Genomic DNA, 66,947 nt, shown 5'->3' on the forward strand with positions numbered 1-66,947 from the left:
TAACAGTTGAGGAAAAGGATTGTACATCAGTCCCATCGTGGTTGTTGAGAGGAATATTCCTCCTGCACTTTGTTAAATATTCGAATGAAAGATTCCCATGCTAGGTCGATATCCATAGTCGTTTTAATTTATATTTCGTTTAGATAGTTAGATGCACATTTAAATATATCAAACATTCAAACTATATTAATATCTCCTCCTTTCCCCCAAGCATGCACACGCATTTCTCCACAAAAAATTAATGTTTGTTAATGAATAGACACTTAATTTTAATTTTTAAAGCAATATATTTAGCAATATAATTGCTTTTTAAGCATTTTTTTTTATTATAAAAAATACTAATATTTTTATGTAATATTTTTTATTTTAATGTATTAAATAATCTACTTGAAAATTTTATTAACATATTCCTAATCAAATAGCAACTTTTATATTAATTAATTAATAAAATAAAAGAAGAAGACGACCTTTATCCATACATAAATATCCTGACATGTTGATCCACATATATGACGAATTTTTCACTTCTTGAATATATAAGACTCCGGAAGAAATTGATAAGGTGAGTTCTGAGTAATGGGCCCACTGGCCCAGGAGCCAGGAGACACTACCCGTGACCCAATTCCTTGCTGCAAAATTACATGTCTTAATAAAAAAGGGTCCATGATATTCATACATTCTCCCTCCAACTTTTTTTTAATTTCTTTTTTTATTTCAAAAATATCATTAATGGTAGGGTAATTCATATTTGTTGTGTATCTTGACATAATAGAAACTAGTTTTCATCATATCGGCTGACACACGAACAAAACAACAAGGAAGTTGTCAAAGCAAAAGCAATGTGAGTACAATAACTCAGAAAAGATAATGAAAGACAAGGAAGAGTAATAGTACTTGTAAAAGAGAAAGTGAGAAAGTGTTTTGAAGAAGATGAGGAGGTGGGGTCGAGCGGGTGTTTTGAGAGAGAAGAGAGGGGTGTGATTAGAGGGGCAGAATAGGAATTTTTGAAAACAACAAAAAAGTGGTGTGGGAAGATTAAAAAAGGTGGTGTGAACATCATATACATAATAAAAGTGGTTGCTATTGAACCCAAAAGAAGAAGAAACGTGGCAGCTAAACTAGGCTGGAAAGACATCGATGGCCCATAAAATCTTTGGACAAATATAATAAACTTCAATTCTAAAATATTCCTTGGACCAACAAAAAAAGAAAGAAATGCTCAAATATACCCTACCAGAACAATTGAATATTGATCAACTTCACCAAACACAAATTACACAATTAATTCCTTGACACGAAAATTGGACACAGATTGTTAATAAGAGGGGCTAGCAAAAATCAGCATATTTTCACTCAAATGACAAACGAGACATTGCATAATGGAAATTCAGTTTTTGAATGGTATTTGGTGAACCAATGAACCTTTAATGAAGTACTCTGACTTTGACAGTACAAACTACAAAGAGAGATTGGTACTTTCTAAAGTTTCTAGCCTCACAAAAGTCCAAGATATCATTCAATAAAAGAATGGAAACTTCCTTTGTTAATAAACTCCCTTTTTTACATTTTCTTGTCCATCAAGTTAAGGTTGTTTTTGTTATAAAACAAACTTGTAAAGAAGGCCAATATATTTGCCAAGAATCGCAGCGATAAACCATTATTTTTTTAAGTATTGCTTAAGTTGCCATTCCTAGGAATCACACAAGTGTATTTTATGGCCAGAAATATGCACTGCATAGGGTATACTAGCATCGACTGCAAAAGATATTTCTGAACTATATACCCCACTAGTACTTTTTTTTCTAGTTTGTGCATTTTAATTAATCAATTTATTATTAAGTAAGGATTATTTTAATTCAAATTATTCTATTAATTGCTGACATAATAAAAATCATTGTTAGATAAGAAAGAAAAAGACTTCCAAAGGAATACAAATGGTCACATGGCCAAATGGGCCCTTGAAAGTTGGGGAGTTCTCCACTGACACTAGGCACACTTCACCCTAGTATCTCCCATTCTCTGAATTAAATGAAAAATACTGTCTATGCTAGTCATACCTACCCTATTGATGCTGCAAAGCAATGAGCTTTTGGCGAAAATACAAAATTTGAGGTGTAAAATATGTGATATACTCTCTTTTTATCTGAAAAGGAAAAAGAGCTGAAAGCCGTATACGCATATAAATATCAAATTGGCTTACATTTAGCTGAAGGACAATTTTGATATTCTCTGAGAGAAGGATATTTACATTTAATTTTTAATTATATCTTGAACAAAACTAATTTTAAAAGAAGATATACATGGAAAATAAAAATAAATATATACCATAATGTAAAACTATGGTTCCTTAAGAAGGGTGAGTCACTTTCCATTGGCTCATACCATTTCTATTTTCTTCCCTTCCCTTTTGGGGAATCCCTACAGTGACGTCAATAGCTAGCTGGCAAGTGGCACCTGTCGGTGATTCTCTTTCATTTATCCCACTTCATCCACACACACTCACCCATTTGCTCTTACTTACTCCTATGTTTTTCAGTGAGTGAGACCACTTGCATAAGCTTCTCTCACTTATACATAGATTTGATTTTGTAGCTGTAGCTTTCATTTTTTTTTTACCATCATTCTGTTAAAACCAGTTTTTCCTTCTTTGTTTTTAAATTATTAATTATTAATTAATGTGTGTTTGATTCAACAGTGATGTTTCTATTATGAGGGATGTACTGCAGGTTCCACAAAGAGCTAATAATGTTTCAGACATGCTTATTCTATTGGTGTTTTTTTTTTCAAGTGCTTTTTTTTAAACTTTCTTTGCAATTCTTGTTTCGTGGTTCTAACTTCCAAGTCAGATAGGTTCCTCACTGTGGCATGAGTGAGTGAACTTTGGATAAGTAAGTGTTGTGTGAAGATTTTGTATGAGTACTTGAGCTTCTTTGCCTTGTCAGCTTTTGATTTTTGATGTTGTGGTGTGGCAGTGGAAGTCATACTAAAAAAGGTGATTCTTTTGCAGTGGCAAGCATGGCAAGAGGAAGAGCAGATGTGAACTCCAGAAAAAAATTGGTCACAGCTGTGTTGGTTTTGGTGATTGTTGGTGGTTTTTTCTATTTCTATTCTCAGAATAGTGATTCATCTTCTGTTGTGTATGGTGATAAATCTTTGAGCCACTTTGGTTTGGGAGGGGACAAAGATGATGGTGAATCTTCCTCCACAGTTGTTGGAGGAGAGGGCAGTGTTGTACCAAAGAGCATTCCAGTGAGTTAAATTAAGATTTTGAAATGAAAAAGTTTTTTGTTTTCCCTTCATGTTAGTTTCTAGTTTTTACTACTTTTGACACCCTTCAACTTGTTTATACTCTTCTTTTAACTTTTTTAAGGTCTGTGATGATCGATTATCCGAGCTGATTCCTTGTCTGGACAGAAATCTCATATACCAAACAAGATTGAAGCTTGATTTATCTTTGATGGAGCACTATGAGAGACACTGCCCAACACCTGATAGGAGATACAATTGTTTAATTCCTCCTCCTCCAGGGTACAAGGTGACATTTCATTCTCCAGAGATTGCTTGATATTATTAGATGGAACTAAGACAATTCATAGTGTATTGAAATTTTCTTTTGCTTAAGCATTTAATTTGTTGTGTTGTTCTTGATAACATAGGTTCCTATCAAGTGGCCCAAAAGCAGAGACCAGGTGTGGAAGGCAAATATACCTCATACCCATCTAGCAACTGAAAAATCTGACCAGAACTGGATGGTTGTGAAAGGTGAAACAATAGTGTTTCCTGGTGGAGGAACCCACTTCCATTATGGTGCTGGTAAATACATTGCTTCAATTGCTAATGTAAGCCTCAGTAGCCAATGTAATGCTTCAATTGTTCTAGATCTCTTAAATTTCGGTCAAAATTGGTCTTAGTCCCTATATTTTAAAAATAATGATTTTGGTCTTCATAGGTGAATTTCATCTTTCGTTATGAAACTTGGATATTTGAGTGAGGGACGAAATTCACCAATTATAAAAAAAAAAAATAGTGATCAAAATCATCGTTTTTCAAAATAGGAACTAAAACCAATTTATACCGAAAATTGAGGAACCTAAAAGGCTAAAACACATTTTACCCATAAAATCATCACCCAAACATAGAAGTTTCTCACCTAATTGAGAGTATTTTAACACTATATTCCTCCACAATTGCTCTTTCAGATGCTTAATTTTCCAAACAATGATATAAACAATGGGGGAAGAGTCAGGTCTGTTCTTGATGTTGGCTGTGGGGTTGCTAGCTTTGGAGGATATCTTATTTCCTCTAATGTGATAGCAATGTCATTGGCACCAAATGATGTTCATCAAAATCAAATCCAGTTTGCCTTAGAGAGGGGAATTCCAGCATATCTTGGTGTCTTGGGGACCCAAAGACTCCCTTATCCAAGTAGATCATTCGAACTTGCTCATTGCTCTCGCTGTAGAATCGATTGGCTTCAGAGAGATGGTATACTTCTGCTTGAGCTGGATAGGTTACTGAGGCCAGGAGGTTATTTCGCGTACTCATCTCCTGAAGCCTATGCACAGGATGAAGAGGATAGGAGGATATGGCGAGAAATGAGCACTCTTGTGGAGAGGATGTGCTGGAAAATAGCTTCTAAGAAGGATCAGACTGTTATTTGGGTCAAGCCTCTCACTAATAGCTGCTACTTAAAGAGATTGCCTGGTACTAAGCCTCCACTCTGCAGGTCTGATGATGATCCTGATGCTGTTTGGGGAGTTAAAATGAAAGTTTGCATCTCACGTTATTCAGATCGTGAGTGATATTTCCTCCACTTCATGTTTTTTATTTGCTAAATCATAAGATGTACTTCTGGAGAAAATGTTCTCAGATCATTAAGAGTAATGATATTCATCCTGCTGGGAATTGTCCACCCAGCGCCCACCAGGACACATGATTAAATACGTGTATAAATATGCTAAACTTTGTGTCACAAGTGGTGGTTAAGAGTAAATGAGCATAAATATACAATGGCCGATGTAGTTAACGGTGTAAATAGTTGTTAACTTTGTTAGTGTATTGAAATATCTAATAGTAATTAACTTGTCTTAAAAGTGGTTAGTATTAACCACATATCAGTAATTGTATATAATTACATTCATTTACTTTTAACCATTTGTGAAGCAAATTACACATCTAGTCAACCACATGCTCGGGTGGACGGTTAGTGGACAATTCCCCACAGGGCATTCATCATTTTCCAATCATTTGTAGTTCTAAAATATGATTTTGAATAATAAATGATAAAAAATTAACTGCAGCAAAAGAACTGCCTTATGGTCATCAAGTTGTTTACACTTTATGAAATTGCTTTACTATTGCCATTATAGATAGATCCATGTTCTTTCTTGGTATGATATATATGACAATACTACAGCATTTTCACATGTTGCACTATCAATTGCTGTATTAGTTAATTAATCTTGTAAGCAATAACTGTATATTCTGCTGTTCTATGCAGAAATGCACAAAGCAAAAGGAAGTGATTTGGCTCCTTGGCCTGCTCGATTGACTACTCCACCTCCTCGTCTGGCAGAAATTCACTATTCTACTGAAATGTTTGAGAAGGACATGGTAATTTAAAATCTTGTTCACCATTTCTAATATCTTCAATAGAATCCTTTCATTCATCAGAAGGAAGTAGCAACATAAGACTGCTACTACTAACTGTAACAAAAGAAGAAGAATATGAAAGAAAATACAAGAACAAGAGCAATGGTGGTTGAAACCCTGCATTAGTCAACTGATAAACATAAACAAAGATGACCGAGATCACATGTATCACTAGACTATATTTGAGTATGCACCAGTTTAAACATCCCATCTGTGGTGTAGCTGTCATTTCCCCCCTTCACTTTCTTTCTGCAATGAGTGTCTAATTAATTTCCTATTAAAAGACAATTTAAATTTGACAGCATATGAACAATTCTTTATATCCATTGAATTTGTGGAAAATTTTATGGTTTTATTTTCCAGTTCTAAGATGATCTTGGAATCAAAATGAATGAGCTTTAAAGGAACCAAATATTTTAGAACTAATCTAAGGCAGTGTACCTTAATAGACCTGGCTGAACAAACATATGAATTTTTGCTAGTTTTTGGTGTATGAGAGATCTAACTTTGTCCAGGAAGTTTGGAAACAACGAGTTCGTAATTACTGGAGCAAGCTAGCCAGTAAGATTAAGCCAGACACAATTCGGAACGTGATGGATATGAAGGCAAACTTGGGTTCATTTGCAGCAGCTTTGAAGGACAAAGATGTTTGGGTTATGAATGTAGTGCCAGAAAATGAACAAAAAACTCTCAAGATTATATACGACAGAGGACTTATAGGAACAGTTCACAACTGGTATGGCTTGTCTCTTCATTGAAACAATTATCTCCCCAAGGTTATATTATGGCAAATCCTGTTAAATTTTTTGTTTCATTTTTCTAATTCTAAGTTCTCTCTCCTTTGGATAAATGAACATAAAATGCAACATACCAAATCAAAGCATTACTTTGTTACTGCTACACTCATGGAGGTCTAAACACCAGGAAGTATTTAGATATGCGTATAACTTTTTCTGTCTTTTAAAAAGGCCCGTTATCTAGTTATGATCTTCTCAGAGCGTTTTCATTGGAGGAGTAACCTGGTCATAGTTCTCTAGGAATCATATAACAGAATTGGTTCAGAAGTGTTTCTAACTAGAGAGTTTAATAGGCATGTATTTTCTGGCTAAAAGCTTACACTGCAGAAATTATCATTGGTGTGATTTTTAAGATAATTGTTATAAAATTCAACAAACATACCATGCATCATGATGTAACCTTTATACTATAAATGTATATTATTTATTCTTAATTAAAACAAATTTCATAAATTTGTTCAAGTTTGAACTAGTTTTGAATTATAATCAATTTGTCTAAGTGGTGGCTTTAAATGAGTTTAATATTAAATATCATGTCTGTGCTGGATCATTTTTTAAGGGAAAAAAGGGGGAAATTCTGGTTTCAAGAAAAACTGATGGGGTGAAAAGCAAAAAGTATTTCAGTGATTCGAATTTTGACTCAATATGATCTGATGAAAATTAATTTGTGTGTAAATATGAATGATTAGTAAGCTGGTACCGAGGTACACTAGTTTTTTTAATGAATGATTAGTAAACACGTGAAATCTTCAACGTTGAATTACCTTTTTATGACCTTATATCAATGATGTTATGCATATAAATGCTGACAGGTGTGAAGCTTTTTCAACCTACCCTCGAACGTATGATCTACTCCATGCATGGACTGTGTTTTCTGATATTATTAAGAAAGAATGCAGTCCAGAGGATTTATTAATTGAGATGGATAGAATCCTAAGGCCAAAGGGTTTCATCATTGTCCATGATAAGCGTTCAGTGGTGGAGTATATAAAGAAATACTTGCCAGCATTACACTGGGAGGCTGTGACCATATATGATGTAGATGATGATGATACAGTGATTATAATTCAAAAGAAAATGTGGCTCACAAGTCAAAGCATCAAGGTCTCTGAATAGTGTCATAATATTCACTTGTATAAGTTACCAGTGCTACTAGGTGTATAAGTGTATTATGTAGCTCTATTCCTAAGGCCTAAGCTTTCAGTGTAGCTCTCTTCACTATAGACGCAAGTCACAGTGAAAGCTCACCCAAATCGTCTTTATCTTTTTTTGCATTTATTGAATTTTGTACGCTTCAACATTTATATCCACTCTGAAGAAATATTCTAATTTAAAAATTAACTTCTACCTATTACCGAATATTTTTAGTTTTTATTTTTACATTTTTCTTGTTTTTTGGAATCCTGTTTCTCATTGGCGAGTTGACCTGGATGAAAAAGGGGTACTATTTTGGCAATGGCCGGACTCTGAAAAGCATGCATTGTGTGGAATTATGGCCTGCCATACCTTAGGGCATAGGTTGTTATTTAAAGTAGAATAAAGGAGCATCAGTAATTTGCCTGAAAATAATGCTTTGCTCAAACAAGAGAGCACAACCCTCAAGATGACTGACAAAGTACTCAAATTGGAAACTATTGTGGTCAGTGAGGATAGGGTTTGTGAGACTCTCTGTTCCTTAAATGTTGCAACATGCGTAGTTTATAAATCATGTAGTACCATTCATTAGTCTTAGCAAAACGAATGACTGGAAAAACACATATGGCCAAGAATGACCTATTATTAACATTACTAGAACAGCCGTAGGGCCCTAGTTGCCACGAAAAGTCCCCTTCAACGTGAGAAAAAGCATAAATAAACTTATCAAAATTTGCATTCAACTTGGTAACAGTTTAGTTACAAGATTTAATTATCTAATCTAATTTGATGAAGTATTTTCATGATGTGCAGACCGCCTTGAACAGCTTAACTCCAGCTATGGTTTGGAATTTCGGCAGGAAATTTCTCGGTGCATGTTTTGATTGAGTTTATTTTGAAAAAAATAGTTTACATTTGTGAACTTAAAAGCTTTTTTTTAAAAAAAATAATCCCAATCAAGCATTCAGTCAATATTATTACATTTAAAACTGCACGTTTTTTCAAATAAAAATAAAATAGAAAATGAAAACGATGACTAGATGATTGAATCCTTACCCTTGTCTAATAGCACTATTGTTTGGCCAACATCCAAGTATATAAACTAATTAAAATCGCATAATTTAGTCTACCAAAAATATTTGTTCCAATCATGATCCTTTTCAACTAGTTATGTAGCATTTAATTCTTAAAATAAACATTCTTATCATAGCCAACATTTTTTTGGATCTAAGGGGTGAGGGGAGGGGATTTAGGATGGCAGGATTCAAAACATCAGAAGAACCGGAAAGACATCTTAAAACAAATCACTTCATCGCATTTGCACGATCCATCCATGTGTTCCTAAAGCCTAAGCCAAATCTATATCCACTGGCACAACACTTTACACAAAGTCACAGACATTTATCTATAAAAAGCAATACGTTAGTTGAAGCTGAAGTAGATAGGGAGAGACTACATGATATGGACCGTGATAGCATATGGTGTTCGGGGGCCAACAAAAAATGTCAACCATAATGTCTCGGGAGTCACGGAGAAGTATACGCTAGAACATAGTGGTATGTCAATGACTTTCATTAAGATAAGGCAAGATCAAGATAAAACTTTTCTCTTGATATAATTGAGCTCTAAATTCGCACGAACTAGTACAACAAAGTCCTACAAAATTGGATTGGTACCATTTTTTCAAGGAAAAACACATTATCATGTCATGTCTTTATAAATAGACAATCTTCCTTTTACTTATGCAGACTTCAACTTGGATGATGTTGACGCGAGATGGGAAAGAATTCTGTGTCCCACAAACAACAGAAAAGCTCCCAAAAATCCTACAGTTTTGAGTGTAGTGAACAAGTCCAGCTGCATATGAACAAAAAAAAAAATCAGCATTTTATTTAATCATTACCAAATTTACAGGAGACAGCGATTGTCATTGATAATGAATCACCTTTACTTTATATTGAAAAATAAATATCACTACAGAAGAAATTGATGGAAACATGTTCAATAGAATCAATAAGCAGGCATACCTTCAACCAGAAAAGTACATAAAGCAATAGAACAGTGGCAATGCCAAGCTGGAATAAGATGGCATATGCAGCAGGTACTGCTGAAGAAGGAAAATTCTTCAAGTTCACTCCCAGGCGTAACAGCTGTAAATGATATCAAAGAGAATGACAAATATTAACTGACAAAGGAAGATAGACCAAATCATAAGAAAAGCACAGAAGGTAAACCAGTACAAGTAACTTCATAGTGCCAAGACAATCATCTACCCTGTGTCTCCCTACCTACCTATGCGTAAGAAGTGAAGAAAACATATATGTTTACACATAAAATTCCAAGCCTGTTTAGACTGGAACATTTAGCAATAGCAACCAAAAGCCATCAGACTAGACTCATATAGAGGCCCAATTTCATGCAAGATGGTCATAGAAATCTTGCAAGTTTAAAGCAGTCTTTCAAACATCAAATGTTGAATCTTTGCAAATGCTATCTTTCATAAGACAATATTCTGATAGAACTGGACCAGAAACAGAGAATGTGTATTATTATTGTGGTGCCTCCAACACCCAAGACAGAATATAGATGAGTTTCAAGGTCTCACCACCCTCCACTTCCTAATCCCCCATTCCCTCTAATTGACTATTTATAGTTTCTTAACTAACTAAAAGTTATAACTAGCTGTTAGTTAGTTATCCTAGCTGCTTTAACTAACTGATAGTTACTAAGGCTCTTAGCTCTTCCAAGGATATTTCCTAACATACCCCTTTCCTCATCTATCAATACCCCCCCCCCCCCCTCAAGATGGACCTTGTCCTCAAGGTCAAGTTGAGGAAAAACAGCCTGCCTTTCATCAGCAAGGGTCTCCTTCCTCCTCTTCTTCCATAATCATCAATCTGAACTGTTTATTCTTACACACATGAGCAGGATTATACTTCTCTTCACAAGTGAAACATTCTCCTTTCCTCATCTTCCCATTTACTTCCGCGGGTGGCAAATTATGGAAGGTTCTTCTACTTTGCCATCCACTAGATCTTGTTTTAGCGGCATTAGTAGGATCAGCTACCTTACTATTTGCTGGTTGTCAATAGGGTCTCCTTCCTCCTCTTCTTCCATAATCATCAATCTGAACTGTTTATTCTAACACACATGAGCAGGATTATACTTCTCTTCACAAGTGAAACATTCTCCTTTCCTCATCTTCTCATTTACTTCCGCGGGTGGCGAATTATGGAAGGTTCTTCTACTTTGCCATCCACTGGATCTTGTTTTAGCGGCATTAGTAGGATCAGCTACCTTACTATTTGCTGGTTGTCAATCCCTTACAAATCTCTGACCCGAATAACCGGGTTTCTGAAATTTATACCCCTTGCTATTACTCACGGGTAACTTCCCTAAGACTCGATTCTTATCTTCCACTCACGAGCTTTGACCATAGATTCCATCAAGTTTTTTGGATCATGGAGCCTTACCTGAGTGTTGATCTCTTCTTTCAGCCCCCCTTGAGAAACACCTCCACCAGAAACAGTTCCTCCAACCCCTTCGCCATTCCGACGTGCTTCTCGAATTGGCCTATGAATTCTTGCATTGTTTCTTCCTGTTCTAGTGCCAGCAATGCCTGAAAAGGATTCCCTAGGTTAGACGCTTGAAACCTTTGGGAGATCGCGATCTTGAACCCTTCCCAAGAATGGTTTAGGTTCCAAGATTCCCACCATTGCAACCACCCTAGAGCTTCTCCGTCCATGGCAACCATCACTACTTCAAGCTTATCCTCTTCTCTTACAGCTTGCAACCGAAAATACCTTTCTATCTTCGTTAACCAGCCCATCGGATCTTCTCCCTCGAATATTGGCATTTCAAGAGTTCTCCACCGATTGCTGCCCTGCGCAGCGTTCCCCTTATTCCCTCCTATTGAATCATCCGCATGAATGTTCGATTCGGGAGGTGTTTTTCTCCCATGCCGCCGCTAATCGCTATATCATCCCTTCTATCAAACTCAAGTCACGCCTCCACCACTTCGCAATTCTCCTCTATCGCCTTCTCCATGGCTTCCATGGGTGTCTCCATTATCGCGTTCGCCTTCGTCACCATTAACTGTTCCCAAGCTCCCAGATCAGAGCTCTGATACCAATTGATGGACCAGAAACAGAGAATGTGTGTATTATTATTGTGGTGCCTCCAACACCCAAGACAGAATACAAATGAGTTTCGAGGTCTCGCCACCCTCCACTTCCTAATCCCCCATTCCCTCTAATTCCCCTAATTGACTACTTATAGTTTCTTAACTAACTAACAGTTAGTTATCCTAGCTGTTCTAACTAACTAACAGTTACTAAGGCTCTTAGCTCTTCCAAGGATATTTCCTAGCATACCCCTTTCCTCACCTATCAATTACCTATCATATTCCAATCAATACTGCTCCACATTTAAAATATTTTTTTGGTGTCCTAAGCAAATAAGACCCCTTGCTCTCATTTTAAACCATATCCACTTCCAAATATATGTTAACATGGGAGCAAGGGACTTAATTTGAAAGGTGATGAGAGAAACAGAAAGTTTAATTTGGGACTATGTTATCAAATTCAGATTCACCAATGAGTTTTTCTTTCCCAAATTATAAGGAGAAAAATAGGCATATCCCTGCTATAAATAAAGAAAACAGTGTGGTTTCAGTTTTTATCCCAAAAGTTCCCAAAAAATCATCACTGTTGTTAGAAATATAATATAACAACCATTCATGTCTAACAGCTTAAATTTTAGGGATCATTGGTTTATGATGTGCTATCAAAGCCAAGTGGGTCTGAGTTTGATCCTTGTCACCCCCATTCTTCTAATTAAAAGACAAGTTTGATTTCAGCACAACCTTGGCAGGCCGGTGCATTGTCCACACTTCAAGCACAACGGGTTGTTGCATGAGGGGTCATGTAAGAAATATAATATAAAAATCATTTATGTATATTTTGCTAACAGCTTATAATTTTGGGTGGTTTGTTTACAAGATCATATAATTCAATATTTCTTTGATAAAACTCATTCAAATGTTAGCTAACTAATAAAAATCAGTCATAAAAGTAAATTTAAAGTAAAAATAAATTATCATTTCTAGATAACTTCACTGCAGTTTCTCTTTCCACTTATCTTATTTTTCCCATTATCTACACTGCCTTTTTTCTTAAAGGCATCAGCAATCGTGTGCTACTTTCAGGGGAGGATTATTCACAAGACTTACCCCAACCAAAAAGCCAATAAATGGCAGAAGGGTCAAACCCAAGAAAGTAAGAGAGAGTTCCTGGGGTGGTCGCTTTTCTGGAGCCCTGAATAAGTGGGCTATCTCGGCTTTGGGCCCATATCTTGAGTAAGGATCAACAGGGAGTGGAGGAAGACGGGCTGCCTTCTCAGGTGCTTCAGGAAGATCTAAATCAACTTGACCAAGCAGCCATAAGAAAGAGTTCTCCTGAAACCATAAATAAATTTTGCTTAGATTGCCTATTGTATTATGGGGTAAAGGGAAAATTGGCTAAATAAAATAGTGCAAGATACCATGACAGCATCCCCGACAGTCAGCTCAATGTCATATCTCCCTGAGAGGTAATAAAATTTCTCCACCAAACCAAGAAAATCCTAAGACCCAAAATCACAAAATATGAGCAAAGCAAGAACAGCACTAAGACAAATTAATGGACACTTGGCAAATTATAATAAACTTAAATGAGTACTCAAGAAGAGCATCTGAACCTAGACAAAGAACTATGAAATAAAAGATACTTAACAAGAATAATCTCAAACTTCTTGCCAGTATTTCCAACCACAAAGATGTGTTCATGCTTTGTCTCATGCTTCAACTTGAAAAATGCCTGCAGAAGAATAATTCCTCAATAAAAAGAGCATTGAAATGGCATTCATTTAGAAGGTCCAAGGCAACTAGTACAGACCTGAAGAGGCTTAAAAGCATGATCATGAGGTGTTGTCAATTGGAAAGAAAAGCGCAACTTTTGCAAGTGGTTAGCTGAGAGTGAAACAACATCATTTCCAGCCAAATCTAGCCTGGATAGCAATATGACAATTGAAAATGAAGAAATAAAACATATGCAAAAGAGTTACTAACAGTTAAATACATTACTCAAAGTTTAAATTTTATACATTAACCACAATAAACCAAAATCACAGTAATTAAGCAGACTGATTCTGAACATAACATCAGAAAACTTTTTAAACCAAAAATAAAAACATACGTTTTTTGGGTTTCAACACTTCCAAGATCACTGTCAAGAACAGCAATTTCCGCATTGCTGACTTTGATAATGCCAGTGACATATATTGGTACATGAATTTGGCCTCCAGTAGCATAAACTTTTTCACCAGCAGAATCATGAAGTGCAATCTACAAAACGGGCTTAAAATAGTTGACAGGCTGATACAAATACACCTTGATGCAACTTAATGGAAAAATATTCACTAAACTTAACAAGCAGGTACCTCAAAAACAAACGCATAAGTTCCCACATCCACATTGTTTGGGAAAGCTTCCAAGACATGAATTCCATTATTTTGATCATATTGGAGCTCCTGTATCATGAAACATGAGCAGTGTTTCAAACAACAGAAAGTAGAACACACCAGAGATGAGAAAGAATTCCTCAAACCAAATGATAGCACAATACGGAGGGGGAGATTATTAAGCCCCATTCCTCAAATTAAATTGTTGAGAATCATCACTCACCTTGCTCTCAATAATAGCTGAATCTTTAGCATCAGAGCGGAAAGCTCGCACAAGCTTAACTGTTAAAGGTGGTGCAGCTGAACCAAGTACAGTGTTCACCCTAACCTGATTCATTTTGAAATAGAAATTTGTCATGTTTTCCCAAGTGTAAGTGAGAACCAGAAAAACTGCATAATTATAAATAAATAAAAAAAGGTTGATGAATGATTAACACAACCAACCGATGCATGAGATGTTAATATAGTACTTCATGTAATTGAATCAACAAGTAATAAGTGGGGAAAAAGTGCAAATGGGGGGGTTGTTAAGCTCCATAACAGAATAAAAGGCAACGGAACAAAGGAGAGCATAACATGGAAGAATTCAAAAGAAATTATTGGAAATGAAAGAACTAATAATAACACATAGTATCCTATGGCAACAAAGGAAGCCTAATCAAAACTAAGAGCTGTATCAGTAATCATTTTAGAGAATACTAGATTTTGACTCACCAACTCTGGATTTTGACAGGAGATGCTGAAAATGTATACTTAAAGGATGGTTCAGGCCAAAATTGAATGAAAGCCAAAGGGCTATAGAATTTTCTCTACTCTTCTTTGTTAAAAAAGAATGTACAAATTTTGAAAGGCATTCAGAAAGCCAGTGTACACCATCAATCAATCTTTAATTCCTAATTTCTAAGATCTATTAGTTACAATACCCTCAAAATAAAGGCTTTAACTTCATTGAATACCTTGAGCTGATCTTTTTTGGATAATGAATAAACCGTTGCAGGAAGTGACAGTACCAATGGGATGGAAACCCTACACCACAAGAAGAAATCCAAGGTACATATTTTTACTGAATATCATGAAGAGATCAATGTATCGGTAAAGAATGAAAGAGACATCAATATAGAGCTGTATTTTTCAATAATGGATTGTTCTTAGAAATGCACTTGCCTGTTGTTCTCTAGAAGAGCTAATGATTCAACTTGATTGAAGAAGTCCTTGGCATCTCCTGGGATTCCAATTCCCAGGAAAAAATTTGCCAAACCCAATATTTTATCCCCTGGAAGCTGGAAATGCAAAGGCAAAACATTAACAGAAAATTCTAACAGAATAAAAAAAAATATAATGTAGCCCTTACACTCCACATACATTTATTTTTCCAGAAGTTACAGCAGCAAATGCTGTAACCCCTTGAACAACAGAAGAAGTTGTGGAAAGAGAACCCTGATGCTCACTTCCACCAACAAATTTCTCATCAAAATAGAAGGTTCCATCATCTGAAAAAGAGATAATATGTTCATCTTAGGATGGCAGGATGAGGAATGTGGTATAAGGAACAACAGAACCATTTAATGTAGTAACAAACAATTAAGGTCCATTTGGATAAATTAAAATTATTATTCGGAATTTTAATTTTAACGAGGTTAAAAGCAAAGGTACACATACCATATTTCTCAATGCTGTCAAAAAGCTTCAATATATCATTTTTCACTGTATTCACCTGACATAAAGGAGCTGATATAAGATATCGATAGAAGTGCCAGGATGCCCAGGATAAAGTATGATCACAAGATGCATCATAAACAACAAAAGCAAATAAAGCAAAATCGAAAAAGGTCTCTAAAAAATGCAACACTAACAAGTTTAACCTTAGATTCACTATACATCTAAAAAAAAAGACTAAATTTATAGTCTTGAAATGTTTTTAATCACTTTGACTAACCATTTAAACTCATTTTCATTTAACAGTTCCCAGCTGGTGTTTAACTTTTAGTAATTTAGTTTACAATGTTCTAATGAAACTTTCTTGACAAAAATCTTATTTGGCATACTATTATAATGCAAATACTTTCATTTGCATTAATTTCAGAATTTAGACACAATTTGAAACTTTTCAGCTAAGCAAGATTTAAAAGTTTAAAATACTGAAGCAAGTCAAGCAACCAATCTAAGACTCAGACTTTACCCTAGACTGATCAATTTCAGAAGATGCTAATGAGATCACTCCAGCCAGTGCTTCAAGTGCTAATCCTGTGAAATACATGAATAGCTTAAGTTATAATTATAGATAAACAACAATATTTCCAAGAATTTCATAATGCTAGTTTCAGTGCAGAACAAAAAACCTCGACACATTTCCATATATATCATTACCAGCAGCATAGGTACTAGATTCTGGATTATCAGAACTATAACGCCATCTTCCATCACTTTGACTCAGAGCCTGCCAATAATGCAGGACATGAAATCACATTGCACATGGCAGTTTAAAATGCAATTGCAGCAACAAAAACTTATGCAAGTTGTGAAGCAAAATGAATAAAACAGGGGGAATCTCCTGTCACCATGTTAGACAAGACCAGAATGGTAGTTATCAAGAAACAAAGCAAGTTCCCACCTTACTCAATACAAAAGACAATAAAACAGACCTTGATTGAATGGAAAGTCCCATCAGCATCAGTAAGAAGCACATCAACATCAGAAGCCTGGTCCTGTTTACATAGAAGGAAGTGATCAAATGCAGGAACAAACCATAATGAAACATAACATGAAATGGCTGTATGCAAGTAAAAAAAAAATAGTCCCCAAAAGACAAGCATTTCCACTATTTAAAATAACATAACATGAGAAATTTTGGCAAATTAGATTAATATTAGGACCAAAAGAATTTTTACAATATCAATTAGATTAGCAGAATGACTAGGAAAACCCAGTTTACTATGAGTATAAAGGACAGGAAAGTAATCTTCGACAATGCACCACAGAATCCGCAGATGATTCTAATGAAAACTCAAGTAACAACCCACTGGGTTTACCAACTACCAAGTAGTGTAGAGTCTAGAGAATTACCTTTATAAGAACCAGACTTCCTATTGAATAGTACATGTCCACCAAAGTACTTGCATCATTGACAGTGGCTTTAAGTCTCAAAGCAATATCCTTTACAAGATAAACAAACTAGAGCATCAGTTTCCAGGCTCGCAATTTAAAGACCCAATATAAATTTCATAAGCTATGATATTCAAGCTGCAACCAAATCATAAAGGTAATACCCATAGCACAAAATTACCTTGAAAACATCCCCATCAACCTTGCATTTTAATATGCCATTAACCTTTAACGAATAGAACAAATCCTTCACAGGCGATGACAACTCAAGGTTTTCTGCTACTTTCTTGCAAGTGGTTGTGCTCACATCAGGCTTATTCCCAATCCCAAGAATCTCAAAAACTCTTAGGGCCTCATAGGCCTCTTCTAAACTGATAACAAATAAGATGATCAAAATGAGTTATCTTATATAGAGTCGTCTGAAATTTCAACAGAGTGATACAAACCTAAAATATTAATTCATGACGTACAACAGGAGATTTACACAGAGCTATAACAATCTTTTGACATCTTAGGCTGCGCTTAGATCTCAATGTTGCATTTGAAAAAAAAATATATAAGAGACAACAAAAATGCATTAAAATAGCTTGTGCACAGTTTTCGAAACAAAACGATAATTAAATAGCGACAAAGTCAGGGTGCAATATTCATCATAGTTTGTATCAAGGTTTTAAATAGCGGTTGTGGCCACAGATTGTGATCCTTGATATTGCAGGAGATTGTAGACAAAGTGATCTCAAAAACCTTGAAATTGCGGCCAAAATAGCTTTGGGAACAGTTTCTTAAAACCTTGGTTTGTATTTAAGAAACTCTACTTAGACAAGCTCTTCACTATTTACACTGATTTACGAAATTAAATCTCGACGAAACTACAGCTAGTTACACTTACAAGGCTTATAACATAAGGATCCGTGCATGTGCATATCAGAACTAAGCTAAACATGCATCAAATTAAACTATACTATACACCAAAAAACATAGCTAGAGAGGGTTCAATTGACCTTGAAAAGGATCCATCGAAGAGCTCTAGCGCGGCGGAACGGTGAGCATCGGAGACGGGACCAGGAATCGTGACGGCTCCGCAGATCGAAACAGCGAGAAGCAGCGCCAGTAATCCTGCTATGTTTCTGGCCATTCCTGCACCGATCAATCGAAGAATTTCAACAACAAAGCGAATCGCATTTACAGTTTGGATGCGGATCGGCGTAGATTAGGGTTTTCAGATCGAGAATATGAAAATTAAAACATACGCGGAAGCAGCAAGAAATGAGAAGAAATGCACTTGGCAAGCGACGACTTCGACTTCGACTTCCTGTGAGGAGTATCTTGAGTGCAACTGAACTAGAAGAAGTAGTCGTCTTGGTCGAGGATTAAATTTAATTTCCGATAATGTCCCTGAAACCACGTTTTAACTATGCCTATCTTCCCAGAAAAATCAGAAAATAAATTTTTTACTGCGAAAAAAATCAGAAAATATTAAAATGTGCATTTTTAAAATTAAAAAAAATAAAATTTTACTAAATAGATCCATTGCATATACATAATTTTTAGTACATGGTAAATACAGAAATTAATGTCTCACATGGGTTTTATAATTATTTTAATTAGTATTTTAGTTTAATGTGTAATGAATAAAAATAAATATTTTTAGTAAAAAAATTATTATTTTCATTAATATTTCAATATATTTTAACAAAAGAATAAATAATAACCATTCGTCATCAAATAGATTTTTTTTCTAATTGCATTTGACAAGTAATGTTTCGGCAATTGTGATAACATGAAAAAAAAAAAAGAAGTTGAAAAATCATATGAATGAAATTCTACAAATAAAATAATGATTAATTAATAAAGTTTATTTTAGCTAGTAAAAAAATTCATATCTTAAAAATATTTCTAAATAAGCTTGCTCAAACAGACCATGTCCCATAAACCTTGAACCCCTCCTATTTACATAACAATTGGCACATATCCTATTAATCCCAACTTCCGTGATCCCTTCCCTATCAATTTATTCCAGAGCTAAATTCATTGCTTTAAATATGTTTATTTTTTACATTGCTTATCTTGACTCACTTTTCTATTGTCTTTCTTAGTTGGGGCAAAAAACCTTCAACACGAGTTTTCTCACAGGTAAAATTCTTGATCTTGTTTCGATTCATGTCTGGTTTTATCTACCCGCATTTTTATCACGTTTTGAAGGCTGGCAAGAACCCCATGCATTGTGAGAACAAATAAAATTTTGAGAATATTAAATTGACTGCAAACACAACTCAAAATCCTATAGTGCAAACTAACATTCGTCACTTCAGTCTAACGTGAGCGTGAGCCAGATTTTGATGTAATTGGTTCAAAAACACAAAGCATAAATGGCTCAATCACTTTACACCAGGCACCAGCACTTGTTCACAAAATACTGTCTAAACATAGAACAAAAGACACTTAAAAAGTAGAGCTTCTATATCACTCAATACTTTGGAGGTGGCTGCTGGGTCGGTAACAATCCAAAACGCTTCTTCAGAAGAACTCTCTGCCTTGAATATTTATCATCAGGTGAAAACCGGGCTGCAGTTCAGGAAAACCAGGTAAGTGTTTCAATAAGCAGTGACAACTCGCTGCCAATGACAAAATGCAAAGAGTGCAAAAAGCACATCTTCAAAAAATTATATAGGGAGCAGTGAAAATAATAAGTTGTGTTTAATGATTGAACATAGAAAACAAAGTAGAAAGTCACATTTGTATAATTAAATGTAAAAACAAGAAATCAAAAATACAAAACATTTTCTTATAGTAAACAAGTCCTAAGCTACCAAGTTCCCCATCATAGAATTTTAACAATCAGCCACAATGATGATGTTTCTCAGTCAATAGTTTTCATCCAACATGAATGCCAAGCTGAAATTGACTAGGCACATGAGGCAAAACAATGAGTTGTACTGGGTCTAAAAGTCTAATGGTGTTATCTTTGTTCCGCCTTTCACTTTTTTCCCTTATAAACAATGAAATTTTCGCAAAAGTAGAGGATAAGAAATCCTAAGGGAAGAAACACAAGATAAAAACTAAATCATGAAAAGGGGCCAAAAAAAGACAAAGATCACAAGCATACAACAAAGCATGTCAATCTCTCTAAAAATCTAAAAAAGGCTCTCCTAGAAAGACCATTAGCATAACACCACAAGGAAGCAGCATCAAAAGGGGCAACTAAGCGTCAGCAAAAGGTCAAGATTGGGTGACGTTAGGTACTGGTTCTTTTCAATGGAAGTTGCAGTATGGTGGAACTGGTTTGAACGGGATCACATTGGTTATGGCTCAAATAGATGGTGGTGTTATGGGTGCTAGAGAATAAAATCCTATTAGCTATTCAAAGGAACAGAGACCAGTATGCCTTTTAACTGCAATCTTTAAGCTGTCAAATAAGAAGTTGCCTTGGCCCTTATATAATTGGATGTCATCAATATCATGCCTTTTATTTGGTCATTCGAAAGATTAATTTTGATGGCTATAAGTGGGATGGTTTTAAAAGAGTGTAGCATAAGTGTCAAAAAGTGTGAACAGAGAAGCAACTCTTTCATGCCATGGGGGGCTTAGAGAAATGCTAGATGCAGGGGAAGGGAAATAGATACTGTCATGTGCTTCGGGTTTGTTGCGGGAACGGTATGAGTTGTATAGCCAAAGCAGTGGCATTCCCTATGATGTACTGCTATAGGAATAGCTTATGCTCAATTCAAGCATTCTTAATTTTAATGACATGTTTGCTTATAAAAAAAATTCTGCAAATTACCTGGATGAGCAGATTGTGTAGGTAGCCCTAGCGGCGAATCTTTCTGCAAAGAAGAAAAGTAACACACTTCAAAACATAGTGAACCACCCATGTAAGATGCGGTTACATTACAACAAGTCCTAAAAAGTAAAAACAATAACAAAAATGCAGCACAATATGCAATTTCTCCAATAATTCAACTCAGATTAAGTGTAGAAGGCATTTATAGATAGAAACAAATTACAGAACGAAACTCAGAAAGCTCACCTTAGTGGTGTAAACTTTGTCACCGTTATCGTTTATGTAAAACTGAAGATACATGGTGACTGCAAAAATTGAAGAAGATAGCATTATTATTGCCAAAAACATAGCTCGTAAGTTGGAAACAATAATCATAATTCGGAAACATACCTGATCCTAATCGAAGCAAAGAACAGCAATATAGGTAGAAACCTGCGATGGAGGCGAGAAAAGGGTTTAAGGTTTTCAGATCCTCTGGTCTACTACACAAGTGTTTTGTTTCAACGAGAATGGGCCTTTCATTCAGGTATTGGTTATGGACCCGATGGCCCATGATTTTCAGAATCCCTTTTTAATCTTTTCACTCCACTTTTTGTATTTAAACTTCTATTCTATTTCTACCCCTCTCCGTGCTTCAGCTGTGTAGATACTAGATGTTTTCAAACCTTTTCTTACTTACCCTATATATCCCGAACTAGACTTCGTACCCCAGCATCGTATAAATACGTTTTTTCATATTTTAAATTTTTCATTACATAACACTTAGGATGTGTTTGGATTACAGCTAAAAATGTAAAGTTTCGTTGAATTCAACTTTATAAACTTAAGTTTAGTTAAAAGTTTAACGTAACTTGATTTATATTCGGATACTTTTATTTTAAAGGGATTGTTATAGAAAAGAAACTTGTTAGGAGATATCAATCAAAATCACTTTCAAATGTATAATTACTCAAATTTTATGATATGATATTAATATTTTTTCACTTTTTTCTAAGTATATTTTGAATTGATATTTTTTCTATTTATACTTTATTTGTTTCTAACTTTAATTGATAATATAGTATTGTATTACATTTTTAAAAAATTGGTACTAATATTATAAATTAAAATTAGTAAATTTACAAAAAAAATGTTAAAATATATACCTTAAAACTATTTTTTAGGACTTGTTTTAACAGCCCAAAATAACTTGAATAACACCAATGGGTTTAAAAAACAAAAAGGTAAATACTCAAATTTCTCCCCTAAAATGTATTTCGATGACATATAATCCTTGAAAGGTGGAAAACTACTTTTTTTGTCGCGGAATGTGTAGAAATGTGGGCATATTAATTTTGTCATTAGTTTGGTTCGTGAAGTCTAATGTCTCCGCTAATGTGGCAAGTAAGGATTGAAATATCTTGAGAAAAGATTGTCAATTAGGTAAGGGACTCGGCAGGACCAATTTTTCATTAAAATATTGATGGACTAATTTGTCATTTTTAGAATTTATTCCTTCCTTTATTCCCTTATGCTCTTTCTTCTCATCTCCTTTTCCTTTTCGTTCTCTTTAATCATCGTCGGTCACCATGAAAGTATATTTTGGTGACCCTTCTCTCTTTTTCTCTTCTTATTTTTCTTTTTTCTTCATAACAAATCTACAAAGTTCATTTTCAAATCAAATCTACAAATTCCACAATCCCACCATTATGTTTTTTATTTTTAGATTTTTTACGGATAGGTATTTGAAAAAAGAATTCTAAGTGAATTGAAATTTTAAGGCTTTTAAGCCTTAAGATTTCCTCCAAACATTTATGTTCCCAATGGTTATAATGTGGTTGCCCATATGATGAATTTAAAACTCGTTGCACCAAGAACTGTTGTTACACCACCACTCATCCCTAATGGTTATGTCCCATCTGTTGTTAAAACCCACATATCTAACAAATCCAATACCATCAAAGGATGCAAATTTGGTGAAAAGTGTCATTTTGCCCATGGTGAATGTCGAGGTTTACTTCAACTTAAGTGTTCAGCCAATCCACACAATGGATTTTTCACCATTATGAAAGGAGGGAATAAGAAGAAAAAAGAAAAATAAGAAGAGAAAGAGAGAAGGGTTGCCAGAAATATTTTTTATGGTGGTTGACATGGTCGAAGAGAAAAAGAAAGAGAAGACAAGAGAGAACACACGGGGAGAAAGGAGGGAATACATTCCAAAAATGAGAAATTAGTCCACCAACATATTGGTCTTATCAAGTCAACTACCCAATTGACAATCTTTTTCCATGACATTTTAATCTTCACTTGTCACGTCAGCAAAGAGGTTAGATTTCATGAACCAAACTAATGACAGAACTAATATGTCAATACTTTTACACATTTAGAGACAAAAAAATAGTTATTCATCTTTCAAGGATTAATACGTCGGGGAAACACACTTTCAAGAATGAATTTGGGTAATTACCCACACAAAAAAAAAAATCATCCCTCCAAAAAATAGATCTAGACCCCCCCAAAAAAAAATTAGAAACTCACAAAGAAAAAAACAAAGATCGATCCACAATTATTAAAAATACAAAATCTTTACTCTTAAAAGCACACTTTCAAGAATGAATTTGGGTAATTACCCACAAAAAAAAATCATCCCCAAAAAAAAAAATTAGAAACTCACAAAAAAAAAAAACAAAGATCGTCCACAGATATTAAAAATACAGAATCCTTACTCTTAAAAGCCAAGGCAAGCAACTCGGACAAGGTTCTCTTCTTGCATTATGGTTTCATGCCTAGAAACCTTTATGACCATGGAGAAATTGAAAGATCAAGGAAGAAACCAGAAGAGCTTAAAGGTAATCTTGCCTATTGAAATATGACATGCTTCCAACCACGTCCCGTTCAATGGAAAAACATGGATGTGTAGCTTTTATGTTTGAGGGACAATGACATCCAACTCAGCAGAAAACAAAAGTTGCCAAACAAACATGTGCAACTTTCTATAAAAGATTAACATTCGTTTGAGTGTGCAAATAGAAAACCAAACACACTTAATTATTCTCATAGTAAAAAAAACTTAATTATTCTCCTAAATAATATATCATGTTATAATAAAATTTATAGTAAATTACACTTATACTACTAAGGTCTCGACAAATTTTTTTCCCGATATCTCTTTTTTTTATTCCTAAATTAACTTCCTTAATTGTTTGAAAAACATTGCACTAACACTTCTTATACATTTTTACATTTATCTTTCTTACTTGCTTAAAAGCATTTCACTCTGTACCCCCCACAAAGGAGATTGTTGTAAATGTTAAAAAAATTGGAGTTATATGCAATATCAATAAATATCAGGGAGTATAAGTGTAATTTAAATTAGTAATAAAATAATCTTTTAATATTATTTTTATATTCTAAATTATTTTGGTCATAAAACAAATACCTCATTTGACTTGTAGTTTCAAAGACACAGTAAAATATTAAAATATGAGCCTTAAACAACACACCAAATCAGTTGGTCTATAAAAAAAACACCAAATTACATATTAGAAGCAAATTTTATCATCTCATTAACCAAACACTTTAAGTTATTGACATGTTCTTATGTCAATGCTTCTCTATCTTTCTTTTCATAGTAACTAATATTAATTTGTTCTCAATTGCAACCTTGTTACTTTATGTTCTATGGTGTGTACTATTTGAATCCTACTGGTCACTTTAATCCTCTTCTAATGGATCATGATATCAAAATAATAATAAAAATTATGCCAAATAAAACAAGTCATACATTTAAAAAGTGGCACATCAATCTATATTATGTTGCTTTCTCAAATATTGCCACATTAATTTATTGTCACTGTTATAATCATATAAGGACTTTAAGTTGATAAACTTATATTATAAATATTTTTTAATTAGAAATTGTTGGAAATTCAACTTTTAAAAAAAGTAAATCATTTTTAATTATATAGAAACTTATGATTGAATAAGATCCTAAAATTTTTTTACAAGTCACATAATCATATGTATAATATTATAAATATTTGTAATTATGAGAATGTATTTTTTTTAAAAAAATAAAAATTAATTATATGGTGTGTTGGACTTGTGATCACATGTTTTTTTTCAAATGAATAACGTCATACCATAACACATTGTACCCCGACATTGTTGGATCCTCTCACACCAATTTTTTGGAATCACAACTATCCAATACATGGCAATCCGAATTCTTAGCTTCTTCCCACAAATTCAATTCTTCCTTATTCTCAATCTTTTAATCCATCAATTATCATTCCACTTCTCTACATTAATTTTAATTTTATTGTTTTCCTTCCCAAATGCTTCAAATGGTAAGTTAAGGTATAACAAGAAACTCTTGTGTGTTTCTTAAGTCAATTATGACCATTTTTTCACTTTTGTGGTTTTGTTATTTAATGTTAAAATGGTTTGTAGGTTTATTATGGTTGAAAGTTGTGGGAATCAAAGTTATAAGGAAAGGGAGAGATGGTTATTGTTGGTAGTAGTTGAGGTTGTGAATGGTAAGGAAAATGGATTCTGCAAGGAGTTGGTTACAGAAATTTCAACCACGTGATAAATTGAGGGCTTCTACAAGGAAGAATGATGATACTAATGGTGAAGATGAAATTCCAAATATGTCTATGGATGAAGCAACTCTTTCCAATATCACAAAACAAAAGGTTGCAGCTGCTAAACAATACATTGAGAACCACTACAAGGAACAAATGAAAAGCCTTCAAGAGAGGAAGGAGCGGTATGTTACTTTAATTGCTAATAAATTTTAACGTATTGTGTTAAACTATAAAAATGATATTTATGCTTGAATAATAATTTAAATTTAAATTATTTGATTTATAAATATGTTGTAGAACTTTCTAATACCTTGCATATAATAGTCGAACCATCTTGGAAAAGAAGTTGGCTGACGCTGATGTCTCTGAGGAAGATCAAAATAACCTACTTAAATTTTTAGAGAAAAAGGAAACTGAATATATGCGTCTTCAAAGGCACAAAATGGGTGTCGACGATTTTGAGTTATTAACTATGATTGGAAAAGGTGCATTTGGGGAGGTATGTGTATTTTGTCTATTAACTATTTGTTCTTTTTGTTTTAAAACAGTTTATGTCTTTGCCCATTAATGGTTTCACTTTACATACAATTTTAAATTGTTTTAGGTTAGAGTCTGTAGGGAAAAGACTACAGATCATGTATATGCAATGAAAAAGTTAAAGAAATCAGAAATGCTTCGTAGAGGCCAGGTTAGTAACCATTTGTCTTCTACATTATATCCTACAAAAAATAGTTTTTATGTTAAAGGTTAATGAATACATCATACTTCTAATTTTGTTAATTATTTTAGGTAGAACATGTTAGAGCTGAAAGGAATCTTCTGGCAGAGGTTGACAACAATTGCATAGTTAAACTTTATTGTTCTTTTCAAGATGACGAATATTTGTATCTTATTATGGAATATCTACCGGGTGGGGATATGATGACTCTACTCATGAGAAAGGATATCTTGACTGAAGATGAAACCCGATTTTATGTGGGGGAAACAGTTTTAGCTATTGAATCTATACATAAACACAATTATATACATAGGTATCTACAAAATTGACAATTTACTTCATATTAGTCTCGCATTCTCCATTATGTTATATTTAAATATGCCATGTAGGCTTAGGTTGCAATAAACTTGGAATAAATTGATTTACAAAACCCATTATTTGAAATAAGGTTTGTTATGATTACTTTCCATGACATTCCAAAATTCAAATGGCAAAATTACTAATTTGGTTATTGTATTTATTTATTTTATTCAATTTGGTTCTTATTTTAACAAAATGTCCAATTTAGTCTCTTATTTTTTTAAAAATATTTCAATTTTTTAACACAACACCAATCTCAATTGAACGAAAACGATCACATTGAAGCATTTGTTAAAATAAATAATTAATTTAAACCTTTTAAGAAAAAATATCAAATTGAATAAAATAAACAAATATAGAGATCAGATTAGTCATTTAGCTTTTAAAAACTATTCAATATTTAAACTATTTGGGTTAAATTTATTTATCTATTTAATAACATTCGTATATGTTTGGAACTAAAAAAATAGTCAAATGTACATTGTAGAGTGTAAAATAATCTTCTCAATATGTCACATTGCAGGGATATTAAGCCTGACAACTTGTTACTTGATAGATATGGACACTTAAGACTGTCAGATTTTGGACTATGTAAACCATTAGATTGTAGTACACTTGAAGAAGCAGATTTTTCTACGAGTCAAAATGCTAATGGATCTACACGAAATGATGAACATGCAACTCCAAAACGCACACAACAAGAACAATTGCAAAATTGGCAGAAAAATAGAAGGACACTCGTAAGTTAATTACTATTATGTAGAATTTTATTTTTTTGATAGTGAGTGTAATTGTAATTTTTGAAATCATACTTATTTAATCGTCCAATGATTTTCTTGTGTGTGTATATGCTTATAAATATGAATGTATAAATGTTGCAGGCGTATTCTACGGTTGGTACACCGGATTATATTGCTCCAGAAGTTCTAATGAAAAAAGGTTATGGGATGGAATGTGATTGGTGAGTTTTGTGCTTGTAAATGATAACATTAAATTTATTTTCACTTTGCTCTTTGGTCCTGTTTGGATGAAAAGCTATAAAATCTTTTGATTTTTTACATAGAAGTTCTTGAAAGCTTTTTTTAGCCTTTTATCCAAAACAAGCTTTGTGAAATACTTATATCATCTAGTACAAAAGTTACTACTTTATTTCCCTTGTTAGCAAACAATCCTTTCAAAATGTTTCCAAAAACATAGTTTACATTCGACGTTCTTACTTGCAACGTTGGAATATTATTTAAGACATTGCTATTTTATTTTCTTCTTCCTTAAATTGTTATGTAAAAAAGTGGAAAAAAATCTTTATTTTATGTATAGTTTATAAATAAACTTTAACGAGTAAATATTAAATATTTAAGTTTGACACAATGCTCATTGTGATAAAATTCATAGGTGGTCACTTGGAGCTATTATGTATGAAATGTTAGTGGGATATCCACCTTTTTATTCTGATGATCCAATGTCAACATGTAGGAAGGTAATATTTTCTAAAGAAGTATTTATACATATTAAGATTAATGTTTGATTCACATTCCTTTTTAGTTCTATTTTAACTTGTAAATTTAACAACTCTATTTGATTTTTAGTAAAGTTGTTTGTCTCTTTCATTGACATTTTTAGATTAAAATAAAATACTATTTTACTATCAAAGTGATAATGTTAGATAGTTTATACTTATTAAGATATAAGGAAAACAAGTATATTTTAAAAATTTGTCTCAACCACATCACAAACTTTATTTTTATAAAATGAATATAATAATTACGAGAAAAATAAATCAAATAAATATAATAACGAATATAACTATATCTCTATGTTTGTAATACAACAACAAAACATTAATTTATCCACTAGTGGGAAAAAAGGTTTAACAATTGTTGTTGTGAAATATGTACAATAATATACTTTTTAATTACTATATTTACATAAAACAATGAACCTATACACATAATGCTACACATTTCTAACAATACTCATTAATAAACTATTTGTCTTTTTTTGGTATTCTTTTAATTCAGATCCACAAATTTAATGTTAAATTGGTGGCTAGATTGTTTACACTAACAGATAATTTCTAGCACAAATCATTGATTTTCATTTTTTCACGACATCATTGATTTTCATTTGAAACTAATAATGTTGACTTTATTTCATGTTCTTTCTCTATATGCATTTAATGATACTCGTCATCATAATTATTAAACTCAACTCGGCTTGGACAATTCGATCAGGAATCAAATCCATGACCGAGCTGATTTAGCTATTGGATTGTTTGTGCATTTAACTCAGTGACACATCATCAAACCAATATTAACATGAAAAAATTGGTGTATACAAGGTTGCATGTTCTTTCTATCTCTCTACTACAAGGTTGCAAAAACCAAGTTATATTACAACAATTACAAAAATAAAAATATAAACACAAAATGGCCGAAGACAAATTTGAACATTGGACCATGAACTTAAAAGATACACAAATAATCACTAAGCTAAATTCATGGTTTGTTATGTCCAGTAGAAACATAATAAATAATACATATATATTAATGATGCAATAATTTTATGAAATATATTAAATCCACTTTTGTGATTTTTATTATATTTTTATATTTTTTTAAGTGCAAAAGCTTACAAGTCATAAATTATTTTTTAATATAAATTGTTTGTCAGTGTCAAGCTTTAAAGAGTACTCAGACGAGCTTAAAAAGAGTAGTAGAAACACTTGGTTTATGTTGGTTCCACTAATCAATGATTGATAGCAACAAGTATTTTGATCTGTCGCTCTTGGCTTTACAAGTACTAGGCCACTAGGCACAACCCTTAAACCCCTCCCCGGAATCTAAGAACACTCAAGTATTATTTTGTCACTAAGTCACTCCTACTTTTCACAAACAAACAGTTTGAAGAATCACAAATTTTAACACTAAAAAATTTCCTTTTAAAGGAGAAGGCTGATCAAAAACATTGTGGAATCTTATCCATTTAATTGTTGATCTGATTCTACTAGTGTTAGTTGAGAACAAATGGGCTTGACATAGTTTATGGCAAGTGTGATATGTTCTCCTTAGTGAGAATGATTACAAATCAATTATTTCTAAATATGTCCTTCACATTTTGATTTCAAATGTTAGTAGTTTATAAAAGGAAAGATAATATGATGACACATGATTTCCTTCATATAGACGAATTTTATACACAGTGGAATAATTTGATCACACTTAAGTAATACACAAGATCTGTTTATAAGCATAATTCACATATGGACGTCGCCATGACTAAATACGAAGCATGTTCTAGTAAAGGATAATGGACGATGATAATGACTATTTAAGACTAGAGAAGTCTTACCATATTTGTGTCAATGATATGTCATGTCCACTTATAAGTAACTAATTAGTCATCACAAATTTATATCTTTATGTTCATCAAAACTAAGGGATGAGTGGATGGTCCAGTGATGGATCATCCAGTTCTAATAGTATACTCGTAAGATAGACTTCATTTTCTTTGTTATTAGTTGTATTAAGAGTATATAACCTAAAATGATCGGCAATGACAAGTGTACGTGGAAGTTAATTGTATTGTTGAAGATTTTTATACATACAATTCTAAGTTAGTTCATTATTTTCCCTTTACTTTTAACATGTTATTTTTTCATTTGATTTCTTGACCAATTATATTGTAAAAAAAAAATAGTTTTAGCAATTTTATGCTTAATAATTCACAATATATTTATCTAGTTCCTTATTTTATGTAGATAGTAAATTGGAAATCTCACTTAAAATTTCCTGAAGAAGTAAGGTTATCTCCAGAGGCCAAAGATCTTATAAGTAAGCTTTTGTGTAATGTTAATCAAAGGTTGGGCTCAAATGGTGCAGATGAAATAAAGGTGTTGTATGGTGTGTCCTTTTCTAAAAGTATAGATAGATAGATATAGAAGTTACCTTTCCATTCTGTTCCTTATCAGGCTCATCAATTCTTTAATGGTGTGGAATGGGATAAATTGTATCAAATGGAAGCTGCCTTTATTCCTGAGGTCAATGATGAGTTAGATACTCAAAATTTTGAAAAGTTTGAAGAGGTATAGTGTCTTTCAAATTATTGCTTATTTTATTTTGTTAGTTATCCAATGTTATACACATTATTAAATTATTCAAATTTTATCTTTTCACCTTTGCAGTCTGACAGTCAATCTCATTCATCGTCAAGAATTGGTCCATGGAGGAAGGTAATCTTAGATGTTTATTTTTTTAAAGACAATTAACATTTAGTTTTCTTCGTAACCATAAGACTTAATTATGTTTTTAGTCCGTCAAATTAAGGGGTATGTTTTTCTAGTGTACTGCATAAAAATATATATTTTTTTAATCCTTCAAATTCTAGCGAAGGGATTAAAAGGAGAGTTTTTAAAATTTTAGAAACTAAATATACAAATTCCAATTTGGAGGACTATGAAAAATAAATTCCCTAATTTGAGGGACTAAAACATAATTAAGTCTTTCCATGATATGAATTATGTTTAAATATTACACACATTATTGATGAAAATTCATAATGAAAAATTAATTTATATCTTTATAAATTCTTGAAATCATTATTACTCTACAAGGAGGGTGTATTTGTTGGGCTTGTTAAATGAAGAATATGAAACATACTTATACTACGGGTTACTAAAAGTTTTGTGCATTAGGATTGTTTATATTTGCTTAAGTTTCAATAATATTAGTTTGAACCCCATAGAATTATTAACTCTTTGTAAAATATTATTATCATTTTAAATATTATTAGTGAGAAAAATTGGATGTTTTTCTTAAGACTCAATTATTGATAGTTGTCACCATATGTGTGTGTGTGTGCATGCGTATTGTAGTGTATCTTTTTGTCTTACAATTCTTGATCTTCATGTTTATAGTTAGTTAATTCTTAATGGTTTCTTATGTTTCTTTCTTTTCATTCTTATATGGTGGTTTGTTTAATGTGTGGTTACAGATGATTTCTTCTAAAGACTTTAATTTTGTCGGATACACATACAAGAACTTTGAAATTGTCAATGACTATCAAGTTCCTGGAATGGGTACATCATATCCTCTTGCTCTTATTTATTTAAATGTAGGTAGAAAAATTATTGTTGCATGTTAAGTTTGAATTGTGTCTTTTTTTATTGCATGATGATTTTAATAATTTTAAGTTATCCATGTCATCTTGGCATTTTAATTGTAGAATAATGTAAAATAACAATAAATTTCATTTTTTAAAAAACAAGTGAAATTTGTATCCATTTTTAATTTTTAACAAAACAAGCAAAATAAAATTTTCTTTATCATTTTTTTATTCATTTCATTCTCCTTTATCTCTTTTTTTCCCTTTCTCTTATGAAAACTCAATAACTCATGAATTTTTCAATACTTTAATTAAAACTATAGGTAGACAAAGATAATTTTCATTGCATAACCATGTTATTTCCATGACTTGGTCAATATGATTGAGTTTGGTTGATCTTGCTTATAATGTAGTCAATCTTTCAAAATTTTAAAAAAGAATTTGATATGTGTCTGTGTGTAACAACAGTTTCACATTAATATGGTGACATAACTTTTCAAGTAGTGATGTATAACATAAATTAGGATCTTGCATTGAAAATAAAAGAATCTTTTGATTTTTTATGTGTATTACATTTAAGGATGTGTTGTCAGCTAATGATTATTGTTTTTCTTGATTTTTCTTTCCGCTCTATCTATAGCTGAATTAAGGAAGAAAACATCAAAGACAAAAAAACCATCCATCAAATCCTTATTTGGTAAGCTTACTTCTTTTAGTTTTTTCAAACTTTTTTGTTTGTAATGTTTTGTGTGCATATTTGTGTTCTTGTTTTTGACACTAACTCTTTTCATTCAATCAAATTGATTTTAACACATATAGATTGTGAGAGTGAGGCATCTGAGGCTTCAGATTCAACAACAAGCATAACTACGAAGTATGATGATCTACCTCCTCAACCAAAATAGAAGCATAACTCAAGCCTAAAATATCATTTTGATAATTTTAGTGTTTAATGTAATTGTTGGTGTCATTTTACATTTTTTATTTATTCTTGAAAACATCAATAGTTACTTGAATGATGGTTTGAGGAAAGACAAGAAGTTTTTTGTACAATCAACTGATTACCCTTAAGTTGGCTTGGACGAGTCTTACAAGTTTTGTTAGTTACCACACTTATAGAAAATGCAAATTTTTTACTCTACATTGCTTGTCAAATATGCAATACTTTATAAACAAATAACATAGAAACCATGTATACTTGTGTTATGTCTTTACATTAATCATGACAAAACATTATTCCCAATGGATGACATCAAAATGGTGGAAGTTAGTTTGCCTTTAATGAAGGATGCGTTGTGTTACTTTTGCAAAGTCTAACCCATGTAAATTAAAATTTAATTTATGTTAGTAATCAATAATTTAATGATGTTGTAATTACATGAGCATGACCAAAACACCGTAGAGGATGCTACCATGCCTTATATACACATATATTTCAAAGACATAGAGACTTCAAATATAAATATATAAGAGGTCAAGCAAAAACAAAGCATAAATCTATTATGCAACTTAATACCAATTATTGGCATGAGGTGTTGTACATTACATGAAGAAAGATAAATGGAAACTAAATACAAATTCCCACACAATGAGAGATAAAAAAAACTTTAATATCTCCTTTTTTTTTTGCAAGCAATTCCAAGTTACTCTTCAAGGACATCCACTTACTAAACCTGAAAAACATATAAACTTAGCAGAATGACTAAGGACTCTAGGTTGACTCTACCACCTTAATGATATTTTTCTTAACTCTCATGATCTCTTTAGTCACCAAGCTTTTGGGAACTACTCTTACTTATAACTAATCTTACATCTCATTCTTTCATTTGATACTCATCTACATAACTAATTCCTAAACACGTTATCGTAACTATTCAACTACATTATACCTTATACTTTTCTTTGTTTCTTAGAGTTGACATTCGTGGTCAAGTCTAAGTGCATTGGTGCTTTAAGTACATGAATGTCAATCATTAGTCCTAATCTTTCTCTAAGATCTTACCTTAGCTATCACATTTAATGAGAGTGTTTTTCCTCTTTAAAAAAAACTTGCATACTTGCCCAACGAGTGCTCACATAACCTTTGAATGGGGTATAACTCATCACTTACCATTCTCCAAATAGCACACAACATACATATGTCCTCATTCAATGTTTAGGCTTATTTAACATCTTCCACCTAGCAATTAGGCATAAACATTATCTAATATCCATTAAGGCAACATACATGTCTAAGATAACATTTAAGGATTTTATTTCTATTTTATATTTGGTTAGTGTTAACCTTATTATTATATTTCACTTACTTTTTATCATTTACTTGGATGAGCTCTACAATTTATTTTTTACATTTATGAGAATTCAAACTAATTTTACATGCAAGTCACAGAATACTTTCATAAAAATGTACTTAGAATTCCTTTTATTAACAAACACAAATATCTTTTTTGAGAAATTATCAAATTTCAATTGATCTCCTAAGGATCTCTACACATGTTCATTCTAATCCCAATTGCGATAAACTCATCCCTTACCAAGCGGGCTCACGTGTGTAGTCTGGCATTGACAGTGGCATCTCTAGCAATTCCCTAAGATTCCTCAAACTTTTCCGTTGTTTGCTTTGTTAGGGTTCTGAGCATTAAAGAGAAGGGGAAGAGATTGTAGCCTCCATTTTACTGTCAATGTAAGAGACTAATTTATCTTTGAAAAAACATTATTTCTCAAACCCCAACGGTTAGAATGTGAGAAAATGGGTCCTAAAGGTGGTGTCCAAATTTCGTGATGATCAAACAGTTGACAAGTCCAAGATCGTAGTTTTACTGGAACAAGTTTTGGGTGTCTATGGGAAAAGAGAAAACTCAATGCAAGGAACATTTCTTCCATCCTAGACACTATCTCAAATATTCCAACGGTAGGTGTGTGTGAAAATATGTTCCATACCAGGAATTCAAATTTCACGACGATCCAACGGTTAACAAGTCCGGGATCATCGTTTTACTGAGATAGGTTTGATTGTATACGGACAAAGAAAGGATTTTGGGAAAGGAATAAGGAAAAAAGGATTTGAGAGGAAGAGAGCACATAGACGTATTGTAAATGTAAAGAGTGATCTATTATGTTTATATTTATAACTAGGGTACTGTGGGTTTTTTATTTACTCTATTATTTATTTATTTTATAAAAATAAACTTTATTTTATTTCATATCAAATGAATAAATAACATCCTTTTTATTTTCCTTCAAACCATTATTTTAATAAATTTATTTCTCTTTATTTAATTAATTATAAAAATCTTATCATTTTTTTAAAATTCTATTTATTTTTTAAATAAAAAATCATTTTTAATTTATTTTATGAAAAATGAGGTGTTACATTTTTTCCAAATTGTTGTTTTTTATTTCCAAAATTCTTTTGAAGTTGATTTATATTATTTACATTTTCCTTTCATAATTATATTTTTTTTAAATAAGTTTACCCTTGTGTTTTTGTTGAACTGTGATGATCATGTTGCTTGATATGAGAGTAGGCAACGACATAGCTTTAGAAAAATATGTCACTCATGGTTGAAGTGGATCTTGTTGGTGGACTTAGGGCCAAAATTTGACCCTTAATCTTTTGCTTTATTGTCATAGTAGGGGACCAACTTGGGGAATAAATGCTATATTTATAGACTTTTTGTATTTATTTAAGGCACAATACTATTTATTTATGCTTTATATGACTTGATGATGTTTTATTTCATAATGGATGATGATAAGGTGACATGTTTAGAATTGCAAAAATTTAATGAGTATTTTCATTAATTAAATTAAATTCAAGAGTTTTAAAAGAACTTAAAATGAAGCCTTTCACCTGGTAGTTTTAGTGTCATGTAACAGTTTCTTGGTCATTATAGATTACACAATTGCGGGGGCACATGGTGGAATCGAGAGGAGGTTGCAACTTTGGATTTTGTTGATTCAATCATGTTTTTTTAAGTGAATTCAATTTTTTAACGAAATATTGATGATTTAAAAAATCACCACAAATCATTTTTGAATTTTTTATGAACATATCATCACTTAATTGAGATATCCTAATAACAAAGACCAAAGTAAAACTTTCATTTTATCAAGAACTAAGAACAATCTTTTTTAATAGACATTGAAAATAAAATTCAACAATATAACCGGAATAAAAAATATATTAAGTATATTTTTCATTTCCACATTACCATATTATGATGCCTTTAGCCGAGTCTGAACATTTGACTTCCATACATTTTTCTGTTTAATTGTACATTCTACATTAATAGTTTTTATTTTATTTTATTTTATGCATTGAAGTCGTGGTCATTATTTTATGCACTTGCCTACCATTTTTCTATATGCCGTGTGGTTTAGGCATATTATATGGGCAGAAAAATCTGAACCTCTTAGTCTCTGACCCACGATAGTACACAAAGGTACGTTTCAAGTTGCCAAGCTTAGAAATCAAGATGTTCTTTGTATATTAAAGATTGAAGTCTCAAGACTTAAGAGGATTGCGTTCTAGGAAAACTAAAGCAATAATAATAAGCTTTGTATTTTACACTGTCCTTTTGGATTAAAGTGAACTGAACGTTTTTCCATATTCCCTTTAACCACAATTGACTATCATATTACCATCACTTTTACCAAAATGATTGTTTAATGACTGAATTAATATAGATGTTAATAATTCTTTGTCCAATGGCACATACCTAATGATCTATTCGATCAAGAATTTTAGTTCAATTGATTGTAAAAAAAAGCGTGAGACTATGAGTTATTGTAATTTGTAAACTTTTAATATTTATCTTTAATTTTCAGGGATAAAAAAAGAGGTTCACTACTCATGCAAGAATTAGATAGTTTTTACATAAAATTCTAGATTCATTTTTTTTATTCTCATTGTAAAAAATAAATATAACTATTTTTATATTTTAAGGCTTAAAAGATATACATGAATCTAGATATAAAACTTGGCAATCGCACGTTAAAATTAAATATCCTTTGGAACATATTTTAATAAAATTTTATCGTTTAATATTTGTTGCAGTAGAAGTGTTAATATATGTAATAATTACTTTAAAGAATATATTTCGAAAATTTTGTTTCCTTTAATAAACTTACAACTCAAATTAACTAAGATTCAATATAATTTTTATGAATTTAATTAGAATATAATCATAAATTGTACACTATGATAAGATTGTTATTATTTTGTATAGTTATTTTAAAATTTATATTTAAAATATTTTCTATATAATTAAAGTGTATACAAATTAAACTCAATTTTTAATACTAAAAGTTTAAAGAGGACAATCATGCTAATATTTTCCATTAGATTGTTATATTTATTATTTATATACTCACTTTCTCTTTTATTTTGTTTTCACTATATTTTCTTCTTATCTTTATCTCTCTCATCTTTTTCTTTCCTTCACCACAATTCACCCAAAAATAAGTTGGATGTTGGCGTTGTACTCACAAAAGTAAAGTGTACTCACATAGGTAAAGTACTATGTGACCAAAATAATTATTGATCTAGATTGTTAATTTTTATAATGACGATTGAAGTACCTCGGTCACTTAGCATGCAAGTAAACAACACTTCTCAAGCAATTTCAGAGTTTTACTGAGTCCTTACATATCATTAAAAATAATAATTATATATTGGTAGTTGTTTCTACTCGTGAAGACAATTCAAGATGTCCCTCTCCTTGTTGTGTACTTCAGTTTTGCTACATAGCTCAAATGTTAAGCCAGTATTAATAAAGTCTTGAATCATTTAGCCTCATTAATATGAAAATGATTGGCTTTTATTAGTCACTCATCTTCTAGGCAAATTTCAAAATTTCAAATAGTGATTCTAGCATATTTTCTACATCGTATATTGGCATTAGCATATTCTCTACTTGGGTTTAGCAACAGAGTAATTTTGTTTTAGGCTGTGATGTGATTTACTCTCACGATTATATTTTAAGTATCCTATAGTTAGCCATTGACATTAATCAATGTCTACTTCTTAAAGGTAATTTACTTTCGGCCAACATCGTTTTCTACGTGGGTTGGTCCATAAGCCCAGTGCCCCAATCCATAACAGATCCCAAATTACTTCCTTTTATTTTCTTTTTGTTTACATTCATATTTGATTATTTTTCCCATGATATTTCAACTGTTTATATTTATTTGATGTTAAAGTTTAATTATTTGGATAATATTTAAGTTTGATTATTGATATAAATAATTTTTTATTAAATTTTATTTATCTTCCGATCGAATTTTAAATTAGTTAATTTTTTTTTCTGATGAACTAAAGATTAAGAATTTTTTTAATTTATTATTTAATTTTTACTTAAATTTAAAAATACTCATACAATATGCAAAGCATTTCTTCATTATAAACGGGTCAAAAAGAAAATTTTATTAATTGATTGCAATCGTGCACTCTATAATAATGGTAAAAAACCTTCATCATTGTGTTTTTGTTTGCCAATTCATTAATTGCTATCTAGCTTTTCTTGAGTGGAACAATAATAGGATTTATAATTGATCGCACGTTCCTCTCTATATGACCTTTTTTCGTCTTACAATTATTGCTTTTACTTAATTAATATATCCCATATCTACACGGGCACGTCCAAATGAAAAATCATTTTACCAAAATAATCCGACATTATTTGGGAAGAAATTTAGTTTTATTGACGTAAAAACTAATCCGATAAATAATTTCAAAGTTCTATATAACTAAAAAGGATAATATTATTCCTTAAATAAGTTATCTTAATTCCCTCATTACTGAAATCAAATATAATTTTTAAATATCAAGAGTTTCATGCTAAAAAGAGAAGTTAAATTTTTAATTCTTAAATATGATGAATTATACTTTTTTTTATAAATCAACTCATATATGTGAAATTGTTTTTAATTCATCTTTTAATAATTATATATAAAAGTTATGAATCCACGAGGATGAATATTCAGTCTCCGTACACAGCTATAAAAATCAAATTGCATAAAAGTCAAATTGTGAATAATGTTACGGGCCGACTACACTATGTGATTTTTCTTCTTCTTCAGAGATTTAAATCAGTCTTTAAAATTGGATCGAATTGATTAGTTTAATCGGTCCGACAAAAAAATTGTTGATTTTTTTGGGTACATAAATTGGTTGATTTGTTAACTAAAAAAACACTTTATTTTAGAGTCGGTAAAAAAAAAATGGTCAGATCAATCTATTTTTTTTCAAATCAGTGCAAAAAATCAATATTTTTCAATTTTTGTTTTTTATTTAATCTAAACTATTTTAAATTTCAATAAAAGCACTAATGTAATATATTAATATACATTATTTCCTGATTATTAGTTTATAAAATATATAATTTATTCATTTACATTAATTTACAAATTTTTTATATTTTAATTTCTTATAATTTTAAAATATCATACTAAATTAAAAAATATGTATTTAATTACTATTGATTAAATTAATTTAACCATAATTAAAAGAATAAGATTGAGTTACTTATTTTAAGATATTATTGTTTATTTTTTTTATCATTAGAAGTAATTTATGTTTTATATTGGATTGTTTAAAATTAAAATGAATATAAAGTAAAATAAGTAATTTTTTTTTATCTAAATCATGGATAACCTTAAATAGGAAGTGTATTTACCATTCAAACTAGAAATCTTTAATTAAATTAAAACAACTTTAATTAATTTAGGTGTTTGGTGCTGGAAAAATAAGTAATCACGTAAGTAATACAAGTAAATTCAGTAAAAAAAAAAAGTAATAAAAAAAGGAAGAAAAGAAAAGAGATTTCCCTGAAACAGTTTGACTACCAATGGGCGAGGGACAGGCAGAGAAGGTACCGGTTAACCCCTTGTCCTGTCATGATCTACAAATTTTCTTTTTCGAGCACAGTTTCACTGAAAAAAAAAAAGAACAAAAGACGAAGATAAAAAAGTAAAGAATAATTTAAATGAAAAATTAATTTTAAATACAACCAAAACACACCAACGATTACTAAAATCTCTTGCCAGCTTTTCCTTTTCTCATTATTCTTCTCTCTCTCTCCAAAGTCCATACTTTTTGATTTGTGGAATTACTCTTGTTCCTACCTGGTTCAGCACAGCCTCCTCAATCTCCTCCTCTTGTTTTTTCTCTTTTTGTTTTTTTATAATAAAAAGATTCAGTTTTTTTGTGTTGTCGCTGATACCTATTTGCATTTTGTGTTCTGGGTCAATGCTGTCATGTTCTCTGCAAATTAGGGCTTCAATCCGTGCTCTGGGGTGATTGATTCTGGTTCGTGTGTTGATAAGTAATGTAGCTGGAGAAGATTGTGTGTATTCTGAATAACAAGATTTTATCTTCATTGTTGCGGTTGTTACGGATTTTGTAAATTTAGCATCTTTTTCTTTTTTTGATTTGGTCCTTATCCTGGATTTGTTTCCTTATTCCCCTTTTTGCGGCTAATCGGATGAATAGATTGGGAAATCCCATTGGATTTGAGTGGATTCTCCAATAAAGGTTGGAAATTTTGACCTGCTGGACCCCTTTGGGCACAAAATTTGGTGGTGAAATTGGGAACAAATCTGAGCAGAAAAGACTCTCTGTAGTTACTGGGTGTGGGTGGATTGAATGTCTGTGATGATGGATCATGTTATTGGTGGGAAGTTTAAACTGGGAAGGAAAATCGGGAGTGGGTCTTTTGGGGAGCTTTATATAGGTGTGTAATGTTCATGTTTCGTTCCCCCCTTTTCCTGTCTTATAGTAATTGTAATCTTCCTTTTGCAGCATTTTCATAGATTGTTATATGGTTTATAGCATATTTTTATTTATATTCTCTTTGTCAGCTGTTAATATACAAACTGGAGAGGAGGTGGCTGTCAAGCTGGTATGTTAAGTTATCTTCAAGTTTTTAACCCTCTTTTATGTCTGGATGGGGCAAAATGATTAATTAGTTAATTGATCCATTGATGTGTTCCTGTTTCTGATTTCATGTGTCTAATATGTGCATTTGTGAACTCATCAGTAATCACCTTGATTTAATCCGTGGAACATGGTTATTAGACCATAATATATATGTCTTGCACCCATTGGAGTGCTTTAGAATTCCATTTTGTAGATATTGTCACTTCAGATGAAGTCTCCTATATTTTTATCAAGGTTATGAGAGTTCCATTAAGGATACGTGACACTTGATTTGAGAGATAGTTTATTATCGTTGGAGTAACAGAGGAAATAACATTTTTTTCTTACACTTTTACTGAGCAATACTTATGGATTGCAGTGGCATGGGAAATGCTACATTATCTCGTTATGGATGCATACTTTAGTTCACATTGTTATGCTGCAGTTTATCTTAGATTGTTCGTCATATTCTTTCTTTTGTTGTGTTTTGAAATTTTTTATATCAGTTAATGATGTTAGTCTGCTCATTATATTCTCTGTTTTTGTTCTTAACCCTCTCGTCCTCTCCCTGTAAAATTTCAGGAACCTGTGAAGACCAAGCATCCCCAGCTTCTCTATGAGTCAAAATTGTATATGCTTCTTCAAGGAGGAAGTAAGTCTAGGTCTCTATTTCTTTTTACCATTTTGGGTTCTAAATGTATTAGCTAATACCTCTTGCTAAAATTTCATATTAAATTGTTTCTCAATCATTGTGTGTATGTGTTTGCTCTATCTTCTGGAGTCTGGAGAATAGCTTAATTGATGTTCTGAATCTTCTTGTAATGAAACCAAAACCATTAGTCTCAAGCTATTCCCTCGAAGTAATGTAAGACTGAAAAGGTGTTAGAAAACAATTAATATGTCTCCTTTTGAGTAATGCAATTTGGTTCATTATTGAAGCGGGGATTCCTCATCTCAAGTGGTTTGGAGTAGAGGGAGACTACAATGTCATGGCAATTGATCTTCTTGGACCAAGTCTGGAAGATTTGTTCAATTATTGTAACCGGAAGTTAACATTGAAGACAGTGTTAATGCTTGCTGATCAATTAGTAAGTCAATGTGGGAATTATTTAAGCAAAGTACCTTAAATAGTGATACTAATGTTTTACTGGCTTAATATTGTTGTTCAGATTAACAGAGTTGAATATATGCATTCTAGAGGTTTCCTTCACCGTGACATTAAGCCAGACAATTTTTTAATGGGCCTAGGACGTAAAGCAAACCAGGTATGTTATTTTGTTGAAAATGCTTTCTTTCTTCTTCCCCTTTTTGTTTTGGAAAATTTTGGTGGTTATTTCATCATTTTAATAATACTCTTAGTCATGATGTTAAAGCACATTTTGGAATTCAAATAGTGCAAGACCACTAAAGTATGTACCTCCAACAGAACCAAATTATTCTTCCTAGATACAAGAGAAGTCATAATTTTGTCTATTGGCTATTGCTAATTTTGTCTCTGCTTTGGTTTTGCCTGCATTTTCTTTTCCTGGTTGATACCTTGTTCTCATCTCCTTAAATTCTTCATTTTCTCTTGTAGAATCTTATTTTTCATGGAAAACATTACACTGGCAAAATAAAAATAAAAATTAGCAAGACATGAGTTGTGTAGATGCTATATCTTTCCACTTTAGCATCTCATGTATAAATATTTTCTTGTAGAATTGTTTACAAACATGCTGTTAATAACATTGCTTGTGTTTATCTTTCCACTTTAGCTAGTCTTAAGTTAGTTTGCGTCCAGTTTTGAGTACATTGCAGGCACGTTGTTATCAGCTGCTGTGAAAATGTGCTATGCACCACTTATGGGAAGTTGCAGCATCTTGTTTGTTATACACCAAATTCTTGATGATTGATCTGATCCAATCTTGATATCAAATCTTTGGGGAGGTTCAAAAGCACTTTTAACCAACCAAGTTCGGATACCCAAGATAGTAGGGTGTAGTGGTGACATGTTTGATGATGTCTTAGAATTTGGGCTTAGGATAAAAAAAAGGAGCGGAATGTTTATCTTCACTAGGATGAGAAAAGAACCCAAGAAAAATGCAGCAGTCATTTGAAAAACTGTGAGAAACCAGTGGTTATTTTATTTTGTCCTGTTTTTGTAACTAATTGGTTAAGACTTAAGAGTAATTAAGTGGAGGTTTAGGAGTCATTTTCTACAACAAACCATAAGGTGGCACCTCGCACCTCATCCTGCCTCAGGTTTTGGCATGCCATGGCCACTTCTACACCTTTGAAACTCACAAGGCGTTCATACAAAGTGATTGAGCATCATTGAGTCATCACACATTTCTTCTGGCTCTTATCAATTCAATGAATGATTTTGCTATCTTGTTGCCTTGCATTCTATTTCAGCATAATCTTTTTCTTTGGTGCCACTAAAATAAATGATTGATAGATTCTGAATTGAACCGTTCTATTTGATCATGCAAATTCCAGTTCTTTTAACTATGTTCATATCATGCTGGGTATCTCATTTCAGGTGTACATCATTGACTATGGCCTTGCAAAAAAATATAGGGATCTTCAGACTCATAGGCACATACCATACAGGTAAATTCTGTCATCATTATTTCAGGATATTAGGGTGTAGTATATAAAATGATAAACAACACTTCAGGGAAAAACAACCTTGCCTTATTAATTGCATGTCTTCCTTGTATTTAAGCATTTACCTTACATCACTTCTATAGGTATTCAGCCATTTTTCAAGTGGATAATCTTTACCTAAATGTAGGTAGTATTGGTGTCATTCACTCTCACTATAATGATTAATGATAATATTAATTGGGATCACTGTCAAATACTGTGAATGTGATTGTGTTTGCAACCATGCATAGCTCTGCAAAATTCCTCTTTCACTTTAATTTTCACTATAGTAATATAGTTCTATTTCTTAGTTTGTTTGTAAAATTTACATTTATTTTGTTATGAAATGTTGTCTTTCTTGCACATAGGGAAAACAAGAACCTTACAGGCACAGCTCGGTATGCAAGTGTCAACACTCATCTTGGAATTGGTGAGTAATTTGTTGTGAACTTGTGGTGGCTCATTCTGTTTTGTGTTTACAAGCAATAATTAGAAAATTATAATTCTTTCTTTTCCCAATTTTACTTTATTTTGCTGGCAGAACAAAGCAGAAGGGATGATTTGGAATCTCTTGGTTATGTGCTCATGTACTTCTTAAGAGGAAGGTCAGATACTTGATAGTCACATTTACTTTACCCCGCACTAGACTTGGATATTTATAATATTATTCTTACTGTAGTTTATCAAAAAATGTTGTTCTCACTATCTCTTTCCGTTGTACTACTTTTTTTCCAGTCTTCCTTGGCAGGGACTAAAGGCTGGCACCAAAAAACAAAAATATGATAAAATCAGTGAGAAGAAAATGTCAACTTCAATAGAGGTATAATTACTAGTCGAGTCAGTGTGGCTTTTGGATAAATTTGATATTCCTGCTGGATCTAGTGTTTGATGCTTTGAATTTGGTTGGATGTTGTTGACTGGTCTGATCTGCAGTTGGACCTGAATGTATGATACATAGAGGTTTAGAAGACAAGCTAGACCTGAATGTATGATACATAGATGTTGTTGACTTTGAATGTGAATACTTGTGAGCAAAATGAACTGCATGTTTCTCTTGTGCATTAAACTAGATTTACTTATATACTAATATTGGATTCTGCTATTAACTAAATTCTCCGGGTGATTTTCACATTTTAAGTCTTAAGTCGTATATTCTTTGCATTCAACAATTGGCATAACTTGCACATTTTTCCCTTTACCTTTCCTCTTGTATTTCAATTCTTAATTTTGTGCCTGTATAACAGGTGCTCTGCAAGTCATATCCCTCAGAATTTGTATCGTATTTTAACTACTGCCGAACGTTGCGGTTTGAAGACAAGCCTGATTATTCATATTTAAAGAGGCTTTTTCGAGATTTATTTATCCGAGAAGGTCTGATACACAAGATGTCTACATTGGATATTATCATTCTGTATATTTTGATGGAAATCTAGTATGTTAAACGGTTGCAAATTAATCTGGACATTGTTAGTGCAGGCTATCAATTTGACTACGTTTTTGATTGGACTATATTGAAGTATCCGCAGATTGGTGGCAGCAGCTCTAGAGGACGGGTTAGTACTTTTGTATCATGTTTGTTTGGATTTTGCTTTCTAGTTGAGGTCACTTACTATAATATAATTGTTTTAATAACAGCATGAAAGTGGCAAGGCAGCTATGCATGCAGGACCATCTGTACAAAAGCCAGAAAAAGTATCAGGTCAACTATCTTTATCGTTTGCATTGCTCATGTCAATAATGGTCAAACTACTGTGTTTTTCTCAAATTTATTTTTGTATGCTCCTTGGTCATTCAATTGCTTATTTCAGTTGGGAAAGAGATTCGAGAAAAATTCTCTGGTGCTGTTGAAGCTTTCTCCCGGAGGAACCCAACAAGTCCTAGTCCTCGTGGTGATCACTCCAAACATAGGAGTTTTGAGGAAGTAGCGGTACACAAGGATGTGGTAAATATTGTTTTCTAAACAAGATTCCGTTATTCATCACATGAAGATTTCTCTATTGTTTTTAAGACATTGTGAAGATGTTGCATGCAATCGTTTGGTATCAATTTTTATGGCTGGAGTTTTATGGTTGTGGAGTACTTATGTCATGGAAGAAATGGTGAAAGTTGCCAATTAGAAAATGACTTTGGTTTGTTTACCTTTAGTCCTTAAATTTTGATTGGAGCAATTGAGCTGAATATTTTAGTTTTAGATAACAACTTTGTTTTTAAGTAGGTAGGTGCTGTGTCTTTATTTTGCCACAAATGTTAATTAGAAATTTACTGGCTCAATTTATTAGTCCAATGAGATTTAAGTGTGTTATTAGATCTCTACTGTACACATTTGATGAGTATGCTTTCTACTCATGTGTTCTTAACTTTGTTTTTATCTTGTGTCTTAAGTACCGTGATCAAGAGAAAGGACGCAATTCATCTCGATATGGCAGCAGTTCAAGAAGACCCATAATCTCATCGTCAACTAGGCCAAGTTCCTCTGGTGATCATACTGACAGTCGTACTGGCCGGCTAACTTCAAGTGGAAATCGATCATCTGCCTCACATAGAAATATTCAACCTATGTATGAGACAAAACAACCAACTTACATGCGCTCTGGATCCACCAGAGGCAACCGCGATGATCCTCTGCGGAGTTTTGAGCTCCTCTCCATCAGGAAGTAACAAGTATATCCAGTTTCAATTTGTCACAGACATTTTCTAAATTCTAATGCACCTGTTTATCCAAGAACTATCGATCTCGAGCATTATGGAATCATGTTCATGTATATTATTGAATTGCCATGAGCCATGATGTCATAATCAACTTCACTTCCTGTTACCAAATTATGGACCAAGGTGGACTATTTTCTGCCCCCTCATAGATATGCCTTCTGAAGAAAGATTTCTCGGATGTTGTATCATGTTCCTAAAACATGCTCCTGAGAACTCAACCAGGGGTCCTCTCCTTTTTACTAGAAAAAACTTGTTTTCTTTTCTATAAATCAAAATAGATGAAAGTAGAGTTGTAGTTTATGATACAATTGTTATTGTTTTTTCGCATTGAGACCCAACACTGCCTCTATGTTTCCCTTGTTATGAGTGGAATTATTGATGTTAGAAATTGGTCTCAAGCTACAAGAGCGGTTTGAGATCTTCCGTTATTCATTTCTCCTGCAGCCTATAGTCGCATGGCGGATATATTTGCCTACTCAGAACCATATAACCAGGTATGGTGGTGGGTTGGCTTTAAAATCTCAAGTGTTTGGCTAGTGTGTGTGTGTGTCTATATATATATAAGTATTTTTTTAAGCCAAGGGGATATATTTAATGAGGGTTATTTTATGTGAGCAAGATAAAATATTGGTCATTGAATGAATGATTAAGATTAGTTGATTTTCAAAAGGTTACAGAATAATTATTTGATTTTAAAAACTCAGTTTTAGTTTCTAATAAAGTAATCGTCTCCGTTTGATGAAATGTATCATGTAGTTCCCATTTCCATAAATGAGAAACCGAAAAACTATAACTATACTTGACACATTTCACCCATATATTTTTCATCTTCTGTAAGCTATTTTTAATTTTCGAAAAACTAAAAAAAAAACAGATTCGTTAAAAAGTACGTAATTACTACAATTTTTTAAAAACACCTTTCAGTTAAAAACTTGTTTAGTTAATGGTATCTAACTATAAATGAAAGTGAAACATATCTAGTATTGCTTGGCGAGAAATTTACAATTAGGATCAATTTGGCCCTCCCCATCGCGAATGAAATAAGTAGTAATTCAAAGTTTTTTGGTTTAACCGAGTAACAAGTTAATTGGCCAGTTGTTCCTCAATAATATATTTATACGACAGCAAAGTTTAAACTAAGACACTAGAGAATGCTTGTATTTTATTTTTTCATAAATGGATATTCCAAATTTTGGTTAATTTATTTACGTTAAAGTCTTTGTAGTTTCTGAAATCAATTCTTGATGATGCAAGGTCTACATGAGCAATTAACTAAGTTTGGCATTTCCCTTCCAGAGAATCAACGAATCCACACATGTTCAATCTACTATCATTCTCCCGTGTTGCCTAATTTCATTCCTAACAAGCACCTGCACCTATAAGTAAAAGCTTTCTTCGGCCAGCCACAACATTAACCGACTTGGCAATTCACTTACAAATAGAGTCAAACTAACGTTTTTCCTTATATCCCCAACGACAACTTCTACAAGTAAATAGCCATCTCAGAAATTTTAATATATCATTATTCATACATAATAATTTCAAGATTGTATATACACACTCAACTTGTGAAATCCCAAGAAAACATACTTCAGGAAAGAATTTCAGTTTAAAACTTTTGAGTTCCAGAATCACAATCCCATGCAAAATTTATGGGTTTCTAAGAGCTGCCAAACGCTTCTCAAGTTCGTCAATGCCCGAGCTGCAGTGGCATCAAATTTACAAGGTCAATTAAACTTACAAAAGAAAACCAAGTAGTTAAAGAAGTTTTAATTATTTTTATTGTATATATATATCCACAGGTTTTCCTCCTTAGGAGGTAGTCCTTAGGGACCTTGTAGCAATTCACCCCCTCCCCGTGGGTTGTTTTTCACAGTATTCAATATTCATGCAAATAGACACAAGGATCCAAATTAAATTCTTCAAAAAAGAGACAGTTAGACAGAAGATACCTGCTAACATTTTCAGCATTCTTTGTTGCGACTCTCCCTTTGGGAGCTGCTGATAACTGCCAAAGAGTTCAAATAGGACACAAATTAGGTTGATCAAAAGCATTATGATATGATAGATGAGAGGAGTGCAGTGTGCAGAGATTAATGACAGCTTATTCCTACCTGTGAGGCAACATCTACACCAATTTCATCGAGCACCTGCAAGAAAAGAAAAGAGGTTAAGTCAAATTGCCATCAGTTTCTTTTTGTAATTTCCAAAGAAATCCCAAAGAACAAGACATTTGTTATGGATTGTAATACAAGATACATTTGTTACTCCTCCTAGTAAACAACTTTATGTGAAATAAATGCCATGTCAAATATAATAAAAGTCTTTAACTATTTAAAAAATTAATCAAGTAAAAAGCCCTGTAAACATTGCAATAAAAGGCAATAGAAAGAGTACCTGGTTTGTCAGCTCTTCAGTCTCCTCTTCAGCTTCATCATTATCCAAGGCATCATCTATGGCATCTGACATCATTTCAGTCTGCTCATAAAATTATATACCATTAAAGTCTGCAAGTAGTTGAAACAAAACACCGGTTCCTGTTATTCTAACTTGAAAAATTAGTAAACCAAAACATCCTCTTACAGTCATATCCATCTGTGCTGATTGTTTCTGGAAGTCTTGTATAATTTTAGCTTGCTTTGCTGGTTCCATTTGCTGCAATGAATATTCTAATTTAGTTCAAGGAGAAAAGAATAAAAAATGGTATAGTGATTTGTTTAAAGACTTCAATGTCAATGTTTTGTTTATTTCGTAGGAAGTTAGAAGAACTGCTGTTATCACTGCTGTTTCCTGATAGAGCACTTTTTCTGAGTTTCTCCACAACGTTGAATATATTAATATCTAAGCTTTCAAGAAAAGTTATGAAAATCTAATGCAGCCAGACCTTAGACATAGAAGTACGTATATGATAGACACATTGAAAGCATTGTTTCTTGAGGAACCTTAAATGGAAGTTGTCCTTTTACTGAATGATGCATTATATGCGAATGAGATTGATACGGATTGTTTTTGTAGGCAATAGGCAATGATTTATGATGACAACAATTCATAACTATTATTCAGTAATGTTGAAGAAGTATGCTATTAATTTGGCTTTGCTTGGAACTCTATATTAAGTTTCATGCTTTTTATACACATCTAGATATGTATCCTGCTTGTATCATATCCTATATACTCTAAAAATAGCTGTATCACTAATATTGGAAGTGTATCATATTCAATGCACATCATATCTATGCATCATAGATAAAACCTAACAAAATAGTGCTCTTATGGACCAGGAACAAATATATTGTATGGACATGTATATTTAAAATGTAAGATTGAATGTGTGACCTTATTCATAGCTACCATTGCCTTAGTAGCACCTTTCAAGCCAACAGCAACAGAAGAATGTGCATGCATGGCCTGCATCAAATGACAAACATAGCTAAGACAGAGCAGATAAAGCATGTACCTGCTTAAACACAAGTAGCAAAAGAAGACAAATAAACACACCACAAAAAACAACGGCTTCATCGACAACTTACCTGTGTGTGAGTTGCTATGCCTCTCATCTGAGCTCGACTACCTTGAAGATTAGCAATTTGTTGTCTAAGCCTGATCAACTGGCGAGCTAGAATTTTAGTTGCTGCCTGAGAAATCAATGACAAACAAAACATCCATTTTAGAAATCAATGCCTGTGAACAAATACATAAAAGAAACCTACGCTTATGAGCAAGGTTTTAAATTGTGGTCGTGGTTGAAGTTTCGTCACGTTTTACAATAATGCAAAAAAATTGCAGTCCCTGATGCCCAAAAAACCTTGACGTTGCATCATCAAAAATCACGATGGCGGACCATTTTCTAAAACCTTGACAATGAGCATGAAAAGGAGATGAAACCTCATTTCCCGTCTTAGCAGTTCTCTTTATCTCAGCAACAAGCTTTTTTTCCTAATTACACCAAGAAATAGGCCATATTATTATAATATACCATCAAAAGTTGAGACTCAAGAAAATAATCACATTCACTCGTTAAGTAACTATAATATAACATACTTCCAATTGTAGAGCTCCAATTTCCTTTTCTATTCCTGAAATAAGGGAACATATTATTACATCACATAAGTGGAAAACTCACACCTCTAACATATTCCAATCACACGAAATTCAAAGGTAAAATTGATCGATCAAAGGGTTTATGAGATTGATTGAAACACTACACTACCTCTAGTGGCGTTTGTCATTTGTCGTTTACTATCACGGAGAGCCTCTGCACGAAATAATAAAATTGTCAAACCAAAACATGAAAATTCAATTGATCGGAAACGAACGCAACCCAAACGTGACGCTATTTGAATTATTATAATTAGGTGAGAGAGAAAGCGATATCGGATTGGGAAGGAGAAGAAGAAGAAGAACCTTTGGCCGTGGGTTTCTTGGTGAAGATGTTCATGGCGATCGGTGTGTTGTCACAGTCGAAGGCAATTTACGGAGAGACACGCACTACACAACGATGGTGGAGAGAAGAAAGATCCTCGTAGGTTGTTAATCCTAATATTTACGTTTTTTCTTAATATATATACTTTCTCATTCGATTCCACTGTATATATATATTTTTAAAGATTTTAGTTAATAGAAACCGCGTAGTCTTGGTTCCCGTATTTAAGCATAATAGTTGACTTGTCTAATTAAAAAAAAAAAGCAAAATGCGGATCAACTAACTAAAAAGAAAAATGTTTTGATTGGAATGCACAAAATTACACTATTTATAGTTTTTTTTTATAATTTCTATAATAAATATTTTTTTCTTTTTTTAGCTCATAATCTTTAATTAATATCTTAAGGATACTGATTAATAAAAAAAATATTTATATGTTTTTGTTATACTAAAAGTTTTTTTTGGGTAAACTAAAATAAATGTTTGAAAAAAATTATAATCCCAAATTTCAGCCGTTTTTATGAAGAAGAAAAAAATTATCTATAAAATAAGTTGATTGTCGAGGAGATTAATTAGATGAAATTTGTAGAAAGCTTTTTTTCCTTCTAAGAAATAAGTTGTTTTTTAAGAATATAAAAAATTGTAATTTATGATTATTTTTCGACAGCTTATTTTTTATTTAAACTATTTGTATACTCTTTTACTTTGTAAAAGTTGATTTTTTATTCCATCCAAATGAAATTAATGATTTTTAAACACTTTTTTCAGCAAGCTTATCCAAACAAAAACTTTTGATTATAATCGAGTATGCTTATCATTGATTATTGAAATAATCTAATTTCATTTTACACAAGATTAGTTCTGTTATTTATGCAAACGGAAGGTGATTTCAACAATCATTTTTTTTTTTATATATAAATCAAAATGTTCGTTGCATGGGATTAATGGAAGACCCTTCATATTAATCCCCTTCAACTGTTGCTTCGTCCACTTTTGATTGCATTCTGAAAAGTCTATTCTATAATGCAATGAGAAGTGCAAGAAACAACATTGAAAGTGCAAGAAGTTTTAGGCTATGAAGGATTGAAGTCCCATCAACTAGCATTTAAGAGTAATCAAATGAGTTATCAACACTAGTCTAAAAATGTAAAAGAAAACATATAATATAAGGTGTTGATACATGTGGTTGAGTCTTTTGCTCATTCTAACTGGTAATAATAACTTCATTTTAATTAATTATTAATTTTTTTATTTGATAAATGATATGAATTTTACTATAAATCTTTTTTATAGTAGGTAATTTTTCTTAGCCTTACAAAATGATTTTTTTATATCACAACTATTTTTTGCTTAAGACAATTATATTCCATCTTAGTATGATTATTATGAATAATAAAATTTATATGTAATATAATTACATATTCATTAGAACTTGAATCCAACACTACTAGGATAAAATATATCCACATCAATTTATTCATGCACTTTATGATTTTACAGTAGGATATGTCTTCTAATATAAATTAATATAAAAAGTTTAGAAGTCTAGGGTATGTCTTATCTAAACTTTTTTACTAAAAAAATAGAAAGAAAGCATTTTTTTTCTTGAATGAGAATTACATAAGCATGTAATTACTTTATTGATTCTCGAGACATCAATAATTTAGTACATTAGTCACAGCAACTGCGTGTAAAAATATCTGTACATCAATCATCAATAATTGACGTATATAGATGCAATAGAATTTGAGGAGAGGAGGGGAGAATTATATAGTGTTGTAATTTCAATAAATATTAACTACGCAAGACTAGTATATAAAAACAAAACTCCTCTAATTTGGGTAACTTTTCAGTATATTTTCAGTAGAACGTCTTTGAAATTGTCCTTCTTCCTCTTCAAAGGACCCGTGTTTGTTCCTAGTTTGTGCATCTTCTTCAAAGGACCCGTGTTTGGTCCTGGACTTAGAACTGTGTCTAGCATGGACTTCTTTAATATTGGAGTTTGAGTCCTTAGAATGATGATGATGATGATGATGATGGGGTTTTGATCTGGATTTGGATGAGCCACTACCAACATTGGAACCATCTTTTGACATCTTGGGGCGAGATTTTTTAGGTGACAAATCACTCCCTTGTTGTTGTTGTTCGAGTGAATCTGTGTCCCCATTGCATGGATCATTTGGGTGTGAATTAGGTTTGGATGACTTTTTAGGTGGCCTTGGCCGGTCTGACTTTTCCTTTGCATGAGACTCTCTTATGTTTCCCATTGATTTCGTTTGCCGCTTGGATGATTTCGGAAACTCACGTGAGTCCTTCTCTTCACTTTGACTATGCCCTGACCTTGAACCTCTTTCCATTGAATCTGCACAGGAACATTTATAACAACTAGATTTAAATATATATAACAAGCCACCCAATATATAGTATAGAATCGAAGACATTAAAACTCATTTAGAGAATTACTTGAGCACGTTTAAACTGTAAGCAGTTTTATGATTTTATCTGATTGTAACTACTTAACTAGCCTTTGAGTGTCACCACATCTTCATGAGAAAGATTGTCTACTAAGCGAGATTTTAGTGACTTCAAGGTGAAATGAATCCACGTTCATTAAAAGTATGAGGGTCATTTAACCTTTTTTTTTTTAATGTATGCATGTTTCAACTAAAAAAAATTTATGAAAGGTCACACTAACTTCTTAGATTGGTAAATAATTAGTGTATGAGTACTTTTTTAGCTATATCATTCGTTTATTTATAACTATTAATTACTTCTCATTCACCCATTCATCAAAATTAAACAAGGTCTTAGTTTGCCATTTAAATGGCTGAAGGATATATTTTGAATGTTAACTCAAAAGTGGAAGCACAATATTATATGTAGCATGTACCGTGAGAGGTCCTTTGGACTGAATTATCGGATCTTTTGCTATGAATGTCTCCATTAAGATTTTGGGGTGCAGATGAATTCCATGGGACAGATTCAAACTCGTTCATCTGAAACAAGTGAAATAATGCTCCAATGGTTTTTTTAAAATGATGCGAAATTTACACGCAAGTTTGAATACAAGTATTTACACAAATATTTTAAACACATTGGTTAATAAAACCAATTTAATTTAAGTAAGTAATTGATGTTCCACAAGTTTGAATATGTTAATTAATGATAATTAACAGTTAAATTTTTTGGGAAAATAGAGAATTACCCAGCTGGGATCATTTTCAGAGGAACCAGAACCTAAATGCGCCACATGCTTTACATCTGTGGGATTGCTAATCTGAATTTCCGAGTCTTTTTCATCAGTATCTGCGAAGTGTATGAGTTGTATTCTTTTAATTAATCAACATAGTCTTTCTACAACTTTATATTTGAGGATAGAAATAGATAAAATAACTCGTTAGAAACACAATAATTGAATGCCACGTACCGAATATCTGAGAGATGAATCTTAGGCCTTTAAGGAGGCCCTTCACCTTGTTGTTGTTGGACATGTTAAACAAATCTTATGAGTTCGAATTCTCTTCACAATAGCAATATAAAAGCTTTTCTTAGGCTTCACTAAAACCCGGAAGATAAGAATTCAACATTTAATTGGAAAGGAATTCATTGTTGACTTGAATAATAGTTCCATGAAGAAATCATCAATGAGGATAATTAAGGGGTATATTTTAACTCTTGGTCTAGTGATTTTATGTCATTTGCTGAAATAGAAGAGTTGTTCAAAAACTTGAGGCAGGTTTTGACAACAAAGTGTCGTGGAAGATTCTATGATGAGAAAAGGGATGAATATGCATCAAACCATTTGTGTTTAAAAGCACATCTATTTTTACTTTCGTTAATTCTACGGCAATAGTTTGTTTGTTGGTTTCCCCCTTCAAGCAAAACCAGAAGCTGATCGAGATTTCAGGCGTGGCAATGAGAATAATTGAAAGGAAAAAAAATCAATCTTGAATTGAAGGTGCTAAATTTAGGAAACCTTAACAGGTTAATTATGCCTCTAAAATTAATTAATGAATTATGTCTAATATGAATGAATATTTTGCAAGTGGAGGAAATAAGTCAGGCTATATATTCGTAGGAGCATATATAAATTATAACCTAATGATCGAATTTTTTTTTGAAGATGTATTATTATTATTATAAAAAAAGATTTGTCACGTAGGCGTGATAACATTATACTGATTCTTTTTTTTTTGCTGAAATTTTATCGTTTTTTTTAATTCAATAAACTATTAATTTAATTTTCTTGTAATATTTCACTATTTACTATATAGAGCTTAGAGTTGAAGGAAAAACTAAATTGAATGAGTTTACTCACTTTTTTGTTGATTGAATGTCAGCAACTTTTTGGCCAAGCCATTCAGAATGGAACCATGGAAGGCTTTTACAGGTAGGTTTCCAATTTCCAAACACAATCTGAGCTTACCTTTTGCGGCCTTGCTAGCTTGTCCATAGTGTTCAATGCTCAAGGGTTGCTACCAAAGAAGTGACTGATTTTTTTACACAAGAAATTATGTAGCTAGGACTCTAACTGACCAATTTAAAGAATAAGAAAACTTTAAAAGTTTTTGTTTTCGTTGCACCATTTAAATGATGTTTCAGTTTCATGCTTATATCAAGGCCACACATGGAACCTGACATATATGCTATGTACTGTAACAGGAAGAGGTAGTAATCTCTCATCTCTTGTTTTTTTAAAAAAAAAATAAAAATTGCATTGCATGGCAGCATCGTTTTCTGCTGTTTCTACTCTATCTTCAGCTTCAATTCAAACTTATGATAAACGAATTTGCATTTCAGGTTCTGCACGTGAGAAGTCAGCTACAGTTTCTCAAGAGATGTCAAGAGAGTAGGGTAGATGAGGATCTTGGTGCGCCTCTCTCTTATCATGATCTCCCTCATTTTTAAATCATTGATCTCAAGGCTAAGTCAGTGAGCCAGGGCTTCTTTACAGTGTAAATTTATATTATGGAGCATGGAATACGTTCAACTTGCTTTATATATAACACCTCGGGTAGCATAGAACCTAAATTGGCAATTTACCTATGTATCGATCGAGTCAGGGGCGAAGACAGAAATTTTATATAAGGGGTCAATATAAAAAGCATAACTAAAATAAATATTTAAAATTTTACACGTATGATATTTATAAGAAATTTAATATATAATATTTTCTTATGAGAAAAAAAAATATATAAATTGTCTTGAAAATAAGAGAGATATAATCAACAAGTACAATTAATATAAGATTGGTAGTAAATTAAAAGAAGGAGAAAATGGAAATTTTTTATTTGAGCGATAAGAAAGTTTTATTATAGTCAAAGTATGTTATTTAAAATATTTCAAAAAAAATAATACTCAAGTCACATATGAAATATGAAAATATTTGGTTAAATGAATAACACATGATAAATACTTAAATAAATTAAGTAAGTATAAATTTTTTATTAACGAAAATAAAAATTATAAATCTAATAAAATATTACTAAATGAAACCAATTGTTTTATTTGTTCTAAAGCTAACTTTTTATTTATTTATAATTTAGTCATTTTTATGAAAGGTAGAAAGTTATTTTATGTATTTTATTATTTCCTTAGTTCTTATTTATAAAATATAATCAAAAAACATGCAAGATAAAAAAATACAGGATTAAAAATATTAGAATTATAGTTTTTTTGTCAGCTAAAAATATATATATATTAAAAATATAGTAAAAGAAACTTAAGCATAAAATAGAATAATAACATTTAAAAAAGTTTGTGATCTTACGAAAGCCATAAAAATATGAGAAATTAAATATAATTGTCAAATAGAAAAAAAAATGAGGACACTTTTGACTTTTAAATAAAACATATTAATAAAAAAATATTAAAAAGAACCTTAAAAAAATGGGTCATGAAATATTTTTATACATAATACTATGAAAGTTTAGAAACTGGGCGGCCATTATCCCTGTAGACCCCACTCCCTCCACGGCTCCACCTCGAGTATTCACAACTGAAGATTGTTTTCTTTTCTACAAATGATTTAATACTCCATTTTTTCCCCTAGTTTATACTAATTCACTCTGTGATAGTACGATGTTTCGTATTAAATTCTTGTAGTTTTTTTATTTATTTAATATTCAGTATGTTCCTTTTTTCTTTACAGCATTATGGTACAAGAAACATTTTTTTTTTTACTATGATAGTATGTTTCTGGTCATTATCATGTGTGTAAGTTATTTTGATTATTTTAAATATCCAGCTAATGACCTTAAGGAGATAGTATGGTACAACAAAAAAAATTATGTCCCAGAATCAATGATAGTATATTAGGAAGGTGTTTGGTACAAGAAAACAAATTATGCTTGAAATTATGATTTTTATGAATCATGAAAAATATGAATAAATAAAATATATCTAAAATCTATTTGGTTAATCATAAATATTCTTATAGCTAAAAATAATCTATCATGACTAAAAATATTTATATAAATTTTTTGGAAATCAAAGAATATCATGATATTTTTATTATAAACTTTAATTACTTATCATATTAAATAATCTAATAAGAATAACACCCTATATTTATTATAATAAAATTTATTTTTAGTTTGAGAAAGTTTGATTCTTACCTCTATATGTGAATAATTTAGGGGAAAACTTAATTATAAAAATCATCCATGAAAAATATAGATTCTCAATTTAAAATTAAAAAAAAAAAGTGAAAACTTTTCTCTTTTTGAACACCTCTAAATTTAATTTTCCATAATGACCAAACATTAAATTTCAACATTTCTCTCCACAAAAAATTTCACCAGAGATGAAATGTTTGTCCATTTCATTAGACCCAACCCCCCTCATATTCCTCTAAAAAAACTCCCCATTAGAAATTAATGTTAACTTTGGATAGATATCTCAAATTAATATCCAAACTTACTAAGATATTTAAATATTTTACTTAATTATTGATTAATATTACCGAGACAACAATAATAATAATAATAATAATAATAATAATAATAATAATAATAATAATAATATCGATTGTTATCTTCATGTAGCTAGAAATATTTTTTATTTTATTTTTAGCACTGGTATCCAGATTTTTTTTTTGAAGAAACTGGTATTCATATCTTATTAATTAGCTTTTTTTTAGATACAGATTTTATTACCTTATTAAGTTAATAAGAGTTGTTCTCCTTAATTGACTTTTTGCATTCAATGATAAATATTTTATTTGTTTTACTATTATGTGAGTTTTTATAAAATAAAATCACCAACACGCTGTGATTGAGAAATCAATGTCATTTTAATTCCATGCATGCTTTATATATATACATTTTTTTAACAGAAGTTTTATATATTATTATATATCAATGATTCTGAGAATATGTTTGAACATTCAGTGGACCATAATTGACATTGGCCTCTAATAAAGAGCTAATTAGAAGGCAACCAATATTTCATATTTCGTTATCTATATTTCTCTCCATTGCAAATGTCTCAGCTCTTCCATTATTACCTTACAATAACCAAACCCTGAAAAAATGAATGGGTTTTATAAACTATCCCTTCCTTCACCTCCTGCAGTTGATTTTGCCTCCGATGATGGCAAGGTAGTGCATGCATGCTTCGAACCTTTCTCTGTCACCGTTTATGTCATTCTATTCGTTAATAATGAGTTTTTACTATATTGTTAATTTGTGTTTTGCGTATGCAGTCAAAGTTTCTGTTCATTTTTGCATATAACATTTTAAGATAATTTTTAATAACCGTCTTAGAATATATTTTATAAAACATAAATAATTATAAAAATGCCAAGCCCACCTTTTACATCAGGTCTAGTAGATCATTGCTTTTTTAAGTAGTGTACATTACTATATGAAACTAAAGCTGATTAAGTGTCACTTTTCTCTTTTTGTTCCTTGGGACATCATGTCTAAAGTATTGAATGTGTTATTTAAAATGATAATACATACTGTCTATGAACATAAGCACAAATTAACAGTTAATAATTTATCTCTGCATCCTTCCATTTACATTAAGGATTAAGAATAGATATAATGATTAAACTTACTTTAATTTTTATATCTCTCTCATCGTTTAGGACTCTATTAAATTTATCTTTGTAGGCTTCTATTAATCAAAAAATAAGTTTAATTGTCTTTTATGCATACTCTAATACTCTAACACTTAACATATTCCTCTAAAAAAAACACTATACATTTGATCCATAAAAAAAAACACTATACATTGGATAGATAAATATAGAATACTGAAATGACGACTATGCAACTAGTACTACATCCGGCATATATGCAATGGTTGTATAATAGAGAAATACTGAAATGACGATTAACATATTCTTAACTTGTTTTCATTTTGATCTTTTGTTTAAACATCTTCAAAATCATAGAAAACTAAAATTGTAGAATGTGTAAGACAATCATGTTCTATTATTCATATGAACTTTATTGAAAGTCTACAAGTATAATAAAAAAATATCTTAGATATTGTAACTTGTAAGAATCCAACAACCAAACTCAAAACGTGTTCAACTTATTACTTGACCTCCGAAGACACCACCACGTTGTTTGACATTGCTACTTTAACCAAATTATACATATGGATGAGTTTCTGTTTTTTTTTTTTCATTTCTTTCATTATTATGTTTTTCTTTTTTTGAAATAAATGATACTTTTTTTACTGTACAAGTGATATTTTGTATTATGTGTGTATCATCTCTATTTTATTAATAATAAGAGAAATGAAGACTAAATGAGAAAAAAAAAAATCCTTTTTCAGTTTAAATCCTCTTAAGACACTATTAAAAAAAAGTTATAATCAATGAAAACTCAAGTAATAAATTTTAATTATTTATTAATATTATTAGAATTCTAATTGGTTATTTTTAAGTATCTTAAGATATTTTAAGGAATTAAAAAATATTCATTGTTAAAATGATAAAAAAAAATATAATTTTACGTATCCCAATAAAAAAAATTATTTTTAGCTTGTTTACACATATCTCAAACACTAGTTATCAGTTGTCTATTTTTAATTAATGTTTTAAAAAAATCATTTTTTTCTTGTATCGAAATAAAAGTACGTATTCGATTCTCTCCTTTTTTTTTCTGCGTCGGCAATAATGAAGTTGAAGTTCTGCAATCACTGAAAAAGAAAATGGTTGACGGTTGACTGATAAAAACATGAAAGAATGACCGAAGACAGTAACAAAAATGGATAGAACATAGAAGTGCGTGAGGTTGAAGCAAAAGAGTTGTGTTGTGTTTGAATAGGTTTAGGAAAGGGTTTTGCGGTGGTTACTGTCAATGGCGACGGCGGGGTTGTATCGACGCCTTCTTCCTTGTCCCCCCGCCGTCGAATTTGCTTCTTCACAAGGCAAGGTAAGCTACCTCTCTATAGTATGAGAATGAATGCAAATGGGTAACATTTTACTTTGTTACATAGTATAATGTGTTTTTTGTTTGATTGAATTTCAGAAACTATTTCTTGAATCCATTCAGAATGGAACCATGGAAGGCTTCTACAAGTTGGTTTCCTATTTCCAAACGCAATCCGAGCCCGCCTTTTGCGGCCTCGCCAGCTTGTCCATGGTCCTCAATGCTCTTGCCATTGATCCTGGCAGAAAATGGAAAGGTACAAACAATTCATGCTTCCATCACTAACCTAATTAACCACTGTAATTAATTATGAATCTTAGCTTGAATCATTGAATCAATTGTCCTGAGTTCTGTGATTCGTCTGCAGGTTCTTGGAGATGGTTTGATGAATCTATGTTGGACTGTTGTGAGCCTCTAGAAACGGTCAAGGCTAGAGGCATCACGTTTGGGAAGCTTGTGTGTTTAGCTCATTGTGCCGGAGCAAAAGTTGAAGCCTTTCATGCTAGCCATAGCAGCATCGATGATTTTCGTAAATATGTTATCAAGTGTTCGATGTCCGATGACTGTTACGTAATCTCATCGTACCACAGAGCTGCCCTCAAACAAGTATGTGCTATGGTTTGTGGAAGTTTGGCATAATAGGAAATATGAAAGTTTGATAGCTGATTAATTTATTTTGGTAGACACATTTGGTGCATATGCTTAATTCTAGATGGTTGAAGTGTAAACTTGACTTTGTTTTCATGACAGACGGGAATTGGTCACTTTTCTCCTATCGGAGGGTATCATGTTCGAAGGGACATGGCACTTATTTTGGACGTTGCACGATTTAAGTATCCTCCTCATTGGATCCCACTTAAACTTCTTTGGGAAGGCATGAATTATGTAGATGAGGATACTGGACAATCTAGGGGGTAAAGTTTCTTATTTTCTAATGGCCTACTGTTTTAGAATGTTACTGAAACCTGAGATCAACAACCACAAACAAGTATAGTCAAGGGTTGGTGCCAGTGAACACAAAGAACTGAGTGTTTTTCATACATAACAAGTAAGAAATTATGTAGCTAGGACTGTAGCTGGCCAAGTTAAGCAATAAGAAAACTAAACACTATCTCTCTCTCTCTTTTTTTTACATAGTTTAAGTGATTTGCTCAACTTTTTTACCCTCTTTAGGTTCATGCTTGTATCAAGGCCTCACAGGGAACCTGGATTGCTTTACACTCTGGTATTTTTCTTTTTGTTCAATAATGAATTTCACATTTCAGGATGTAGTAAATAATGTTGGTGTGTGCATTAACTTGTTGGATAATTTCTTTATTTGTGCACTTGTGTGTATGTGACTAGGTGCATGGATTCCTTCAATGTTGTGCATTATAAATTCTCTGTTTTTGTGATATGGTAAACTTGTTCTTAGGAGCATATTGATTTATTTCTAGTTAATGTTATCTTCTAGTGAGCAATTATCTTTCCTGTGAAGTGGAGTACAATTTACATTTCTGAATAGAGGAAATACCTTGTTTGTCCTCTTATTCCTGTGATTACAATGTTTTATTTGCAAATATCCATTCAGATACTTTCATGTTGTCACAATAGTTCTCTGTCAGTTGAATTAGAAATGCTAATAAGGATAATGCAATAGTTGAGTGAGGTTTAATTGGATATGCTTTATGTGTGGTACACTCATACAGAAGGTTGGAAAGTCAATTTGCACTATGTAGGTTGGGCCGTGTGTGTTTTAACTCGGATCTTATTTCATGCATTCCACTTCTTATTTTAACAATCCTATGAATTCTGAAATTAAGAGAATATAAGACGTCAATGTGTTTGCACGCGTGAGCTTGTGTGTGGAGTGTCATCACTGTCATGTTTGTGTTTTTCATTGTTTGCATTGGTATGGGTTGGGTGTATCTTGTGTGTGTTTGTGTAGTTTGTCACATTTGTGTTTTTCATTGTTTATGTTGGTACGGGTTATATGTATCTTGCAGAGCTGCAAACATGAGAGTTGGATTAATATTGCAAAATTCCTAATGGACGATGTTCCTCTTCTGTTAAAATCAGAGGATGCGAAAGACATCCATCAGGTTATTTCAATTATAGTCGCATCACTGCCATCTAATTTTGAAGAATTCATCAAGTGGATTTCAGAGATCAGGAGGCGAGAGGATGGTGGTCCAAGTTTAAGCGCAGAGGAGAAAGCAAGGCTTGCTATCAAGGTTTAATATGTCCAATCACTCCTTGTAACAATTCTCTCCTGCATTGTATATTCTATTTTGGTCTCAATAATCTCATAGTAACTTTTTTGTTATGCAGGAAGAGGTATTGAAACAGGTGCAGGAGACTGGGCTTTTCAAACATGTAGCTTCCTTTTTGGCAAGTTCTTGCAGCAGACAAGCATCAGGTGATGGAGACACATTACCTTTCATTGCTGCAAGTGTTTGTTGCCAAGGAGCAGAAATTTTAGGGGGGAAACCTAGCTCATCAGGGTATTGCTGTCGAGAGACATGTATGAAATGCTGGAAAGCCGAAGATGACAAGCCAATAACAATGGTTTCGGGGACTGTGGTAAATGGTAACACTGAGCAAGGGGTTGATGTGTTGATTCCTTCATCATCTGGGAAATTATGTTGCATTTGCTCTAAAAGTAAGTACATAAGGGTGCACCCAGCTAGCACTGATGTGCTAACAGTGCTTCTGCTGTCCTTACCATCTACAACATGGGCTGGCATCACAGATGAGCAGCTTTTGACAGAAATACACGGTCTGGTTTCAATTGAAAATCTTCCTACTTTGCTTCAGGAAGAGGTAGTTATCTCATCTGTTTTTAAATTTATTTTGCATTGCATGACAGCACTGTATTCTGCTAATTCCCCTCTATCTTCATTCTTCAACTTCAACTTATTATAAACAATTCTGCATTTCAGGTTTTGCACTTGAGACATCAGCTACACCTTCTCAAGAGATGTCAAGAGGGTAAGGTAGACGAGGATCTTGGTGCTCCTCTCTCTTGACTGTTAAATTTATATCCCACACCATTTTTTTAATTCGTTCAATTAGCTTCATGGCACGTCGAGTAGTGTAGAATCACTTAAATTTTCTTTTACCGCATATTGACAACTGAAGATTTTCTTTTCTACCAGTGATTCAGTATCTCATTACCTAATTACATTTTTTTTTCCTAGTTTATGCTAATTCACTCTTGGTGATGGTGTGAACTTGCCTATTAAATTCTTGTACTTTTTAAATATTGTTTTGCACATATGATTCTGATATTTATATCAAATTATAACAACATAAACAAACAAAAAAATGTATTCGGTATATTTTTTTAGGTTCTGCTGTTTCAAACTGCTCTCGCAAATAATTTAGTGTCCAAAGTTTGTCAAAAACTAAAGATGGTTTTTAAAAAAGGGTCTTGCTAACCATACAAAACTAAAAGAAAAAAGTATTTATTGTGTAAATCATAGGAGAGTGTAAATAAAATCATATAGACAACATAATTTTTTGCTTCCTAATAAAAGTATATCTATTTTAAATTTTTTAACCAATGTCCTTAGGAGGTAGGATATTAGTTAGTATTTGTCTTTAAAAAATGGCTAAAACTTAAAGTTCCTTATGTGTTTTTAGAGTTTTAGTGTTATTCTCTTATTAATATGGACATTCATTACATGAGTTATTGTAGAATTTTAATTCTAATTACTGAATAATACTAAAGTTTAAAATACCTGTTTTTAAGTTTTATCCAAAAAAAAATACAGGAGAGCTTACCAAAAAGAAAAATGCAAACAAATAAGAAAACATGAGTATTAAAATGTATTGTTCTAAAATAAAATAGAAGAGTAGATTGATTTAAGTGATAGGTTATGAAGTTCTCATGCTACTCTCATAACATTTTTAAACGTCATATTTAGTCACAGTTGATTTAATTTTCTTTTTCTCATTTTAGAATGACTGATGCCGAGATACGGAGATAGAATATCTAAGATCTTGGCTGTTAAAATTAACGAAACACCCAGCATATCGAAACCAACCATTGACATCTAGAATATTGTTTTTTGATAATAATTAAAATAACCCGCCCTTATTACGGTCATAAAAATTAATAGGAATTTTAGTGTGTAATATATGCTGTAAATATAATATAAAAAGTACTATTTCATATATATAACAATTTTTATAATCAGTTTCTCTAAGGTAATTAACATAATCAACTTATAGTACGGATCATAAAATTCAAAAAGAATTTTGGTGTACTATTCATTAAATGAAATATTAATTGATTTTAATAAATAAAAAATTGATGTATTCGTTGTTTCGATATTAAATCAATTAAATTTAAATATACTACTCATTAATATAATTAATTTTTGTAATAAATTCAACATTCGAATATTAAATCAATTAAATAGAAAATTTCTACTAATTAAATCTAGACTGATTTTAATCAATTTATGATTTCATTTTATATCTATAAATAATACACACTTTTATAAGTAAGAAAATAATTTTTTAGAAATAAGATTACTTCTTAAAATTTTATGTTATATACTAATTTATTTAAGCCTATTCCTTATTTTGGTTTTTCTTATTTTGTTTATATTTTTTTAATTTTATCTTTACGTCCCATATAAATCATTGTTGTTGTAAAAAAAATGGTGAAGAGGAAATTTGAAAAAATATAACTAAATGTACTTAGAGATTACTTGAACATAAGATGCTAAACTAAATATATTGTGATGTGAAATTCATTTTTATAAAATATATTTATTCCTTATTTTTTAAGTTTTAAATTAAATTTTTAAAATAATAAAAAATATTATCTCACACATAATTTTCTCATGCATCCCATGGATACCTGTACTGAGTGCATGGGTACCCGTACTGAGTACACTTACTCGTGTGATTGTGCTATAATAATCAATGATTGTTAAATAAGGATAAAAAATGATAGGAAAATTGAAAATATATTTTGATAATTTCTCATAAGTTTTTAATTAATTGTGTAGTTTGTATTCTTTATCTTATTTAGTAAGAAAATAATATTTTTATTATTTATTTTTAAGGTGTATGTGAGTTAATTTAGGTAAAATTTGATGAAATCTGTAATTCAATCTAATTAAATTTGAGTTGATTGGTTTGAAACGGTTTTTAAATAAAAAAAAATTAAAATTCAAATCAAACCAATCCATTTGTAATCGGATTGGGTCAACATTTAAATTTCCCTATTATTTCTTTAAATCCAATCTTTATAAGGTAATTTTTTTATTAAATAAAATAATAAATATATTACACATAATTATTGCATGTAGTCAAATAGTAAAAGAAAATATATGGAGAGGAACCGCATTGTTATTATCATCCTCACATAAACTAACATACTACGCTAAAAATATTCAAAAATTGAAGTATAATAAACAAGTTAAAGTACCACATTCACTGAGCTTGAAAACCAAAAAACTAGAACTATTATAATATAATTTGAAAATTCAATATTATTAAATAGTCAAATAAGTAATACAAATGAAACTTCAAGTATATTTAGAATAGTTTGAAACTAAATAAAAATAAAATTTTGAGAAATATATAGAATAGTTTGAAACTAAATAAAAATAAAACTTAAAGTTAAAATCCTAATTTCATGAAAATGACTTGAAATCTTGAGAATTAAGAAATGAAGAGACAGTTTATCTCTTAGTTACTTAGTATTTTTTATAATTTTTAAAATATATAAATAAATAATACTAACGATAATTTAACATAAAATAACAAATCATGTCAATAGGTTATGTATTGGTGTGACTCAACTAAAAACTCTACATATTTGAACAAGTTAGGTCAAGTTTGACTCAAACACACACAAAAAATATATACAACTCAAATTGTTTGAATTGATTTGAATTAATTCAGATTTACGAATACTCGGTTCCCATCAACATCACTATTTCTTTTAGTGTAAAAGACTAGGTCTTATATGCATTTTAGGATCCAATCAAAAATAGTTTTAGTTAAATTGGTAATTTTAATTTTGCTAACTTTAATTATTTAAAACTCTTATAAAATTTAAATATTTAACAATGTTCTAAATATCTATACAAACTAAAAAAAAATTGAGATTAAATAATTAAATTGGATTTACTAAATTTAATGATATTTTTTATAAATACTTTCTTAAAATTACAAATGTTACGGGTTAAATTAATAATTTTTGAATTTATTTATTTTAATTATTTATAATTATCATAAAAGCTTTTTAGAAGTTAAAACGTATAAAAAATATTATGAACGCTTTCTTGAAATTGAAAATATTTATGATTAAAATGTTATATTTAATTTAATTTCAATTTTTTGAAAATTATTATAAATGCTTTCTTAAATTTTCAAAAATTTGTAAAAATTATAAATATTTTCAAAATTATAAATTTTTTTATTATTTGCATTTGTTTTGTTACGATAGTTTGATTCGTTTATACAAACTTCTTTCATTTTAGGAGAGCATATTGTCAAAATTAATTTTATAGTTGTATTGATATCTAATCACCTTCAATCATCTTCTATTTTTTAATTAATAAATAATTTTTATATTATGAACCTTTGAATTGGTTCATTTATTTTCATTAATATATGAAATTAATAATATTATTAGTATAATTCTTTATATAATTTAAGAATTTCTCTCTCCAAATTTATCTGTGCGACCCGTGCATGCATAAGTATTATCATATATATATATATATATATATATATATATATTAATATTTATTTCCTCTAAAATTATTAAATAATATTATTTAATTCAATCAATTCATTTTAATAATTCTTATTTCATTAATTAATCATGGTACTATTAAGTGAGACATTTTTTATTCAGAAATAATTATAATTTAAATGATGTATGAGATTAAAAACATAATTCAAGATAGAATTAATTCATTAAATTTTAAATTGATTATTAAAGTTTTACATTATATATGATATTCAATTTATTTAATATATTATAATTATGGTAATTTTTTATTAACTACCATAATTTTCTATAATTTCAAAGTACAATTAATTTACGAATTATACATTCCTTTTTTGTGTTGCATAATTTTTTCTGACATTTATTATTTATTAATATTTAATATAATTATTCTATTAGTCTTTAATGTTATAAAACTCAATATGTATC

At 31.4% G+C, this 66,947-nt stretch overlaps 8 protein-coding genes across 14 annotated transcripts; 4 read left to right on the forward strand and 4 right to left on the reverse strand.

Annotated features, from left to right (window-relative positions):
• The first annotated feature begins 2,443 nt into the window (after window positions 1-2,443).
• On the forward strand, window positions 2,444-7,786 carry LOC100805403 (probable methyltransferase PMT3). Of its 4 annotated transcripts, none has more exons than XM_041012596.1 (8): window positions 2,444-2,460; window positions 3,008-3,249; window positions 3,371-3,535; window positions 3,657-3,839; window positions 4,200-4,794; window positions 5,501-5,613; window positions 6,168-6,388; window positions 7,262-7,786. In XM_041012596.1, the coding sequence occupies exons 2-8, from the start codon at window positions 3,016-3,018 to the stop codon at window positions 7,563-7,565; spliced, it is 1,815 nt and encodes a 604-aa protein (XP_040868530.1). In that variant the 5' UTR covers window positions 2,444-2,460; window positions 3,008-3,015; the 3' UTR covers window positions 7,566-7,786. The 4 variants fall into 4 exon arrangements, with proteins under 4 accessions (XP_040868530.1, XP_006604498.1, XP_006604499.1 ...); XM_006604435.4 differs by lacking the exon at window positions 2,444-2,460 and adding an exon at window positions 2,503-2,535; XM_006604436.3 differs by lacking the exon at window positions 2,444-2,460 and adding an exon at window positions 2,505-2,888.
• A 1,389-nt stretch (window positions 7,787-9,175) lies between these two features.
• LOC100806815 (dolichyl-diphosphooligosaccharide--protein glycosyltransferase subunit 2) lies at window positions 9,176-18,587 on the reverse strand. Its single transcript, XM_003554243.5, has 20 exons — window positions 18,434-18,587; window positions 18,185-18,320; window positions 17,365-17,554; window positions 17,145-17,234; window positions 16,724-16,786; window positions 16,449-16,518; window positions 16,261-16,325; window positions 15,741-15,795; window positions 15,444-15,571; window positions 15,246-15,361; window positions 15,038-15,107; window positions 14,305-14,409; window positions 14,061-14,150; window positions 13,817-13,965; window positions 13,517-13,628; window positions 13,355-13,438; window positions 13,125-13,205; window positions 12,814-13,038; window positions 9,611-9,733; window positions 9,176-9,440 (listed from the first exon to the last, which is right to left on the reverse strand). The coding sequence occupies exons 2-20, from the start codon at window positions 18,316-18,318 to the stop codon at window positions 9,324-9,326; spliced, it is 2,067 nt and encodes a 688-aa protein (XP_003554291.1). The 5' UTR covers window positions 18,319-18,320; window positions 18,434-18,587; the 3' UTR covers window positions 9,176-9,323.
• An 836-nt stretch (window positions 18,588-19,423) lies between these two features.
• On the reverse strand, window positions 19,424-21,464 carry LOC100500467 (H/ACA ribonucleoprotein complex subunit 3-like protein). The gene is made up of 4 exons (XM_003554244.5): window positions 21,355-21,464; window positions 21,211-21,269; window positions 20,965-21,007; window positions 19,424-19,748 (listed from the first exon to the last, which is right to left on the reverse strand). Exons 2-4 carry the CDS (start codon window positions 21,262-21,264, stop codon window positions 19,651-19,653), a joined length of 195 nt encoding a protein of 64 aa, XP_003554292.3. The 5' UTR covers window positions 21,265-21,269; window positions 21,355-21,464; the 3' UTR covers window positions 19,424-19,650.
• Window positions 21,465-25,490: 4,026 nt separating this feature from the next.
• LOC100805940 (serine/threonine-protein kinase tricornered) lies at window positions 25,491-32,615 on the forward strand. The gene is made up of 13 exons (XM_041012907.1): window positions 25,491-25,714; window positions 25,857-26,031; window positions 26,137-26,220; window positions 26,322-26,563; window positions 27,134-27,350; window positions 27,492-27,571; window positions 28,003-28,087; window positions 30,368-30,499; window positions 30,578-30,691; window positions 30,791-30,838; window positions 31,600-31,684; window positions 32,351-32,407; window positions 32,530-32,615. Exons 1-13 carry the CDS (start codon window positions 25,491-25,493, stop codon window positions 32,613-32,615), a joined length of 1,629 nt encoding a protein of 542 aa, XP_040868841.1.
• Window positions 32,616-39,725: 7,110 nt separating this feature from the next.
• Window positions 39,726-46,395, forward strand: LOC100807882 (casein kinase 1-like protein 6). 3 transcript variants are annotated; one of them, XM_006604437.4, is made up of 15 exons: window positions 39,739-40,099; window positions 40,205-40,445; window positions 40,573-40,613; window positions 41,213-41,282; window positions 41,570-41,718; window positions 41,800-41,895; window positions 43,152-43,222; window positions 43,627-43,688; window positions 43,800-43,863; window positions 43,994-44,078; window positions 44,503-44,629; window positions 44,735-44,811; window positions 44,894-44,957; window positions 45,067-45,200; window positions 45,641-46,395. In XM_006604437.4, the coding sequence occupies exons 2-15, from the start codon at window positions 40,358-40,360 to the stop codon at window positions 45,914-45,916; spliced, it is 1,404 nt and encodes a 467-aa protein (XP_006604500.1). In that variant the 5' UTR covers window positions 39,739-40,099; window positions 40,205-40,357; the 3' UTR covers window positions 45,917-46,395. The 3 variants fall into 3 exon arrangements, with proteins under 3 accessions (XP_040868531.1, XP_006604500.1, XP_014627336.1); XM_041012597.1 differs by having other exon boundaries at window positions 39,726-40,445; XM_014771850.3 differs by lacking the exon at window positions 40,573-40,613 and having other exon boundaries at window positions 39,740-40,445.
• Window positions 46,396-47,544: 1,149 nt separating this feature from the next.
• LOC100306343 (uncharacterized) lies at window positions 47,545-50,505 on the reverse strand. Its single transcript, NM_001250392.2, is given in 11 exon segments — window positions 47,545-47,669; window positions 47,920-47,975; window positions 48,082-48,117; window positions 48,365-48,445; window positions 48,551-48,622; window positions 49,304-49,375; window positions 49,498-49,602; window positions 49,853-49,903; window positions 50,009-50,043; window positions 50,178-50,222; window positions 50,372-50,505. Coding segments are annotated over 11 exon segments (639 nt in total). The 5' UTR covers window positions 50,406-50,505; the 3' UTR covers window positions 47,545-47,617.
• A 1,717-nt stretch (window positions 50,506-52,222) lies between these two features.
• Window positions 52,223-53,881, reverse strand: LOC102666244 (CRIB domain-containing protein RIC7). Its single transcript, XM_006605168.3, has 4 exons — window positions 53,818-53,881; window positions 53,596-53,696; window positions 53,281-53,386; window positions 52,223-52,752 (listed from the first exon to the last, which is right to left on the reverse strand). The coding sequence occupies exons 1-4, from the start codon at window positions 53,879-53,881 to the stop codon at window positions 52,223-52,225; spliced, it is 801 nt and encodes a 266-aa protein (XP_006605231.1).
• A 5,614-nt stretch (window positions 53,882-59,495) lies between these two features.
• On the forward strand, window positions 59,496-62,991 carry LOC100808418 (glutathione gamma-glutamylcysteinyltransferase 1). 2 transcript variants are annotated; one of them, XM_003554246.5, is made up of 8 exons: window positions 59,496-59,782; window positions 59,879-60,035; window positions 60,147-60,385; window positions 60,530-60,693; window positions 60,953-61,004; window positions 61,765-61,992; window positions 62,090-62,581; window positions 62,701-62,991. In XM_003554246.5, the coding sequence occupies exons 1-8, from the start codon at window positions 59,708-59,710 to the stop codon at window positions 62,785-62,787; spliced, it is 1,494 nt and encodes a 497-aa protein (XP_003554294.1). In that variant the 5' UTR covers window positions 59,496-59,707; the 3' UTR covers window positions 62,788-62,991. The 2 variants fall into 2 exon arrangements, with proteins under 2 accessions (XP_003554294.1, XP_006604501.1); XM_006604438.4 differs by having other exon boundaries at window positions 59,496-59,777.
• Window positions 62,992-66,947: the final 3,956 nt, after the last annotated feature.

Source organism: Glycine max, chromosome 19, assembly GCF_000004515.6.
Source record: "Glycine max cultivar Williams 82 chromosome 19, Glycine_max_v4.0, whole genome shotgun sequence".
NCBI classification, from domain to species: domain Eukaryota; kingdom Viridiplantae; phylum Streptophyta; class Magnoliopsida; order Fabales; family Fabaceae; genus Glycine; species Glycine max.

Coding starts and splice junctions, on each gene's coding strand:
- LOC100805403 (XM_006604434.3), top strand. CDS start 2,956: ATGTTGTGGTGTGGCAGTGGAAGTCATACTAAAAAAGGTGATTCTTTT. Junction 3,250..3,370: donor TTGTACCAAAGAGCATTCCA/GTGAGTTAAATT, acceptor AACTTTTTTAAG/GTCTGTGATGATCGATTATC. Junction 3,536..3,656: donor CTCCTCCTCCAGGGTACAAG/GTGACATTTCAT, acceptor TTGATAACATAG/GTTCCTATCAAGTGGCCCAA.
- LOC100807882 (XM_041012597.1), top strand. CDS start 40,358: ATGTCTGTGATGATGGATCATGTTATTGGTGGGAAGTTTAAACTGGGA. Junction 41,283..41,569: donor TATGCTTCTTCAAGGAGGAA/GTAAGTCTAGGT, acceptor TCATTATTGAAG/CGGGGATTCCTCATCTCAAG. Junction 41,719..41,799: donor TAATGCTTGCTGATCAATTA/GTAAGTCAATGT, acceptor ATTGTTGTTCAG/ATTAACAGAGTTGAATATAT.
- LOC102666244 (XM_006605168.3), bottom strand. CDS start 53,881: ATGTCCAACAACAACAAGGTGAAGGGCCTCCTTAAAGGCCTAAGATTC. Junction 53,697..53,817: donor ATTCATCTCTCAGATATTCG/GTACGTGGCATT, acceptor TACACTTCGCAG/ATACTGATGAAAAAGACTCG. Junction 53,387..53,595: donor CTGAAAATGATCCCAGCTGG/GTAATTCTCTAT, acceptor CACTTGTTTCAG/ATGAACGAGTTTGAATCTGT.
- LOC100805940 (XM_041012907.1), top strand. CDS start 25,491: ATGGATTCTGCAAGGAGTTGGTTACAGAAATTTCAACCACGTGATAAA. Junction 26,564..27,133: donor AAACACAATTATATACATAG/GTATCTACAAAA, acceptor GTCACATTGCAG/GGATATTAAGCCTGACAACT. Junction 30,692..30,790: donor ATTTTGAAAAGTTTGAAGAG/GTATAGTGTCTT, acceptor TCACCTTTGCAG/TCTGACAGTCAATCTCATTC.
- LOC100500467 (XM_003554244.5), bottom strand. CDS start 21,264: ATGTATCTTCAGTTTTACATAAACGATAACGGTGACAAAGTTTACACC. Junction 21,008..21,210: donor ACAAAGTTTACACCACTAAG/GTGAGCTTTCTG, acceptor TCTTCTTTGCAG/AAAGATTCGCCGCTAGGGCT. Junction 19,749..20,964: donor TACACAATCTGCTCATCCAG/GTAATTTGCAGA, acceptor CCTGAACTGCAG/CCCGGTTTTCACCTGATGAT.
- LOC100808418 (XM_003554246.5), top strand. CDS start 59,708: ATGGCGACGGCGGGGTTGTATCGACGCCTTCTTCCTTGTCCCCCCGCC. Junction 60,694..60,952: donor GATACTGGACAATCTAGGGG/GTAAAGTTTCTT, acceptor TACCCTCTTTAG/GTTCATGCTTGTATCAAGGC. Junction 62,582..62,700: donor CTACTTTGCTTCAGGAAGAG/GTAGTTATCTCA, acceptor TCTGCATTTCAG/GTTTTGCACTTGAGACATCA.
- LOC100806815 (XM_003554243.5), bottom strand. CDS start 18,318: ATGGCCAGAAACATAGCAGGATTACTGGCGCTGCTTCTCGCTGTTTCG. Junction 14,410..15,037: donor CCAAAAAAGATCAGCTCAAG/GTATTCAATGAA, acceptor AAAATGAATCAG/GTTAGGGTGAACACTGTACT. Junction 13,966..14,060: donor CTTATGCGTTTGTTTTTGAG/GTACCTGCTTGT, acceptor CCCGTTTTGTAG/ATTGCACTTCATGATTCTGC.